We start from the raw sequence: 72,089 nt of genomic DNA, 5'->3' as shown, positions 1-72,089 counted from the left end.
ATGTACTTTTCTGCCTTTGGAGTTAAGGGAGACTAAAATCCATTAGTGATTGTGAGGTGCTCAGCTACTAAATTCTTAAGTGCTGAGAAACATCAGGAGAGGAATTTTCCAAAGAGATATTATTGAACAGATCTGTGCATGCTTTTTGGTACTATCTGTCATAATGTGTTGTTGCATGTCTTTATTCCTGATGTTTTATTTATCACAAAGTATTAAAGGCTGGGTTTCTTTACCATAGAGGATTGACTTGGAGGAGCTCCATGGGGAAAGGAAATGTTTTCCATGTTGTAAGACTAATAACATAAGGGGGAAAAGAAGAACCTTATGTTGCCATTTGATTGAGACAATAAATAAATGCTTTCACTTTGGCCCATACCATCTAACTACTATGTTCTTATGCCTGCTCAGTATCATTAACTGGCTTGCTTTTCACCTACTGGGTTTCCTTCTCCTACTAGAACAGTTTTACTAGACACTGAAAAAAAACCAAAATCCAACTAACACAAAAAAATACCTCCAAAATTATTCAGGTCATCACAAAAATAATTTTGTGCTTCCCAAATTGAATGCCTCTATGGGATGTTCCCATATCATCAACAGAAATGCACTATTACTGTTTGATTGTCAAGTTCTGACTCAATTTGTCTGTGAGTGACAGTAATAAGGAAAAAAAAAATGGAGCCAGCTTGCAGACACCAGGATCAGCTTAAAGCTGAGGTAAGATGGGCATGGGACAGGAAAAAGAACTTACAAGAGTGACTTAAAGGAAGATGAATGTTCTTCATCTAAGTCTGTATCTAAATGTTACACTTAAGATCTCCCAGAAATATGATTTTTCTCTATTTTCTGTTTTCTCACGCTTTTGTGCTCTTTCAGCCATGTAACTTTTGATTATACTCTGGCAATCAACACAAACCTAATGATCCTCTTAAGCCTTAGCTCAGAGTAGGTGACAGAAGCTGCACTGCTTTCAGGTCTTTATTAATTTGTGTCCTGGTTCCCAGTATGACACCTTCCTTGGACTGCTGGCTCTGCAGGTATTGGTGCCAATGAGCAAAGCATTCCCACTGAGGACAAACATGACTTTGCAACCCAGCATCTTGCGCTACAGTTGTCTACTGCATCGTACTGTATGTCCCATTACACAGCCTGGCTTCTCTTATGTTCATCAGTGGTTGTTCCCTGTGGTCTTCTTTTGGGGTGCTTTTTGTCTACAATAGAATATCTTAATTTTCTCAATCAGTACCCTGAAAATGTATGGCGAACTTCCAGATCAAAAGACACCAAACATTTGGCTCTACTACCACCCTAAGCATACCTCAAACTAAAATTTCACCTTTCTGTGGGTTTCATACAGTTCCTTTATCTCCCACTTGATACTCATACCTTTTATCCAATACTTTGATACAGAATTAGCACTGAACTCTGATTTATTAGACCAAGTAATTCTTTTTTGTCTGCTCTTGGCTGGCATTATAAGCCACATGGGCTAGGTCCTATGTTGTACTGGTATTGAGAAGATACTTTAACTCTCTTTTGCACCATTTGGATTGAGATCTTATCCCAAAGATTGCTAACTTCATGATTTGTATCAGCCTAAAGAGAACTCTCTATGGATAACTTTGCAGTTCAGAGGCATAGAGAATTATTTTTGAATGTTTTGCAATACAACCACATCCCCTGCCCTCTCTAGCAAGCCCCAGGCATTTCTGGAGGTTGGCAAAGCTCCAGAGCAGGCAGTAGAATCAAAAAGTATTTAAACCCATTTTTCTAATAAAACCAAATTCCAGGTATCATCGAAAAATAACAATTCATTATATCTCCCTATCAATCATCAGAAGACTTAGAAAAATAGGATTATGGCCCCTATGTTAGTTAAAGCAAGAGATGCTCAATTTAAAAATTGAAACTCAGGCAAAGATACAGTTTACTACTTATTATGAAAATAGTTGAGGATAAGAGTTTTGAAGTAGTTTTACAGCAACTAAAAAGGACAAAAGGTGAGGTCTAAAGATTTTTAAATGTCTGGGTTTTTTTCTTGCTCCTGGTGTTTATAGCCCTTGTGTTTTATTTTTCAGAAACAAAAGCCTGTAAATTTTGCCTTCTCCTCCCCTGCCCTTTTCTAGAAAGAAATGACAGGAAGCTAAATGGTTGTCCCTGGACTTGTCCACATTGCTCTAAAAAAAAAAAAAAAAAAAAAAAAAAAAATAAAGGAAGGGGAAGGAATTTGATTTGAGGCATTTTGACCAACATTTAGAATGGAACACACAGCACTGTTCTGTTTCTGCCCTTTTCTCAGTTATCCACAAGACCTAAGCCACATTCATGCAATTTGCTCAGCCCACAGCCTGAAATCAATGAGGTCTATGCAAGAAGAGAGCACCTGCCACAGGCTGTTACTGTTTTTATTTATTTTCTGTACTATTGGACCACAAGGAACCCCAATAACAAATATTGTCTGGAGCACTGTGTAAACATCGACCAAAATGATGGCTCTGTCCCAAAGTGGTTAGAAACTAAACAGAGGACAAGAGACCACAGATGGATACAAACAGACAGAGGGAGAATAAAGGAAATGAATGCTCAGTGACAGCAGTATTACCTCACTAGCAGCCCAAGAGCTGTCAAAGCTTTCGTAGACCTCATGGCCCAGGAGACTTTTAAGAAGATTCTAAAGAGCTACCAACAGAAATCTGAGAGTGTGTATGTAGGGTACTCTCCAAATATGACAGATATCACAGAGGAGAAAACAAGAATGGGCTTGCTTGGAAATGAACACGGGAGGATGGTAACTCCGAACAAATGGTGACCAACCATTTTAAGGTTTTAACAGCATTTAAACATGGGACTTGTCTTCATTCCTGACTGCCTCTAATAGTCACCCCCCCTTTTTTATTGCCCCATACCAATCATATCCACCCACATCCTCCACCAGAAAGGAATATAAGGACCAAGTAAGGCAGGGCTGGAAGTCTGCTCACACAGGGCAGTTCCTGCCTCCTGACAATGAGAGATGATAGGAAGAGTCCCAGGGGACCCTGGAAATGAAGACAGGCAGCTTATGTTGATGTGAGATAAGGGAGGGGAGAGGTAGCACAGTGCTGCCAAGAGAAAAGTGACATGTTCAAAGAGACAGGCCAGGGAAATGATCTTTGAAGCAAGAGCAGCCACATGCAGAATGATTAGGGCAAAGGCAAGCCTGCATGTGTCAAGGCCAGAGAAAAGGAAGCTGCACCAACTCAGCTGCTAAAAAATGTGCATGAAGAGGGAAAAAGATGCACCCTGAAAGATTTAGGAATTGGAGGTGGGGCGGTATAAGCAGCTGAAAGGCTTTACCTGTATTTAAGAGAAGTCAGAGCTGATGCTCGCACACAGCTGTGAGTGCCAGACACCATGGCACGCTGTGCACAAGCACAAGTCCACGCAATGGCAGCAAGCAAGAAGTCGAGGTATTTCCCCCCTCTCACCTCCTGTTCCACTCTTTTCTCTGCAAATATTAAATACAGGCAACTATAGAGTAGATGCCTAGGATAAGCCAACAGCTCAGCAAACAATTTCAGTCACATCAATAATTCTTTTCTCTCGTGGCCCAGATCCTGTTCAATATACCCATGAGTGTCTCATCTAACTCAGAAAAATATGATGCCTTTCCTCCATGCTCAGTAATAAACTGCACAGCCCTTGCACAGTTTTCTGCTGTACTCCTGGAATAAGATTACCAGCAAGATTAAGGCCTCTGGTTGTGAGAAGGGAGATTTCACAGGATTAAATGTTATCCAGTCTACTTCTGAAACAGAGGATAAAATAGAAGAAAGGACTACGAATTATATTACTGAAAATATCATAGACCATGGTGGTGGTAAAAGGGATAATGAAAGATCGAAATTTTAAATTATATTCATAAATAAAAAGCAACAGGGGAAAGTACCGCAGGGACTACAGTTGTCATCTGTTGCCAGAAGAGGGCACTCCCAGCTTTTTTTTTTTTTTTATGACTTGAGAGATTTAAATCAAGATTTCCCTTGGTAGCATTTCCCAGACATAAATCAAGCACAAATGAATAACCTTTGATTTATCATTCCTAATGGAGATGTACATCATATTGGCGTGTCATCACATTTCAACATTGGCCATTATGATGCCAATCATACAGTAATTTTCTTCCGTGTCATAATCAGTGATGAAGATGTACGTTTCCATTCAGTACAATTAGATTTTCATGTTTCTTAATGGTAGCTGAGGGCATTAGGCAGAATACCTGCTTTTGCTCTAACTCTTTTGTACTCATATTTTTCTGAAATTGTATCCAAACCATTACCCAATCACCACTCTTCACTAGTTAAATGCCACTCCTGCTCATATGGGAAAAGGTGAAAAAGATTTAAACTACTATTCCAAGCTGCAGAGGAAGAGCCATTAAAATCCTGGGCAAATACATGGTGTTGAAAAATAACTGGCCTTAATTATTTGAGAGTTTCTTAGAATACTCCATGATATCAGCTTGGGCTTGCCACTACTGACCTAACGCAGGCCCCAAACCTCAGTGAAGGTGTTTGGCTGGGCCTGATGTCCATCCGGCCGGCCAAGTCCAGTGGTATTGTTGGTATAACCTCTCTGGGAAAACCCAAGCTACAGCTGTTGGCACTGAAACTCTTCTGTGAGCAGAGGCATCCTCCTGGCTGGCTGCATGAATGGATAGATGGGCAGATACGATGTGTTACTGCCATTTAGAACAATTCCTCGCTCTCCTGTAAGGGGCCAGTGTATGATGGGTTGGTACCACCTAAAAAAGAGAAACAGAAGTCACAGGGTTTTCAAAAGCACCTGAGCCTGTCTAAAAAATCCCATTATACACCTGTACTGGATATTTTGTCCGTCGAACATTTTACTAAACGATGCTCTAGTTTTTGTCACCTTCGCTCTCTGCTCAAATGCAGAGGGGTTACGCTTAATCGCGGTGCGCTGGGGCTGAGCGCGGGGACACCGAGCGGCATCGCTCGGGCTGTGTCACTACACCCTGGCGACACTGCCGAGCTCGCGAAGTGAGCGAGCACAGCCCAGCCCAGCCCACGAGAAGGACGCCCGTGCCTTGAGCCAGGCGCTGCGGGCGCCCCAGCGCGGAGCCCGGGCGGGACGTGGCACCGAGGCCCGCCGGTGCCCTCGGACCCGCAGCATCCCCAGGGAGGGCTCCAATGTCGCCTGCCGCCGCCTCCTGCTGCCGGCTGTGAGCGTAGGGGGGCTCGCTGCCCCGCACGCCCCGGGAAGGCGGAACGGAGCGCCCGGGGAAGATGGCTCCGGCGGGCTGCAGGGGGACTGCGGCAGGGGACGAGCGCTCCCCGCGGCGCCGCCGGCACGGGCAGGCATGAGGCGCCTCGGGTGACGACCCCGCCCGCGGGAGCCGGAGCCGCGCCGCCCCCGCCTGTCGTGCCGCCTTGCCCCTCCCATCGCCAGCGCACTCGGCCCCCTCCGGGCCCTCCCGCGGGGGCGTTCGCTCGGGGCGGAGCGATGAGCGCCGGGAGGCAGGGATGAGCGCCGGGCCGGTGCGCCCTCTTGCGGCCATGTCCGGGAGAGCCGCGGGGCCCGCGCGGTGCCCTCAGCAGGGAGAGCGAGGCTGAGGCGCCGCCGGGACCGGGCACACCAACACAGCCGCAGCGCCGAACCGCAGCTGATCATTTCTCCTCCACATGAAAACCCTGCTCTGGCCCTCTGGCGCTGAACTGTCACCACGCCGACAAGAATTCTGTGGCAAACCTGACCTTGCACCTGGCTGAACATGAATCCGTGTGTGCCCAGGTGGCCAAGAAGGCCAATGGCATCCTGGCCTGTATCTGCAATAATGTGGCCAGCAGGAGCAGGGCAGGGATTGTCCCCCTGTACTGGGCACGGGTGAGGGCACACTTTGAGTGCTGTGTCCAATTCTGGCCCTCGCTGCAAGAAGGGCATTGCAGTCCAAAGAAGGGCAACAGAGCTGGAGAATGCTCTGGGGCACAAATCTGATGAGAAGCAGCTGAGGGGAGCTGTTTATCCTGTAGAAAAGGAAGCTCAGGGGAGATCTTGTCACTTCCTACAACTTCCTGAAAGGAGTCTGTAGCCAGGTGGAGCTCAGCCTCTTCTCTCAAGTAACAACAGGACAGAATGAGAGGACATTGCACCAGAGGAGTTTATGATGGATATTAGGAAAGTTTCTTCCCCAAAAGGGTAGTCTACCATTGAAAAAGGATGCCCAGAGTAGGATTACCATCCCTGGAAGCATTCAAAAAATGTGCAAATGTGATGCTTAGGGAGATATTTTCTTGGTGGACCTGGCAGTGTTAGTTTTATAGTTGTAACCAAGGGCCTTGGAGGTCTTCTCCAGACTTAATGATTCTATACTGGGTCGTCCCATCTCTTTTGTCTGTAAGACAACTTCTTTCTCAAAAAGGTCAAGAGCAAATAATTTCCTGGGATCAGAAAATCAGTCAAAAAAAAGTACCTCACCTTTAAATGGGAGCTGTGGAAAAACCAAGCAGCCCCTTCTGGTGCACAACAAAGACAGTCCTTTCTCACAAGGGTAACTCACTGTTTCCAGGAGGCATCTAGAACACACTGGCACTGTGAGGGCACCAAGCCTTTGTGCTAATAACAGCAATGTTCTAAACATAGAAAGCCTGAATTCCTGTCAAGGAAATCAGTTTTCATCTTAGCAAAAGAAAAGGCGAGTTTCCTGCTTGGTATGGGAAAAGTTCCCAATTATGCTGCTGTCAGGCAAGCCTGGAGGTTTTACCTAGGTACCAAGTCAGAGAACTGCTTTCTTCCCAGGTATAGCAGAACTAAACTGTTGAACTGAATGTTGAACTGAAAAGTTACTGGTTTGTGCCTGGGTTTAAATGACTGCTTTGAAATGCATCTGTTGATGTGATGCAATATGGTTTTAAAATGCATGTGTTGATGTTGATATGGCAAACATCTGGACCTTCTCTATCTCTCTGTCCATGAGCTGTGCAGGTTTGCCCTCACAGCAGACCGACCCAGGCCCCCCAGCTGTAAATCCACCTACCTGAGTCAGATGGCCTTGGATCTGATGTGGCACTTCTAATTGCCCCTGTGCTGTGGCTGGCTGCAGACCCACATTGGACCTGTTTGTAGATGAAAAAAGCTTTATTTAGTGAATTTGAAAAGGTGCTCAATTTCAAACTGAATCACGGCAATGTCTAAAAGTTCTGATGGTAATCCCACTTCATCTCCTAGTAAAAAATGTTCTACAAAACCAAGATGCCTTATCATGGTAAATATAAACCAGAAACCATACTCAGTAACCAAAAACCCAGTTCTCATTGCGGATGACCTGGGCAAATAATTATTTTAGGATAAAGTTTGGGAAGAAATAAAAAGTATCTTTTTTTCAAAGAACAGACAGCAAATGAAAATTAATGTTGCCTACATAAGGCCATGTTGGTTCCCCCTTCTGAAGACAGAACCTTTTTCCACTTATATGGCAGTGAGTTAGGGATAACTCCACTGAAATTAGTAGTCATAATAGTGCAGAAGCAGACTGAGGGAAAAATAAGGTTCTTTTAAAGTCTCCTTGAGTGTTACTAATGGTGGCAGTAGCTGCAAATGTCACTCTTAGCTCCTATTTTCACTTTCAAATTTGTCAGTAGTGTCTTGCTTAAAATCGTACAGTTCTGTAGCTGAGGTATGGATTAAGTTAAAATTATTAGGATTAGAAGTGGTGCAAAACCAGAACCTCAGATCTGATCCTCTTTGAATTTCTATGGAAAGGAGTTTGGATTTAAATCCCCAGATGTGAACCCGCTTGCATGTTTAATTCTGGGTCAGTAGAAGTCTAAATTCCTCATCTGGTTTTGTGTGGGTGTAATCCTGCAGGAGCATTTGATTGTGGGATTTTGTGGAGTTTATGAATGAAAGTGAAAGAAAGGAGACATTTCATGACTGGTGATGAGACTAGTTTCCTATTCAAAGATGAGAGGAAATAAAAGACAATTTTTTTGTCTTTTATTTCCTCTCATCTTTGAATACTACACTGGTTTTTATAATTTATTGGGAATACAAGACACAGGAGGAAAAGTGGAATAAGGTTTCTGTAAAGTCAGCACAATGGAACTTCATTTTTTGTTAGTTTCAGTCATTATTATAACAAACATGAATAATATTGAAATAGGAAGTCAGAGTTTTGAGGGCTCACGGCTTTAGCTGTCACCATTCAAATCTAAACAAAATATCAGCATAAATTAATTTCAATTCTATTACTTTACCCAAGCCCAGAATTTGGCCTACTATGGAATGGTGCATTTAATTCAGCTGGAGAAGATAAAGAGTCCAGGGTCTTTAATTAGTTTACACTGGAAAAAGCATCTGGTCTGCTGACCAAGGAGGAGTATTCTGGGCACAAAAGTATTATCTTGTGTAAGATACGGTTACTATGCTTTGCATGTCAGCTGGCCCTAAATTACTAAACCCTTATTCAGCTTTTCCTTTGTACATGTAGAATTGCATTTTCAAGAAGTGAAGTTGGAGATTGCTTAGTCAATACTGTAATTAATTTGTGTGATTCTGCAAGAACATCTCTGTTGTGTGGTGGGTAAAATTATTGTGCATTCTCTTTTTCTTTTTCACAATTTTGGAAATGTGTATTTTCTCCTTGGTGGGCTAAAGCGCATCTAGAAGCGTTCCTTTCCTTCACTCCATCTCCCATCACTGACTAAAAACATTGCCATTATCCTGGAGCAGGAAGAATATTGGGTTGGATCAGCCATTTCACTGCCTGTGTGTGTCTGTGAGATAACGACACAGTATTCAGCCTTTGAAAAGATCTTCTTCCAAGTAGCTTCTGTCAGTGTCTCTGTGCCTTTCATTTATTAGCTCGCACATGTGACACGTATGACTGAAAGCCAATGTGCTGTATTAGGGCTCAATCCCACACCACTGACGTCAGGGAGAGTTTTATCAATTACTTTAATGAGCATAGGATTAGGCCTTTGTGATTACATAAAGAACCAATTATTGGATTTTTCTATGAACCCACATTAAAACCTTCTTACAAATGTGACTTGCAGGGTAGGAATCAGAGAAAACAATCTCTACTTCAGTACTAAGCATACAGTATTTAGGTTTGCAATGCAGTGCATTGGCAGAAACAGACACGTTCTGCCCTCTACTCCATCTCCCAGTAATAAGCCACTGCATGGTTTAATCTCTTCCTAGGCATGTCTTGCCTAAGGATCCAGTATTTTTGGTCTGTATTAAAAAAGGCTTCTAGCATCTTGTAGAGTGAGACACTCCCCCCAACATATTTTGTTTGACAGATGATCTTCCCATAATTCCACTGTCAAACAAGACAGCAAACAATTTTAAAACAATAACAAAAACAAACAAACAAACAAAACCAAACAAAAAACCCCAAACCAAACAAAAAAAATTAACCAAATCTAAGCTAGAAAAAGGCCTGAGCCTGTGATTTATTTGTCTTGGTTTCATTCACAGTCTTGCAAGTATGCCAGCTGTGTTGTAATGACCTGGCCTACATTTTGCTGCAGATCTTTTTCTTTTCCTTTTGCTCCTAATCATTATTTATTATCTGATATTATTATCAATCCCTTCTTGTACAGCACCAAAGAGAGCAAGTACATCCTCCAAGCCTCATGATCCTTAATATCTGAAGCTCAAAGAGTGCCTGATTCCATTTCAACTTTCTGAAATCCATTAATCCACAGTGCAGGTGAATGTAATTTTCATGTAACTATGGTCTCTGCATCAGTAACTAATGCTTAAAATCAGAAACACTGAAAGGGAACGGCTGCCTCTCAGGCACAACTTGTGATGGAGTTGATGCATAGGTAATGTTTTTTCCTTTACCATAAATTCACCCTGCATTTCACTATATTCTTGCACATCCACATAAAAAGATGGTTATAATAATTACTGCTTTTGTCTTGTGTTTGGAAGTGCTCTGCACAAGGCAGATAGAAGCTGCATCATGTTTTCTTAGAATAAAAGTTTATAGTATTATTACGCTGGAGTGATTGGAACTGAACCTTCCTGGGACAAGTTATTTTTATTTATTGGCAGGATTAGAAAATACTATTTACAAGTTTTAAAATTCACTAAAAGATGCGGTAACAATCTCACTGTATGACACATACAAACTAGAAATAGTGTTGTGTTCAACCTGGCAAAATACGGATTCCTAGAACATCCATTCTCTTGTGCGGGAACATATAGATCTTATTTTAAGCTGAGGAAATATTAAATAAAAAGGGTTTTATATTTGGAGTCATTAGGATTCAGTGCAAAGCTCCAGAGTAATCTCATGAAAGCAGTGGTATGATCTAGGGGAGACACAGTGGCTTAGGAATCAGCAAGCTTGTGTTTCATTCCTAGCTATCTGTCTCACTTGATAGTTCTGGCCTCTTCATCTCAGCGCTTAGTAATGCCATTTTTCACTTGTTGGCTGTCTTCACTATTTAAACTGTAAAATTGCTGTGACTGGCATTATTCTTTGGTGCGCATTTTTAAGGCTCTTACTGCAGTGGAGCTCTGTGGAGTAGATCAGGCATTTTTAGATCTGTTCTACCACAAAAATAAAAGAGTCTCCTCTTTACTGGACAAAAGGAACAACATGACGATGTCAGAAAAATACAGGAAGGAAACTCATACCTGAATTTCTGATACAAATCTTAAATAGAACAAAGTTTTCTTTATTAAACTAATAGGTGATTCTAATGGAGGAATTAGACAGAAATTATTCATTAAGTGAATATAACCAATTTATCACAGCTCAGAATATCTATAAGTCTATTTGTGCTTTTCTCTAGCTGCTGAAATATATTAGTTAGGTTTACACCTTTTGTTCATCTATGGGTTAATGACAAATTAGCCCAAATGAAAAATAAACCCAAATAATTTGTTTGGCTGCAAGAGATCAGATAGGATTCCTGACACCACCTCAGTTCTTTTCTCCAGCAAGCCCACCAGTCCCTCTGGTGTCAGTATGCTGTCCTTCACAAACAAAATCTGATGCCCTGAAACACTTCAAGTTGCAATTGAAGAATTACTGTTGTATTTCTTTTCCAAAAGTAGTTTCATGTAGCAAATTTGGATCAAATACAAAAATGAGGCAGAAATGCAGCTGGAGGTGATTGACTTGGAACTGTAACTATTCAAACAAAAACAGTCTTCATTGTTTTGATACCTCTAGATTTAAGTTAGCAATTTCATAAAATGTTGGCTGAAGAACTTGTTCTATTGACAAATTAATAGAGTTACTTGTGTTCTCCTGTGCTTTAATGATTTCTTCTTCTCTTTAATTTTTAACTTTCTGTTTATTTGTTTGTTTTCTTTTTTCCTTTGATTATATCAGTTTATTTTTCATTTTGGTGTTCTTGCAATTTCCTTCATAACATCTATTTGTGAATTTATAAATTTTAGCATTCATCTCTGGTCTTAAGACATCATTGTTTTTTAGAAGGAGGGCTAGATCTACTTGTGCTTTTAGCTGCTTTGTGCTGTTCAGCTGATGCAAAGCATCTATAAAGCCATTTTAATCAGTTAAGCCTGATTTATGATAATGAGAACTTGGCTTCTATGCTTCTTTTCTTGTTTCCCTTCTTTTTAGTATTCTTTTTTCTGTTTTTCTTGAGAAGATTCCCTTATTCTTCCATAAAATGTAGCCAAGTAGTTAAAGAGTATTCATGAGCTGGAAATAATTTCACAGTTAATCAATAATGTATTCAATTAATATTTCTCCTCATTACTCAAACATACCAATTGCTACTGTATTCTTTTCTCTAAGGTTCTTTTGTCATATTCCACAAATTATTTTCTTAGCTCCTTTCACAAAAATCATTTTCTCTTTAAAACCACTAATGTAAAAGCAAAAACTATCCCAATAATCTCAATCCTAGTAAGTCAATATAGATACTCTATTTGCCAAATTAACAACTGATTTCTTACTCCTTGCAGTATAAAAATACTTATGGCAGAAATCTTTCCTTCCTATTTAAAAGCCAGTGCTAGCTAAATCCAGATCCCAAAGTCCCAGTGGAAGCCAGGCAGTGCACCTCTGGTGGAAATACCACCACCAGCACTTGATGCCACCTCAGTGATGCCTTCATTCCCAGCCCACAGAGCATTTGCCAACACCTGGGATACCTCCATGCAGTGCTCCTCAGGGGATCTCAGCCACTGCAAGGACTATGTCAGAGTACTAATGTGTAAAGCATGTTGGGATAAAAGAGAAGGGATGATCTTCTTCAAAAGGCTCTCAGGCTTCAGAATAATTATACAGAAACACTGATGACAGTAAAAGCCTAATGGATTGAGTACATAACTGAGAGACATTAACATGAGCTTCTAGCTCTGCTCCACTGTGTATTTTTATATTAGATTTTCAGAGCAAGGAAAACGAAATCTTCCCTCTTCAGCCAAGCATTCCAACCTTTCATGATATCATAGCTCTTGTTCTATATTTATACTCACCCCATGAGAGGTGGAATACCTTCAAAAGGCATGTTAAAAATGGTTCTTTTCTAAACCTGGAAAAACACACAATCTTATAGAAGAAGTATTCCTGTGCAACCCATAAGATTCAGCATACATCCAGTGAATCTACCCTTAATTATCTTAATTTTCAGTGGTACTTGGTTTTAAGAAGCACCAGGTTTAAAGAAGAAAGGAACCTAGCTCTAGACTTTTTGTGGGTACGGGAACATCAAGAAGGAATCACCTTCAGACAGATCATGAAGACTACTGGTGTCCTTATCTAGGGACCAGTACAACAAACATTAGTGGTTCTGAATTACTGCTTCAAGGATGTTTTCCTTAGTGGGCAAAGTTGGATTCAGTAAAAATTTATTTCTTGGTGACTTTTTGAAAATTGGAATCTTTTCCAAAGCGCACTGATAAACATTTTTCTTTGTATGGATAACAGATGCCATTATAGGCATTATAGGGACAATGATTCCATTATAATTTATTTTTCTGCAACACCATCAGCTCTGATAGCTTTTTTCAGACACAGTTTATCAGCCTCTTTATTCCAAGCCAGTGATCTATATCTGGAGCTATCTGAATGTTTCTTTTTATATTGTTTCTTTCTCATCATGACTCATAAAAATCACTATTACCATTTCTTTCATTATCTACCTATGCTGTGCAGCTTGCACACAAGATTCTGATGTACAGTGCAACCTTTTCTCATTTTTTTCTCTTTGTCCTTTCTGTACAGATTGCATCCATCAATATTAAAATTTCAGGTTTCTGATTTATCTCATTACAGTCCTATATTACCAGCTAAGTCATAATTTCCTTCCTGTAATGTCACTTCCAGCTCATTTCCTATACACTTTGCATGTGTGTATAGACAATTATAGGGTTTATTGCTTCCTTCCTACTGGTCTTGGCTTTTCTCCTTTCTCTTCATCTACCAGCATTCAATATTTATAGAAAGAGCTCTGCACTGGGTTGTAACACTCCAGTCTAAGTTCACGGCTGCCTGAAATAGCATGGCAGCACTAGTGTCCTGTGTTCTCCTCAGGTGAATGTCTTTAAAATATGAACTGAACTGCCCAGTCTTTCCACAAATCTCAGGATGTGGCCATGCTTCCAGTCCCACTAGAGTCCTAAATGTGAGTGAAAACTATGGCCCACCAGTTTAAGGCTCACTCATTTTTCAAAGCAGGAACAAGGGGGTTTGCACTAACTTTGCACTGATAGTTTGTGAGCAGAAATTCCTCATAAAAAGTGACTTCCCAGTGGTTTGAAAGGAAAAAGGTTTCAAGGAGGACTCCTTTTACCCAGGACAGCAAACCTTTGTCTTTCACAAACCACATGTCCCACTGAGGCTTCCTGTGAGAAAACCACTCTCAGCACCTTTTGACTAGAAGAGAAAATGTGGCGCAGCACCAGCTGGAGGCAGTGCCTAAAGGAACGAACAGCTCTCTCATTCCTGGAGGCCTGGCATGGATGGACACACACAAGAGAGACCAGGTTATACTGGAGGACTCCCTTTCTCTCCTACCTGGAGGGAATTTCAACCATGCAGCTGGAGTAACACACGTGTCCAGGCTGCCCTGACAAGGATGACCTTTCAAACTTTGGCTTTTTGCTTATTTTTGTCAAACATGAGGCCTTCACATAGTCCCCACCTTCAGCCCCCTGCAAACTGCACTGCTGTAGCTCCACTCAATGATAATAGAGGCTGAAAAATCTTGCACACCCTCTTTCCAAAAGTGGAGGTGCTTGTATATATTTCTTTGTCCGCTGGAGGGCAACATTGGCTCAAAAAAAGAAAACAATTTCTCTCGGTTACACGGTGAGTGAGGTGACACAGACACACACAGAGAAAACACGGAAGAAATTCCCAGGATGCTGCTTCACGGGCAGAAAAAAATAAAACATCTACTGTAATGCTAAGGAAGTATCTCAGACTGCACCAGAAATCAGTAAGTATGGAATGGAGATGACAGGTGAAAAAAGTTTGTAGAAATTTTCATTCTAGAAACTCATTCACAGTGGGATTTAAATGTGCTTTATTAATCTGAGGTAGGGCATTAACTCTGTTGTCCTCAACCAGACTAGACTTTATATAAACAGAATTTTGGATATATAGTATTAAAACTTTGCTGAAGGCTAAGGATTCAGAAATGGTTCCATCCCTGGGACAAAGCCATTCAAATCAAAGGGAAACTGTAGATGGACTGCTACTGCTCTTGGGAGGACCAAGACGGAAAGGAGGGATTCGTGGCGGGCCCTGAAGAAGTCGACTCTCGGGATAAGAACCTTAAAAATGGAAAAGAGACTGTAGCAAATCTGGTGGCAAGAAGAGCTAAGCAAGAGTTTCTTGCTAAGAAGAAATTTGCAGGTGTGATTAGAACCAGAAGTGGTCAAGAGTCCTCCTTGGACTGATGCAACAACTAGCACAGAAGGGAAATTTTTCTGCTTTTGTCTGTCAGTTTTTTCTTATCTTTAATCCCTGCTGAGGGAGACGGCTTCTCTCGTTTATTACCTCTGCTGCCACAGTAGGATTGTTATCCCTCTCCCTCCTGACGGCAGTGTAATTATGTCCCCAGAGAGCCGTGCCTGCAGGCAGCAGTGCGAGCCTGCTGAGCCTCTCCCGGCAGGGCTGTGAGCTCTGGTGGCTGCAAACTGTGCTGCTGCCCACTCGGTACCTATTTCAGATATTCCTGCTGGGGCCCACAGGGGAAACAACAGGCTGCATGCCCACTTAGCAGCTGCATGCTGGTAAATGTATTGGTGTTAGAAGTACCTGAGGACCTTTGCTAACAATAGCATCGCTTGTCAGAGGTTTATAATACGGTTTTATAATTGGATTTGACAAAGGAGGCTAGATTCACACTGTGCTCTGTGGGGAGCATCCCTTTGTGCTAGTCTGGGCTGCTGAAGAGGAGTGGGATGTGTGTGCACACTGGCTCAGGTGGCACTGGTTAGATAAGCAGCAGTTGTGCCTCATCTGCAGCCTCATTGATCCTGCTGCCGGGCTGTGCTGGCTGTGATGAGCGCTGCTCAGTAGCCCAGACACAAGGTGAGTATGTCAAATCTCACATATCCTGTGTGAAAATCCATACTTGGCCTCTGCCTCCCTGCGCCTCATCTCACATCGGTTCTCTCGCCTGCTACAAGCTGCAAGGCTCAGAGCTGCTCAGAGCCTTCCCAGAGGTGGTGATGCTGTGCCTGCTCTGCGAGGGCTGTGCATGCAGGAACCTGCTGCTGCTCCCCGACTGCTGCCTCCCTGCTGCACAGCCCCATGCATGCCCATTCTGCAGCACTGCATTGCCAAACGCCTCAAACACCTCCCTGCATATGCTGAATAGCTCTTGGCACTCAGAAATGGCAATATTTGGGGTAGGGTGAAACTATAAACATTTCTGAGTGTGATGCTGGCTTAGCTGCTAAGCTAACATTCCCATTCACTTTGTCTAAAGAGCCCCTAATATCAGAAGTGCCCAAACCTTTCGAATCTGGAAAAGCCACTCTCTTTCCTTAAGAATATCTAGTCATGTATCCTTCCACAAACAGCTCAGAAATTCTGTATTGGCAAGTGTTTTGCACAGTCAAAGCATCCCTTGTCCCATGTAGAAATGAGAAAAAACCCCCAGGATAATACAACTAGATTTATCAAAATCTGACTATGCCCTGTATTGACTCCCGACTCCATCTGTACTCCCTTGCATTCTTTATCTTTCATTTCGCAGACTGGAAAATGTAGAAATACACATCTTAAAGCTAAAAGCTCATGGTTTTCCCACTGAAAAGAGGAAAAGAGGAAAGATCAATACACAAATTCAGGAAAGTTCAATACACAAATCTAACAACTACCCTGCTGTTTTTGTTGTTCTGGAAATGCAAAATGAGCAAATTGCTCCATTCTGCCAAGAGAGCTGTCAGGACTCAAGTCTGTGGGAACTCTAACATCCAGGAGTAGCATATTTGATAGGAAAATGTAGCAAAGAAACTGCTTTTGGGACAAACAGATTTGGTATTTGAAAGGCTGAGTTCCCATTTGCTTGCCTGTTAGCAATTTACAACCTGTATAGGATTCTGAATGCTAAGTACCTGCTTATCATCTCAGGACTGCCAGCAAGATATTCAGTCAATAAACACATCTGAATGCAGACTGTCAGGACAGATCTTCCCCAGGCAGAAAGCTCGTGGGAGGTTGCTGCTTGCTACAGGTGCCCACAGCCTTGTCCTCTGCAGAAATGTCATCGAAAGGGGCATCCTCAGAGGCAGGTTTGGCTTCTCCTCCTGCCACCAGGGACTGAAGGTGTAAATGGTGCTGTCACGAAAGTGTGACTGCTGTTGCACTTCATTAAAAGCCCAAAGTTTGAGCAGCCAGTAACACTGTTTTCAAAGGACCCTGAGAAAAATAACATTTGCTCTGAGGCTTTTTTTAAAAGAAGGGAGTAGTGAAGCAACCCAAGGAGTTCACCATGCCCTGCTTGTAAGCAGTGTGGGAATGGCACAACATATGCAGCTGATTTATGCTATCTGCTGCCAAACTGTTGTGGCTAATACTGAGCACCTCTAGAGTACAATTCATGGGTCATTTATGGTCAGGCTGTTTAATAGCCTATCCATAATGTTTGATCATGTCATCACTGCTTAGAGAGACTAAGGCATAGAGATTTTGCTTCTGGAGCCAATACATTGGGCTCTTCAGACTTGCATGCATAATAATTCTCTGGGCTAATAGCTGCCAACGTACATTTATTCCAATAATACTGCCTGCTTACTGTTCTGAAGTTCCATAGCAATACAAAGATTGATTGACCTGTTCAACTACTGTGGTGATTTCTTCAAAAATCAGAAGCCTAAAAACATAAATGTTATCATAAACAGGGCCAGGATCTTTAGTTAATAGCAGACTACTGTGAAATAGCACCTTAATTTATTATACTTCTCAATTTCTTCTTCTCATACTCTTTTGCTTATGGCTGAAGTAAAACTGTACCATCAGGAGCCTGAAATCTGCTCTTTTGGTCCCCTCAAAGGCCAGTGCCGATCACGTAGTGCAAGTGCCCATGAAGAGTTCTTAGAAGCCAACTGAAAATAAAATCCAGGGGTGTCAGGGCCAGGATTCATCTGGGAAGGAGGAAGCAGCTGGTGAGAAGCTCCCTCCCCATCCCTCTTTCTCCTCACCTCCATCATCACTCCTCTCTCCAGCATAAGCTTCTTGTTATCTGCCTCGGATGTGGCAAAGCTTTGTAGCTTCAGTCAACTCTTTCAAGGGGGCTCAGGGGGACAGAAGCCAGTGAAGCCAGAAGGGGGGCATCACCTCTGGCAACCAAAGTGACAACAGCTGCCGCAGCCTTTCATGTCACAGTTTTACAGACTCCAGAGGGGAAACATCTCATAAAAGATAACCACGTATGTGTATGTCCAGAAGGTTTGGGGGTGTTTGTGTTCCAGGCAAGATATTCTCATCTTCTTTAGTAACAGATGAAAACAGAATGAATTTACAGAAGCTGTACCAAACAGAAAGTCACATCATGCTTTGCTCTGGTGCCAAAATGCATGACAAGGCCAGTAAGGGAAAGAGGCATACACCCCTGCTCCTGAGCAAAGTCAGTTTCAATTAACATTGGTTCTTATTTCAGGTCTGCACAGATGCCTCATGAAATTATATGCAATACCTTTGAAATGTAGAACTTATGCTGCATGTGATCAAAAAAGTAATTTTAAAATGCTATGTGTACTCTGGGAGGAATTCCTTACTTTCCATTTGAAACTTCTGTCCAGTTCAGATATGGTGGATGCATGTCACTTACAGGACAAAAGCTTTTTCATTTTCAGTTTTCACTGGAAAAATGACAAGGTATTTTAAGAGGACACAGAGCTGCTTTTTGTATTAATTTTACACAGAACAAATCTGTTTGCCATAATGCCTCCTTCTTTTCCATTTCATTCATTACACAGTGGGACAACAATGACTGAAGTGTCCTCTGCCTCAGGTAGAGACTGGCAAGGCATATATCTGCTGAAGCCAAGCAAAGAGTGATCCTCAAAAGTCCTCACTTGTACAAACACTAGTGCTATTTGCAATATAATCAATTACTGTACTTAAAACTAGACTCATACATTTTGTAAAACACCACACTGGAGATTTCTTTAGCAGTTTTGTCTGTACACCTCAGTTTCTAAGTGTACCTTAGTCTGGGTGGTGCATTTAAACATTTTTTTTCCTTTTAACCAGTTGTTAGATATTCAAGGCAAGAGTTATTAAGAGGATAAACTGATTGTATCTTTCCTAACATCCTGTGGCTGTCACCAGTGACCAAATGCTGAACCAGAGGGCTTTGAGTCAATTCTGCACAACAGACCACTGTGTGCCCAACACCTATAGCAGCAGTACCTAAGTGGGGATATGGTATCAATTGAAATATTTTTACATTTCCAAGTGCAGTGTCTTTTACAGATAATTTAACATTGGCATTTCATCCCCAAGGCTATGTGCAGGCAGAGGGAAAGCTTTGTGGACAGCAAGGTACTGGCAAGAACACACTGTGTGCCCTCCAAGGCTTTCCATTTGCTTGCCTTGGAGTTCCTTTTGTGAGATCTTTTCCTTTATGACTGAAATGAAACTAATTCATTGTGAGAGTCAAAAAGCAATGGGGAAGGAACCAAGTTTTTGAAGAAGCATACATTTCAAACATACATTTCTCCAACAGCATCAGAGGAAAAGTGAAACAGAAAAGCCGATTCCTTCTTCTGAAACTTCATTTTGCTGTGAAACCTATTTAAAAAGTCAATGCTAGGCTACATTCATAGGGAGGAAAGATTGAACATGCTGTTTTCTGCTCCCTCTAACAGCCTCTTTCTCTGTGACATAGTGAGTAGGGTGATGGGTTTAAAGAAGGTTTCTACCTGCTCCTGCACTCCCCTCTGTCTGAACCTAATCTGTTCTTTGGAGGCACCACAACTGTGCCCCAAGTGGCCTTTCAGGCTCCATGCTCTCACTGCCACCCTGGCTTTGGCACAGCCTGAAGAACACAGCCCTTCCCAGCCACCATGGGGATGTCCCTGAACCTCCACCCCGCTCAGTGTGCCATCTCTTCCATGGCCTGAGAGGCAGGATAACAAACCTGATGTATTTTGAAGCATGGTTATTAAGACCTCTGATCTTTACAACATACCTTTTAAAATGCACCAGAGGATCTAAAATCTATAGGACAAAATCGAGAATTTCCTTGATTCACGCTTTCCCAGGCAAACATAGGCTGCTGAACCTCTTTCTCAACAGTGGCTTTAGTGGAGCAATGACTGTGATGGATTATTACAGAGTAATGGGGCTGTACTGCCCCTGCAGAGAGCTCCATCTCACCTTTGCTGCTGATTTGGAACAAGTGAAACAAGATTTTCCTGGGCTCTAGCTCACTCAGCACGAAATCACCCACCAAGTTCAACAAGCAACAGCCAGCAAGACTTTCTGCACCCTCATCAAAGTTCTTTCTGCTTCTTCATTGCCCAACAGCTTCTCCATGTAGAATACAGTTAATATTTTTTGGAACTAATTTTATGAATTTAAAAACACTTACAAAATGCATTTACATACAAAACAAAACACACCACACTGACCTATGCCAAATTATGATGCCTACTTTGTACAAAGAAAACCCCAAAAAGTGGATGCTTTCCTCTTTTTCTCATTATTTATCTAAGCAGACGTCTAATTGGAATAAAAATAAACATAACAAAAATGAGTTAAATATAGTTTGGGGAAATACACTTGTGTTTATCACTACTGAGAGTTTTCTGGATACTGTGTGGGGAGTTTGTATGAAATTACTATTATCCTCCCTCCCAAGACTAAAATTTTGCGTAACTCTGGATCCCAGAGGAATGAAGGACACTCAGGCAGAAGTGGTCATGAAGCAGATTAATTATATTCCCTCCATGAGTAATACATTCAGCTTTGAAATGATTGCTAATATTTTGTATTTCAGAGATTTGTGTTTCCCTCCCAAATGAGATCATTACTAGATTTAGCAACAACATAAATATCTTCTCTTCAGCTATCATTGTAGCAACTGTAAAAAAAAGTGGCACTTAGTCATCAGCTGAATTCAGTTAACAATATTAATTGGAAGTGTCATTGATTTTTCTCACTTACATAGGCAAAAATGACTGGAGTGAAAAAACACCTAGGAGGCATTGCAAGACTGAAGGTGCCATTTCAGATCAGAAATGATGGAAACACAACATTGGGATTTAAATTCACTTGGCAAATGTTTGATGTACACTAAAATCTTGCTCAAAGCGAGACATCTAAGAGAAATAGTGGTAAAAACTAAAGCAAAATATCTCCTGCAAATGCTTGTGCCAAAGTTCTGCACTGACTCTCAGAGCTGGTTTACCAAGGGTGCAGGGTGAGCCAGTCTTGGTTTGATGGTTCCAGTTCTCTGTGGGAGTCAACCACAGGATGCAGAGCAGAACATGAAATGAGTTCCCTGAAGTGGGGAGGGCTGTGTGGTGCCAAACACACCCTCCTGCTCTGTCAGTGTGAGAGATTCTCTTCCCCACACCAGGCTGGCTCCCCAGCGCTCCCGCCAGTCCCTGCTCGGGAATCAAGGCAGCAAGGCCTCGGCTAATGACAGCCACAAGTCTCCACTGCGGGCAGAGGTGCTGGAAAAAAGGCAGGAATGAATGAATGAATGAATGCCTGAAGTCCAAGGGAACACAAACACTGCGCTTTCCTTACAACAACTGCCCTGGCTGCTCCTGATGGGCACCAGGCTGCCAGCCCTGCAGAGCTGCTGAGCAGCCTGGCCAGAGCCCTGCCTCGGGGCAGTGGCCACACAGCCCTGACACAGCCCATTTCCTAAACCCTCCGTGTTTTCCCTGCTGCTCTGGTGCCATTGAGTGGGCTCAGGGTAGGCACAGACAGCAATCTGTCTTCTCCTGCCCAAAGCAGTGAGGAGGAGGCCCTGCTTGATGGGGATAGCCAGTGCCAGTGTTCCCCTGCCTACAAGGCTGGGATTTTAAAATCAGCAACAGTAAAGGCAAAGCAGAGATCTAAACCAAAGTGTTTGCTCTCTGTCTGCAGATTCCAGAAATATTGTAGGGCAATAAACCAGAAGCTACAGAAGCTGCAATTTCTGAATATAATTAAAAAAAATATTCATAGCTCTATTCACAATGTATTCATGCATCCACAGATCTTGAGTGGTACCAAAACAGGATTTTACTCTTCTTGTCATGTTGATGCAGACATGCAAGCAGATAAAAAGCAAAAGGAGACTAAGCTGTCAGTAGATGACCAGCTCTGTTTATCTTTGTCTCTTACTGAGAAGTATAGGGAAATATCTTGCATTTAGAATATTTTCACTACTTTTAGTTAGCAGAAAACAAAGGTAGGAGACTTTAACTGCTTTGAAAGGCAAAAAGCAAGCCTTTAAGCACTGTGCTATATTTGCCAAGAAACTGTGTTGCCTGCTTTGAAAGTATATACTTCTGCACTGTCTTAGTTTTAGTCATAACATTAAGAAACATTTTTCCCAGATCTTATTAAATACATATCAGTAAGTCCCTGCACATATTTGACAAGCATATTAGAAGATTAAATTTACAGGACTTCACTCTCACTGTACTTATATCTCTCTTACTCCACTCCTAACACTAAATTCCTCAGGCATTTATTTGCTTAGGGCTCAGGCAGTATACACAGGACAATAATTCTTTCAGCAAGTGCTGGGGTAAGGGTAGATGTCCTGTGCAAAGCCCAGTTGCACTGGGCTGCAAAGTCCTTGTACTAGAGGAATTGCCGTCACTTAGTTTAGCTTGAGGCATTTAAGCGAGGGTATGCTGAATCTCTGCATTGCTCTGACCCAGCAGCTTTGTCTCTGCTGAGCTGCAGAAACAGATCCCACCCCATAGAATCAATGGCTAAAGTCCCAGCAGAGGATTTTCAGGAAGAGCCTTCCCTACCCTGTTTGTTTATACCACAACTACTTCCACTGACCACCTGTAGCCAGGTGAGTGCAAACAGAACCCAACCCTTTAATAGCAAGTCAACAAGAAGTGTTTTCTTGTAAACAAGAGTTGCCAAGTCACTCTTCCTATCTTAATGTCACCTGAGATTAATTAAATTAGAACTATCCCTCTTCTTCTGAAGCTCCCAAAGACAAAAAGTACTTAATTTTTTCCTGCTCTGTTGACTGTGAAGGAAGGAAAAACTTTTAGAGAGTTAAATACAAGGTATGGAGCAGTGACCCATTGTTACAATAGATGAGATCTGTGACATGTTTATAAACAGGTTAAAATAACACATGCATTATAGAAATGGAATGTACAAAATAAGCCAAGCTGTATGTTTGACTGTCTTTAGTCTTTGAAAATAGTGCTAGGTTGTTGAGGTTTTTTGAGTGTTTTTCTTCATTTATCTTCATTTGGTTCTGTTTTATAAATTCGGCTCTTGAAAGTTTGAAAACTGTGGGAAACCTGTTAAAGGCCATACTGAACTACTCACACGGCTGAAGGACAAAAATGAAAGGAAAAGCTTCAAAGGTATATAATCAAAATACATTGTTTTAAGCATTTTGTTAATACCAACAAATAACAGACAAGAGAAATAGAATCAAACTTCAGTACATCAGTTAGGAGATCATAATGCACATGCTCTGTGGCATCCAAATGGTCTTCCAGAAAGAAACTGGAAATTACCAGCAGTGATATTTTAGTGTCCAACTGGACAATCAGGGGCAACAAATCCCTTTTTAAAGATACTTTTTACACACTGTGAAGCAACTAATTCAGTGACAGGTTCAATTAATCAGAAATCTTTGCAAATCAACTCACATTATACTTCTGTGTTCATGCTATTTGTTCAATCATGTCACAAAACAATTAGGACAAGTAGAATGGAAGAACTCCAGGCTTAGCCTCCTTTACTACATCTTATGCATTCCTAATTTTCCTTGGCAAGGAAAAAAATAAAATTGAATTGGTGGGCTTAAAAATATCAGAAAGAAGCATATGGATATAAAGTGATAGAAATATATTTAAACAGGGAGATCATATAATTTCTAACTACAAGAACTGTGAAGTTATGGAGCAGTGTTCCAAGACAAGTAGAGAGGGTAAAGAATCGAACTGTCTTTTAGGTGGTGTTTAGCTGGTTTCTGAAGAGGATGATGTGTAAAGGCTTGCCTATTAGGGACAGGAACAGGACTTGATAATTCAGGAGATTCCTGCAGTGAGTGATTATTGTCTTTCTGTCTGCCAGCCCGCTCTTCAGTCAGCTATCACCACATGCCAACTACTGCCAGAAACAGCCAGCTTCCTTTGGTGAGCAGAGGGGTGGGAAACATGGCCAAGAGAGAGCACTTCAGATGCTGGCCAGGTCCAGTAGAGCCCTGCTGAGCTTCGCCACAAGAAACAACATAAGGCTTGTCACAGAGTCAAGTGCCCAATGCCAGGGAAGAAATGGAAAACATTCCCTGCTTAATTTGGCCACATAATACTCCAAGACACCCAGTAAGGTTTGGAAAGCACTGAGTGTCACAGCTCTTGTTCCAATAAACAGACTTTTCTTTCTGAAGGCCTGATATCTTCATTTTCTTCATGCTGAATAACTCCTTATGGTCAGCTCTTCACCTTTTGACTGTATCTGAATATTACTTCCCTGAAGAAGCAGCTTTACCATGTCACCGAGCTGCTTCTGCCCTGTGCAGAGAGACTGAGGGAACACACACACACCAACATCCAACTCAAAGGCAAGTGTCAGAGCAACCCTCTCCTATTTAATCTGTTTGACCAAGGACCAAAATCTGCCAAAGTAAATGCAGCTGTACCAGTTTGCCCCAGAGGGAACAGAGTCGAGCAAGCCCCTGAACCACAACAAAATCAATCTCAGAGTGCTGTGCTAAGAGCAGCAGCAGGAGGTAACACTGAAATACATTCCATGTACTGTGAAATACTTCAGGATCAAGTACTGAACAGTCTACTAAACTAGAATACACTATGATTTTGCTTGAGACTGATTAATCTGCTAGTTGCATTAGATTGCTAAAGTCTTGTTTACCTCACAACCAGTCCTGGGCAAGTAATCAGCCATAAAAGCAGTGATTTAAAATGAGTCAGATAATATAAACATGAATTTTTCAGGCCAGAAACAACAATATACACAACTTCCTTATTATCACTTACTTAGGGCCTTCCTGATTCCCAAAGAGGTCCATGTAATTACTTCAATCCAAGATTATGTCCTGGGATCCTCAGTTACCAAAAATGATGCAAAGGGACCATCAATCCTGATGGTTTGGGCCTGGCTAATTTACAAGCTTGGCTTCTGTTCAGGAGACTTTGTTTATAACACCTGCATTCTAAAATGTCATTTTTCTTCTCCTGCCTCCTTAATTCATGGTGAAATTTGAACACTTGAGAACCCAAGTTAGGGAAAGCTAATTACAAAGTTTAAGTGCTCAACTTTATTTAGAGCTTGGTGTGGATTATAGTCCACATGTACATTTCTCCAAAGGCACATTTTAGATTCTAGTTCTGTAACTCAGTGTTTAGAGCTAGAAAGTTTCTTTAGTATTACCCAGTTAGGCTTTTAGTCTAATGATGTCTCAGCTATGGATATTTACCATAACATCCCACACTTCTATTCCAGCTCTTTTTACTTAGAAACAAATTGTTTCTTCCAGTGGAGCTACTGAGAGAAATCTGTTTTCACTTAGCACTTAGAAATATTATTGCCACTTCTGTTGTAATTGCCTGCTAGCTTTATTAGTTTGTATCGATCTGAGAATCTACATTTTTGGATGTTTTCTAAATCTTTCTGTTTGAATTCAGCCCAATGTGAAGCAAATGAAATAGATTTTACCCCATCTATTTTTCCTCCAGTACACTTCTGAACCATATAAAAATAGCTTCAGCTTTTTTACAGTTCAGATTTCTCACTTTGACAGACTTAATATCAGTGCACTGCCACACACCTCCAGAGCCAAGCCCCTGCAGCACAGCTCAAAAGAATAATAAATACTGGGAGAATGAAAAATAATCATAGTACAGTTACAACTGCTCATCACAAATTTATCTCTGGTGCTGTTTATCTACTGGTTCCAGCCTTCTACCCCATCCCAGCCAAACCTTCTGCGTGCATAGCAACAGAAATCACCCCAAACCCTTGGCTGCTGTGATGAGCTCTGAACCACAAACTCCTACACCACACCTCAGAAGTCAGTGGCTGCCTTGCTTTACAGACTGCTTGCTTTCCTCCCAGTAGTCACGGGGATAAACAGGCAGCTGCCAAACTACAGGGCAGATTGAGGCTGTGCTCAGTTATCAAACTCCCTTAGGCTTTTGACTGTTGCTGCTTTGCTATCCCTTTCAGAGGTGTCAGTGGCATACATCTGCAGGCACAGCTGAAGGCTGGAAATCAGGAAACATCAGCTTTGCCAGCAGTCTGCTGCATGACCTTGGGGAGCCACTTCAGCTTATCTGACTTTTATTTCTACTTCTGCCCTTTGTTGGTTCTGGTTTTGATGAAAATATAAATCTGGGACAGACACAGTCTCCTACTATACTGATAAATTGCATCAAGTACGACACGACCAGCTCTTCCTTGTGTTTCTAGATGTTAATGTAATATAAAAAAGGAGCAACTAAATTTGCTGATTGGTTCTCTCAAGAAGCATTACTAGACAAGAAGAAAATGACTTAGGGCCTGCTAGAGAGAGGTATAGTTGAGTTTTCTGGAGCCATTTCATAGCACAATATCTCAGAGCCATCTGGGCTTTGACAGTGATGGATCAAACATGACTGTGCTGCCTTGCACAGCATTTTCTTTCTCAATTCCTTGCAGAGACCATGGATTGCCAAGCCCATCTCTGAGGCAAGCCAGTTTCTTTGGCTGACCCAGAAAACAAGGGCAGAGCATAAATGCTTGTCTACATAGGTTTTTATGGAAAACATCTCATAATTTGTCTCTCTTAACCCTCTAAGCCCCAAATGCTGAGGCCATCCACTCTGTAGGACTCAGTGGGTAACCCTGGGAAAATTGAGGGCTGTTAAATAATTTCCAGCTGAAAGACTTTTCCAGCCAGTCAGGAAAGAAGCAGTACATGCTAATTTCTACCAGCAGGCTCCTGGTATAGTTAATTCAACCACCTGTGTGTTTGCCCAGGGCACACACATGCTGTGCTGACTATATGATTTCATATGGGCTTGGTTTTGTGCACATATGAGGTTGACAATTATGTTACGTCTTGTTTTTTGGGGTTTGGGTTTGTTTGTTTGTTTCTCTGCCTGAAAGCCTATTTGTTTTATTTTGCATTTGCTTCTGTTCTATCTATACCACCTTTGCTAATTGCAAGTGCACAATATGCATTATATTTGGGCTCATTTAGTTATAGGCTTAACTTGTATTCTTCCATTCAGCAGCTTGTCCCTGATTCTATCGATTTATGAAGGAGGCCAAAGACCACCGGCACACCACTGTCAATGCCCAAATTGCCTAAAAAATACATTTTTCTTTTTAGAAGGAAAAATATTTCTAAGTGCTAACATTTAAGGATGTCTATTATTAAGAGTAAAAGCTCATTCTTTCTACAGAAAGGCCACTCAGCCCACAAGCACATCAATGACAAAAATCCTTTATGAAGCCGTTTCCCAGAAAAGCTGGCTCATAAAGCTTCCATGCCAGTCTCCTGTCATCAGCAGGCTCCCCCAGCCTGTGTAGGGCTGATTTGCTCATTTATGTGAGTTCTCCCCCTGGCCTCTAACATCCTGTTTCAATGCTGGTGCATGAAGGCAAAGCAGAAGGCAGCACTCCCTGCCTGTTTCTCTCAGCCTAATAGCAGTGAGCTGCTGGACACAGCTGTGGGAGTGGAGCTGGGAGTTCACTCTGTACCTGGGAGCTGGCAGATGCTCCAGCCAAGCTTTAATCCAAAAGCAGCTGGGTACATATTTCACTGAAAGAAAGTTATTCTAAGAAAAGCATTAGAGGTAATACTGAAGTGAGGTTCCTCACTCAGATTTAAATTTTGCATTTGCCTGGGGGCCTTTTGTGTCAGAGAAGCACAATTCTTCCAAAAAGCAACAACATATACAGAAGGTGTTTTCAGCTATTATGGCTTTACCATTGCAAAGGTGTCTTAGTAATATGCAACAAGTTCTGAGCAAAAATGTTGCACTGATCTCTCTCTGCCTTTTTTCTGCTGTATTTGCAGCTTGGTGGCTGAACTGCAGTGTCCAGGCTCAGAAACAAGGCTGCTTTAGTTTTTCTGCCTGTTGAATGAGGGTAAAGACTTGAGCCTTTTCCATGCACGTTTTCTCCACATAGTGTTATGTAAAAATATTGGCATAATTTGTGTCATGTATGTAATACACTAGAAAGGTTGATAGAACACCGTGAGAGAGCACATAGTCACTTGTTCTTGACAGTGTCAGGAACTGACTCCAGGGGCCATTAGCCCTTATTGACCTGACACAAAAAACATTACTAATGCACACTTCCACCCATGAACTATGCTGGGCTCAGTAGCAGAGCATGAAACATGAGCACTTCATGTTCAAGTCAACCAAAGCTGAGACAGAGGTTTTGCCAAATGAACTTACAGGGCACAGCAGAAAATGCACACTGGCTGTGAGCTAGGAGCACACACAGTCTCCAATGAGAGGAGAAAATTAAGAATGGATTCCTGACAACACAGCTGGACGCAGTGCTCTGGGAGCTTTGCAAGTATAATTGCCTGTGTGCCACTTGGACCACCCCAGCCCTGTTTCAAGAGGTCATGTGTACACATTATCCTAGATGTGTGCTGGGTCATCTCCCAGGCCAATGGCAAAAAGAGCCATCTGCCAAACGTCTTTCTGCTTGACAAAGAGGAGATTTGTTTCTGCTACAGGTGGTAATGCATTACCCCCAGTATTATTATACAGTAATTAGGAATCCAGAAACAGCAGCTGAGATGGAGCCCTATTGAGCTAGCTGTTTTCAAAGCACAAACCAAGAGAAAGTCACCCTTTTGATGACTTTAAGTGCACCCTTGTGTTTGCACAAAAACCCCACAAAATGAACAAAACACCCTAAGCAACAAAACAAAAAAAAAAAAAAACCAAGCAAGCAATAAAAAATCAAAATAAAAAAACAACCCACACCAAACCTCAAAGTAAGAGAGGTTCAAGCTGTATTTGAAAGAAAACCACCTCAGATAAAAAAGCATCTAATCAACTTGCTCAGAGGTACCCAGGCAAAGCAGTTAGAAACTGGAGACAGTTGTATTGCAGTTCTTAACCCAAGGTCGTATTTCCACACATTTTTGAAAAACATTTGACTTCATTTGTACAAATGAAATCTTTTTCTGCCTCAGCTCTATGGACAAGGCCATTTTCAATCACATGCTATCTGCTGCTGTGCCTTCTGTTTGCTGTCAGGAGCAGAGCTGGCACCTTGCTCTAAATTTTCTACCCTCTGTGGGTATCACAGCAATTAAATGCTGCCTGTAGAACAAGTACACTGACTGCAAACTCTGTTTCAAGCTACTTTTCTTTGATTTAACTTGAATCATATATCTGGAACTACAGAAAAGGTTTCCAATAAGGCAAGCTAGCAAAATCCACTCTCCAGGAATCAGCTGTTTCTTCTGTATTTTTTAGCTTACACAAATGCTGAACTGTGTACAGTTTACTTCTAAACCCATATTTTCATGAGTCATCTGTTAGGAGTAACAGTCTCACATAACCATTTCTACTTATATTCTTAAAGTAGATGTCAAAATTATTGATAATTTTATGATTATTTGATTTAAAGTTTGTGTGTTTCAAAACTTCTGAATTTTTATACGTAAGAGTGACCTACATTTAAAAGCTGAAGTAGAATAACATAGGGTGCAAGTGTAAAATACAACAGCTACTCCTAAAGTAATCCATTTGGATTTTCCAGTTTGGAAACTTTACTGCAGGATATCTTATTCTGGTATAATTAGGAAGCAAGTTGGACTACATCAAACTGGCAAGAAGAGCAAAAATTATGAAGTAGAAGTGTGTGAGTTATTCAGGAACTTCTGAACAGCAATTCCAAACTACTTCCAATGCCCTTAGCTCACATGTAAATGAGGGGCCAAAGACTGACTGGGGCCAAAGAACACCGCTAATTAACCCATCTGAGCAGCAGAGCACTGCATTACCACAGCAGGGTTGCTTTTAGAACCAAAGCAAGCTCCGGTATTTCTGTTTCCAGACATTACTCCATGAAGGGAAACACTTCACAGACTAAGACCAAAGATAAACCCGAGCATCAAAGCAGTGAAAAGCCTTCAGAGTGCCCCAGCTGGGAGCGCACTGTATCCCTGAGTCAGGCCAGGGAACTGGCCTCACCTGCACCTCTCATCTCTACAGGGCTAAGTCAGACAGGTGAGTACAGCCACCATCACTCCAAAGAAAAGTTGTTTTGCTGCTGTTTGTGTGGTACACCCTATATAAAGCGCCAGATATCAAGGATCCTGCAGCCTGACATGGCTTTTGCAAATCATCTTCTGCCACAGCCAGTGGTCAGTGGTGTGAATCCATTGTATTTTGCATTGCAACAAATTAAGGCTGCACACACACAGAGTGAGCTAAATTCCACAGAGGGATCGACAGCAGGATAATGAATTGCTAAATTACCATAAAGAACTCCCTAGCGCTTAATAACCGTGGCATATCTATGCTGTGGATCCAAATACTTGGCAGAGGTTTTATATCAGGAATGAGCAACTTACGTGGCTTCTAAAGAAAGGCATTTCTAGGTAATATTTCAAGGGGAATTTTAAACACCTGCCAGTTTCTGGTGTTAATTGTCCTGCTCAAATCTTCCTAATTAGCAGTTAGTTGCAAAATATCAGATTGGTGATTGCTGTAATCTTCTCAGCAGTGTTGTTGTTGCTCCTCTCCGGCCCCCTCTGAATGCCACACCCACACCCCCTTTTTCCCAGCTACCTCCACAGGCTACAGCTGCTGCCCAATCAAGGACATCACTGCTGCAGCCCATTTACAATAACTAGGATCAGGGCAACACAATACAGAGATCACTGCCATACGTATATTTACAATACATATATTTAGTCAGACCCCCACAAGTGATAGAATTATTTAGTGCTTAGATTCTGAGCACTGACTAAGCAGTAGTAGAATAAAAACTACTGATTTCTTTTGAATTATAAATCCATTAAAAAGACTTGCTTGTCATACAAAGGAACAAGAGGAGGAATTTGGGAATGGGCAGGGGGTGTGGCATATTAACCAGAACCCAGAAGAACCAAACATTTTGTGACTGGTCACTGAACAACATCCCTCTCAGATTTGACTCTGAACTTTGCCCTATGAAGCCCAGAAGTTGTAACCCACAAACAACAGCAGAAGAAAAATAGGAAACTAAATATATCCCATCTAAAACTTAATATCAGTAACAGCCCACTGGATAAAAGGATGAGCTGTGAGAGTCACAACATGTCATCTCCAATCAGTGCTAACTCTGCTGGTTTCTGCAACATCAGCTGTTAACAGACCAATCTAATTTTGACCCATAGCTGACCAAAATTTGGAACATCAACTAGTGTTCTAACTATGAAAAACACTTTAGTACTCAATAGTTAGTGCTACAAGTAATTTGTTCCTGTACAAAAGTTTAAAATTATTTGAGCCCAGTTTCTCTCCAGTTACTGGGATATTCAAGCACAGCTTGAATTCCTGCTTAAAAAAATTATTAACAGCTGCCCTCTAATTATATTTATTTCCTTTTGGAACTAACAGACTGTGGGCATTGATATTGGTATTAGTTAATCACACCTCATGAAAATTCCATGCAACACAGAATTTCCTCCTGATGTTTGGTTGGTAATAAATTAGACCAAGGTTGCCATCAATAAATTAATTTTGTGTCATCATCCAAATTTCACAACAACAAAGTACTCTATGAGTTACAATTCAGTAACTTTAGCGAAAAACTTTTAAGTAGAAGTGCTAATTTAGAAATTAGCTTTTTATAAATTAACCTTCTTTATTAGCACAGAAATGTGTTTTCTGGTGGAAAAAGTGCCTAGGCTATAACACTATATATGAGAAGTAAATGACCTTACAGACACAACTAATTTTTTTTAAGATTCACAATTAATTCAATAGATTATTGGTGAACAGACTGCTGGTTACTCATACATTCAAAAGGCTTTAACAGGACCCAGAAATAAAGATTAACCTTATTAAACAAAGCAAACCAAAAGTTTGGTTTCAAAAATGTCAAGTAGTATAAAGTAGCTCATACAACTTTGAAAACTCTTGTCCTCATATCATAAAAAAACCCCAGAAAATATCCAATGCTATTAGACAGACAAACAAGCAATTTATCACCCCAAAACACAAACATTGGGTTGGGCTCACAAAGCCCACTGATGATCTGTTGTCTGATACAACATACCCTGCTCTGCCTCCTCTGCTGCCACAGCACTTTGCAAAGGCTCAGGAAAACAGCCCAGGCAAGGCAGAAAAATGCTGCTCACTGTAGTGAAAAACTGTGGTTGCAGACTATCCACTTGTACAAAGGATGAACAACAGGTACATGTATTTCCATACTTCCATGTGCTGGCTAAAGAATGAAAGGTTGTCATTCTCACAAAACAAAACCATTCAGCTGATTAGAAATTAATGTTACAATGGGAGCTTTAGTGTATGCACATCTTTCCTCAGTGACTTTCCTAGGCTCTTGCATCATGGTATTTGCCTCTTTGAGTCCCATTTGGTCTTGCAGAAGGGGAGGCCAATTCTATAAACCTTGTAATTGAGATGACAAAAAAAAGCACTTGGGTATTTTGTCCCTGATTGTAGATGACTGATGCACAGTACCAAGGACTGCTTGTCCTCTGTCTCCTGAAGCTATAAATCAGCTGAAGAGATAACCCAGAAAACCTACCTGAAACGTTTAAGTAGAACAATAAATTTTCTCAGCTGCACTACTGCAGAACATTCACCAAAACCCAAGTGTCTGCTTTAGGACAGTGTTCTGCCTTTAAGAGCAGAATTACACTAGACACACACATAATTGCATTGACAGTTGATGATTACAGTGTAATTACTCTTTTGGCTTTTCAAATTACATTCAATTCTAATCAAGTGAGAAAATATTAGCAACCTAGTCCAATCTGATCTGGTTTCTACTGACATAAAATTCACCTCAGCATTGTGTCTGTCATGGTTTAACCTCAGCCCTCAACTAAGCACCACTTAGCCACTTTCTCACTCCTTATTGCCAGTGGCTGGGCAGAAAAAGCAGATAAAACGTGAAACCCACTGGTTGAGATAAGAACAATTTAATAATTGAAATAAAGTAATAAATAAGTAATATTAGTAAGGGGAACAAAAGAGAAACAAAATCCAATACAATTGCTCACCACACACTGACCAATGGCCAGCTTTTTCCTGGGCCACAATAAACATCTCCTGGCCAACTCCCTCCAGTTTATACGCCAACCAGGATGTTCCATGGCATGGAATATCCATCCCTCTGGCCAGCTCAGGCCAGCTGTCCTGATCATACTTCCTCCCAGCTTCTTGGGCAGCTGCTCACTGCCAGAGCACTGGGATCTGCTAAGTCCTTGACTGACAGTAAACACTACTGAGTAACAGCCAAAACACCCGTGTGGTACCTACATTACTCTCATACTAAACTCAAAACACAGCTCTGTGCCAGCTATAGGAAGGAAATTAATTCTATCCCAGGTGAAACTTGAGAGTGACCGACCAAAAGAAATGCCCATCTCATCACAAAATACAGCATCATTCAGACCTAATTTTCCATTTAGTAAAGTCTCTTCCACCTATTGACATAGAATATAAAACAAACAGTGCTCTGACATATTCAGAATAACTGGGTACATAACATAATGCAAAAGAAATCAAATTGTTAAGTGTTTAACAAAAAAAAACCCCATATCTGGTCTTGCACAGGATATCTTCAGATGAGTTTATACACCTGTAACTTCCTAGGCATTCCTACCTCCATGATTGCATGTGCTTCAGGATTTGGCAAGTTTCAGGACTGGCAGATCTTATAAGCTCTCAACTTTGTTAGCAAGGAAAACAGTTTTCCATGTGATGAATTTAGGACGTAGGCAATATAATTTATACCTGAAGATGCCCCACTGTTGGCTCTCCTGCTCGCCTGTCCCACCCAACTCATGCTCCTTTATCATGTACATTTGAAATTGGTTCTTTGGGGTCTCTGACACGTTTGGTGTACCTCAAGGCAGATAAGCCCTTTGCTCACTGCTCCTTGAGCTCATAGTTTCAGGTGGACAGTCAGCTTTTGGCACTACTGGGGTTGCATGAACTGTCAGGCAGCCACTGGCAGCATGCAGGAGTACTTTGGATATTGTGGCCTGTGACACATAGCATAGGAAAAACAAAAAATGCAAGCCAAGGAAAAATACCTTTGAAGATATCATGCATGTAAAGAGTGAAAGGGAAGCTGGCAAAGGGCAGCCAACTCTTTGCTACTGCTGTCAATCACACCAGGAAATCCAGTTCTGCCTCTGTCCTAAACCTATGGCAAATGGTTGCTGTATTCACCTCAGGCATCAAATCAAACACTTTAATGAGAGAAGGCAGCTTCTGACTGAGTGTAGCCAATTTATGCACACTTGTTGGGGTGACAGTATTATCTTTAATACAGAGTGTTGCTCTTGCACTCCAGCAGTCATACAGGTCTCTAGTCAGCCACAGGGACAGACTTGTACATCATTTCCAACAGATGGCACTTTTTAGCCTCTTCATGTGCGCAGGTGAGTGTGTGTGTACAAACATGTTTCCATAGTAACTGGAAACTGCTTTTACAGAGCACTGTCTACCATAAAGCAGAGAAATTATAGTTGGGCTGAAATTACATCATCTTGTATTTTAAAGACACTTTTTTTTAAAGCCATAGTGAAAATAACGTGATCATTTCCTTTTCTTTATTACCTTGTGGTAAGAAATGCATCCTCGTGCAGAAAGAAAAACACTTAAGGGTAAATATAAAGTCCACCAGGTATAGGTGGTTTGGGGGAGAAAAAAAATCAATACAACCCTTCTGATAGAATTCTATAGGAAACCTTTATCATAGATGAATATAGCCTTCCTAGAAGAACAAATTGAAGTTATCAAAAGTTAATTCCTGGTTTCTTGGAAGGTACTGTAAAGGGCATATAGCCACAATTCTCAGGGGACAGGCAGGGCAGTGCAGCAAGGCTGTGCAGTCCTTCCTCACAGCCTCCAAGATGAAAAGACTGAGACCTTTGCTTCTCTAATAAAGCTTCTGGAATGGAAAGGCTGTAAATTCAAGGCACTGGGTAATCAAGGTCTAAAATTCTCCTCCTGCACCAGGGTTCCAAAACATTTACTTCAGTTTCTTTTTCTGTCATGAAATTGCTGTCTCATCTTTGTGGATAATTTTGATGTGTTGTTTTCCAGTCCTCTTGTATCCACATTAAGCTTGTTTTTCTTCTAAGGAAACAATCTGCCACATAATTAGGAGATTTGGGTTGCTGTTTGTTATTCAGTAGTCCCCTTTGGTTCATTGGGCCATTCTGGAGTTCTCCAGGTCTTCTCCATGCTCTGGGCATCAATTTTATGGCAGTTCCAATTATGTAGGCATAAAAAGGGACAGAACATAATTTCTCTGTTATTTTTGTCCACATTTTCTGCTGATAATATTCCTCAACTGCCCTTACCTCCATTTTCTCATTATCCTTGGTTTCTCCCTCTCACTCAGCTCCAAGCCAATGTATCTTGTCTTCTAGCCTTTCCTGCTCTTGCTTTATTCCCTCTCTCACCCTGCCATTGCCAAGATCTTAGGGGAAATCAGAGAGTGCTAAGAACATAAAGAAAATATGAATTTGTATTCATTTCTAATGTCATGGCAACAGCAATGGCTATTCCTATTTTCTCCCTGATTTCAAGGAGGAAATACTGAAAGTGGAGAGGTTGCCCTTTACTTCTGTGAGCAATATGCAGTGTGTGCTGTGCTTTGGGAATTAATATTCAGTCATCAGAACCCCAGTATTTTAGATTTCCAAAGTCAGCAACTTTAGAGTTGCTTCACCTGAAGTAATGCATTGTACTTGGGGTTGATAGAATGAAGTGCACCTGCTGCCTACCACAAAACATCTCTGCTCCTAATGAAGAAAACAAAAATTGGAGAGAGGCAGTCACTGTTCACTCAGCAGAGCTCAGTCTGACCTGGTGCAGGAGGCCAGCCTGGCTCTGTGCAAGAATGGGGAAGCTACTTAGGTGCAGAGAAGGGGAGGAGCACACAGTGTTCTGCTACAGACTGCCCACAGCTCAATCCTGAAAAGCTGGAATGCAGCAACACGGAAATGTGATTTATGAAAATCAACACATTATCACTGCTTCTTTATTCCCCGCTGAAAATTCTGGTTGGCAGGTTTTGTCAGAGGACAACCTCCACATCTCTTATCTCTGTTATTTCAGCACACATGCCAAGATAATGCAGACCTTGGTGTCTTCTGGCAAAAATACATCACTAAATAATGCTTGCCAATGTGTTTTAAATGGTATGCTGTACAATGAGCAAAGAAAGGAGCAGTCAGATTTGTTAAATTACTGTTACACTGTTAATCAACTACTTATTTATTTAGGGTCTTCATGACTCAACTCTCCACTATATGGGCAACTTCTAGAATATTTTACAATCAGTGTTTTCTTAAATGTGAGATTACAGGATCAAAAAGGAAATGGTCAAACTGAAGAACAGACTGCAAGCTTCAAGTTCTGAACCAGAAATGAAACAGTCTTGAAGATGAGAAATAAGATAGACTCACAGAATGGTTTGTGTTGGAAGGGACCTTAAAGGTCATCTACTTTCAACCCTCCACCTTGGCCAGGGACACCTTCCACTAGACCAGGTTGCTCAAAGCCCCATCCAACCTGGCCTTGAACACTTCCAGAGATGGGGTAGCCAGAGCTTCTCTGGGCAACCGATTCCAGGGCCTCACCACCCTCATGGCAAAGAATTTCTTCCTAATATCTGAGCTAAACTTGCCCTCTTTCAGTTTAAAGCCATTCCTCCTGGTCCTGTTACTACATGCCCTAGTGAAGAAATCCCTCTCCAGCTTTCTTGCTGGCCCCCTTTGGGTACTGGAAGCCTGCCAGTGTGACCCTAATAGGACTCTATTTAAGTGGGAAAGACAGCTGTTAACAGGAGGAGGTCAAAAGAGGGGATGTCAGACTAAGTGCTGTACTTCCTACTAGTCAAAAGAGTTAGCCTCATCTTTTCAGTGGTTCTTGCAGTTGTTAGGGAGGTATGTGTTTTTCCTTCTTAAATGTCCTGAATTTCACATCCTTAGGACTCCTCTAATAATTTGAAAGCTTTTATCTAACCATTGTACTAGGGCTCATCCTTACACTTTCCAACTCTTTTCAAACAAACCCTAAGATATTTCACCTCTTCACATTTATTATTTTCTTTTTCAAACAAGTCTCATAAATACAGCAGTTTGGCTCAGGGTGGTATTAGCAAGAGTCTTATGGAAGTTATTGCCAAGGAATCAGGGTGCGCCACCACACCTCTCCAAAATAACTTTTCATGGAAAATTAATTCATAAATACAGACATTTATGTAAATATATATAAACATTACATGCTGTTCAGAACTTATTTTCATACATTTATAACTTCTCTTTAGACTGATATGTTAAAAAATCCTCAGTGGTCAGGCAGTATTTTCCTACTGTGCTGTAGAACAGCACAGTATTTTTGCTGTCTCCCAGCCCAAATCACCCCATGCAGCTGCAACTAAGGACTCTTTTCAGAGAATCTCCATTGCATCCAATTTGCTTAAGTATCTCCAACGCTTTTTACAACAAACTAGAAGAATGCCTAGGTGCACCACACTGTCATCTCTCTTAAGGTAAATGAAGGTCCTTCTTCTCTCCTGCTTATTACAACCTCCTTAGAGTCAGAAATTCCATGTGGTCCTAAAGAAAACTGCCTCGAGACTCGACCTCTGAACAGTAGCACAGGTGCTTGCAATAGCATCTCAAAATCTCTCAACACAACTGCATTTTAAATGAAGAAACACTCAGAAACAAAGTATATTTCAAGAATATTTGGTGAGTGAAACCAGGTGCTATCCAAACTAATGGTGTTCCTCAAGTCCTGAAACCTTTCTGGAATAAGTGTCCAAGCTCTGGCTGGCTCCCAAAAGGCAAGTGCCCTTGTGCCTGGGCAATACTCACAGTTTTGCTATGGCTGTTGCCTTCAGAGAAGTTGTGCTGTCAGCAAAGAAGAATCAAATGTTTTAACACTTCCTGCAGTCATAAGATCTGCCATCTTCACACGAGACTTATATACATCATATTCCCAAAATACATGATTCAAGTTTAAATTCACTGATTTTGGCTTTGCCAATTCCACAGCCTAAAAAACTCTGAAAACATAATTACAGCTTTTTTATCCATCATTAAAAATCTCATGTTCTAAGCATGACCTGTCCATATTACTGTATTTGGAAGGAAATATACCAGGTCTATTTATTCTACATGCTTACTTAAATGTAGAAACCCTGTAATATTATTCCTGAAACAGTACTTCTTTTCAATGAAAGCATCATATCCTAAATATTAAAGAAAGTATATATATTTTTCTTCTGTCTAAATGTACCATACATCCGTTCACTATTCCTAATGAATTTGAGAGAGAAAAAGAATATGCAAGGCAAAACCATGAAGTGATCACTGCCAGTTCACCATTCAAAAAGGAGTTGCCAAGAGCATTAATAACCATCTCTATTAAGTGCTGTCCAGAATGCGATCTGTGGAAGTGGAGAAATTGAAGGCCCTGAATAAAACACACTGATGAACCTGAACAACAGAAGTTCTGCATTACAGAACTCTAAATTAAGTGCTGTCAAGGTGTGGCGTAAATCATTATCACAGATGTTAAATCTGTCTGGACACAACATTTTTTTTAATTTGCCATATTAAAAATTTCTATGATAGATTTCCACAAAATACAGGATCAAGCTCTACGAAGTTACCATACATGTCACTTCAGTGGTAAGATATTACACATCAGCTCTGTTATACTAGTTTGTAAGCAAGTTCATAAATGCACCTACAGTTCTTTTAAATGTTCTGGGGATTTTTTTCATTAATTTTAATGACAGCACCACTTCATTCCTTGCTATAGGGAGGTGGCTGCTGGTAGATTGAGTGTGAAGAGGACAAAGCACTATGAGTTCCAGCATATCTCTAGCTGGAAAATGCTGCCTTACAATATATTATTTCATAGGAGTATCTATCGGCTATAAATATCAGGGACAAAAAAAAGAAGCAACAAAGGTGATCCCTCACACTCAGCAATCTTTCAGACCATATAAGGATGTCCTTGTCAGTGGTGCCAACATAGGAATCTCAATGGACCCCAGGTTTAAAAGACTGCTCTAAAAAAAGCACAGATGGGCAGATAAAAACCAGGTATCTTTCTATGACAATCCAGGTGCATAGACATAAAATTGGAAGGGTCAAAACGCTTAGTCAACAGCTTTTGAATGACAACAGAGGGGTTGTTTCCCCAGTAAAAGGGCTGTGGAAAGTCCACAGGGTGAGCTGCCAAGTTCCAGCTGTCCTGAGAGAGGGGAAGGCAACAGCAGTGCTGGAACTGAATTCTCCTGGCAGGAACCTGAGCCACTTTCTGCCTCTGCAGGCTATGAGATTTTGCTCCAGTAGCACTGCAACTATACCTGTGCAGCTTTGTGTTTTCCTGCAATTCCAATGGTGTGATGCAAAGGGCAAACAGCTCCAGCTACCAATTATTTCCTTTTATTTGCCAAGCACAAGGTTGCATCAAATTGTACTTGGGGCACCAAGGGGGCATAAATCCTAAGAAGGTCTACTCAATCCCCTTATCCAAACTAGCAATGGTGTGGAACAGGCTCTAAAGGAGATACAGCTTGAGCTGTAGCTGGGCCAAGAACTCCTCCAGAAAACCCACAAAGGGCAGAGTAACCCATGAGCATCAATGCACATGAGCTTGGAACACCAATCATTGATAAATACATGAACAGTGTTTTTTCCAGGACTGTTTTTCATGGACATGAATGTGGTCAGGATGAAAATTTATGGATGAATAAACGCAATCATCCCATGATGTTATGAACAGTGGTCCTAAGTGAGGTCCTTTGAGCTCTCCTGGACTGCAAAGGGCTGTGCCAGCACCTCCCTCTGAGCAGGATGTCTCTCACCATTCATGCTCTACATCCAAAACCTCACAAATTCTCACATTTACAAAGTTAAAAGGAACATTGCCAAAATCTGACAATGGAGCTTGGCCTGTGATCTTAGTCATTACACTCTAGATACTTCAAGTTTAAAAGAGTGAGTTTTGGGACAATTCCCCTTCAGTCACTCATCTCAAATTAGATGTGCTGCTTTGACCTTTGATGTAGGGTCTCATAAGGAATTAAGAGTAACAGCATCTTCTGAGAGCCCTGGTAATACAACTGGCAAGGAGCACTGACTACCGGGTGAATGTCTTCTGTTGATAATACAGAAATATTAATTGTTTGTCTAGTTCTTCCTACATGGACACTTCATCTTTTTTGGAAGCCTTCCTTTGGATCAAGTCATCCCAGTGAGTATATTCCCTGTGGAAATGCTGCAAATTTTTGCTCAAATATAGACTGCTTATCACTACTTCTCTTTCAATGCTTTCTCTCTGAGTTGGACTAGAGAAGTAATTTTACATCAAAAAAGATCTGCAGGAAAAGCAGATAGTGGAAGGAAAATACCACTTAGCCCTTTTAAGAAGGAATCCACGTACATACAGTACAATGGAAAATTATCATTTTTTAGATCACTCTGCTTGAGAAGCAACTGAAGAGATCATTAAAATCACCTCTGTAGTTCTTTGAACACCGGTGTTATTTGCATTTCAAAGGAGCAAGTTTGACAGAGTTTATGAAAATTCTCTACTCCAACCTTTTAGCAGTCTGGTTCCCTGTTATCACACTGCCTCCTTCCTGATCTTTCCCTAAGCCACGCATTTCTCCTTTCAGACAATAAAAATTAACCTCCAAATGTGAAGCACATCTATAATCCAGGATTGCTTAAGAGCAACCTGGCATGAGTTGGCTCAGTAAAAAGACAGCTCAGTATCAGGCCGCTGTTGTTGCCCATGCTCTGTTTCACTGCTGCCATTGTGCTCTCCTAGATCGAGCTGACCACCACTGAATACAGAGTTCAAAACAAGATCACAATGTGTAAATTGATATTCAATGTGCATCCTCCCTTCACCCATACACACCAGAATTCATTCCTAGGGCAGGAAGCAATAGTTTAAATTGATCTGCTCACACTTGTACCTCTCTGGGCCTCCTGTTCTATTATGAAAAAAAAAAAAATCCCAACAATCTATTCAAACAATTCTTGCATTTATTCCACTGAAATTCATCAACAGGTGGGGGAAGCTAGTTGACAGCATTGTTTCTCCTCTAGTGTCTTAACAAAGCACTGCTGCAGGCACATTGTGAAAGAGTCAGCACAGAAATGAGACAGAAGGAATGTGCTCACACAAAGATTCATGTCTGCTCTGGTCCTCAGTCTCTGCTTCAGGATGCGAAAATTCCTAGTAAAGGAAAGGATCAAGAGGGCTGACCTAGGCTGGAGAGACAGACTGACAACCACTGTTAGCTGGACTCTTACAAGGAGATAAGCTAATGGGACCAAAGAGAACAGTATTTTTGACCCTTGAATAACAGCTCCACCATCAGCCATACTTAAAGGAGGTGGTGACTTATGGGGAACAAGAGTGGGAGGGGAAGGAGTTTTGAACTATGAGTTAAACTGGGACCCAGAGCAGACAAATCTGGAATATCTGAGAGCTGCTACCAACATGGTCCTTTCCCAAAACTAGGCAGAACTTGGCTCTGCTTGTAGAGGCCACAAAGGCTGCACCTTCAGTCAGTCTGCTACAGGAGTAGCTGACATGCCCTGCTCTGTTTTCTTTCCTTACTATGGACACTGATTCCTGCCAAGGACACCCTCCCCACTCTATCCAGAGGTACATGGCATTCCCTAGAGGTACCAAGACTGTTCACTCCAGAAAAACCCATGCTTTGCTCTAAGGTAGATGAACTCCAGCCAGCAAACCACTGGGTTATAATACTGGCTAAGCTTTACCTCCCCAAAATGTTTAATCTGATTGATTGCTTTCTGAAGAGAATAGCAAGGAGTGTGACAGCATTAGGGAGGACTTTCATGCCAATACATGAGATAGCAACTAATGTTGTTAAGAACAATTTTTTGAATTTACCAGGACTTTATTAATCAGATAATACATTGACAGATATATATCATTGAGAGAACTCAGAGAGTCACGGGTGTTACGTGAAAGGTTCATCTCCAATAGCTTTCCTAGTTATAAGAGCAGCTGGATCATTCATCTTATTACATATAAGACCCTTGGTTTTTTAGGGCTGCTCTAGCTAAGTGTAAGAGGGAGAAAAAAAAAAGCTGTAGTGCAAGGTGGTTAAGATTAAATCCAAGTAAAATGGTGGATTTAAAATTAATGTGCACTGTGTAGCTAAATTCCTTTGTTAACAAAACAGCATATTTTCTTTAAATCTGCCACTCAATGCCCTTAACTTTCAGCACTGTATAGCTTGACATTTAAAAGGACCTCAGTAGTAAGTGGTTTTGTTGCTAATTTCTAACTGGGTATTTACATCAAACTGTCAGTGCTGTAAGTAAACCTTACTCCAGGGGATCCTGTAGACTGTAGATTCATTCCTAGTGATTCTGCAGAGAACTGAGGTGCCCAGATCAAGTTCTTCAATCCGACCATAGCAGAATTTTCAAGACACACAGCTACTTCAGCCTACTTCACAGCAGCATTTTAAGACATGTAACACATTTTACTAGAAGGATGTGAACGGAGAAGCGTCAGAAGGCTGAGAGATTTGCCCAAGGTCAGAGGACAACCTGGGCACAGAGCTGATCTGCAGACTGCCCACACAAGTTAATCCCTGGCAAGGCTTCATTCACATGGAAAGGAGTGCTGCCCAAAGTGGCACTGCTCACACATATGAGGCCTCTCCTGCATGTAGACTGGAAAGGCAGGAATGCTGGTAGCAGGATGCTAAACTGGTCCTGGCCTGCCACAATGCTAAGCTGTGATTACCCCCAGCAGCATAAGCAGAGCCAGGCCTCTTTTCTGAGCAAAACCCACAGAATAAAAAGGAGCAGCCCTCCTAGTGCCAGCCTGGCCAAGAAGACAAATGGCCCTGTGCCTGGGGGAAGGAGCTTGCCAGGCTGTTGCAAAGGACTCCTCTTCAGAAAAAACCCTGAAGCCTGAGAAGATGTTTCCTCTTCCTCTCATAGAACAGCAAAACCAGCTTTTTAAAAAATGCCAACTCCCCCTCTATAATAAATTCCCATCCAGAAGCCAAGTTCCTTTTCCTGAGTGCCTCATTCATAGTGAGCTACAGCATGGCAGCAGACAGAGGCCATTAGAGAGCTATTATATTTTACTGCTAGGCAATCACTGATTGCATACAGGAAAAACTAACATCAAAAAAGTTCCTACCAACAGCTGTTGGAAGGAAACATCACAGTCATGGTGTCTAGACATTGTCAGGATGCCCTAAATCAGATTGCAAATGCTGGTCAGCACTTCACTAACAAAAGTCTTACCAAATTGGCTAGAATGTTGGCTTGTCATTAAAGGGGCTTCAGCAACAGCCAGTCTGCCAATACTCTAAGCACAGCAGCTCAGGTCACATGGCTTTGGGGATTGCCACCAGAAAGGCAGATTGAAAACTCAAGAGCAGAACAGGAGCTCCACAGCTTCAGTGGTAGGTGTCTCACTCTGGCCTTGGCATGGGCACAAAGAGGGTCATCTGAAAGGCTGAGAGTTTGCCTCCTTCTTGTCCCTGCGAAACAAGGGCCTCCTCTGCAGGGGATCCTTGTGGAGAGGAACTACTGCCATCACTGCACTTCCAAGCAGGTTTCCACACCTCCTCCCCATGGGCCCCAAAGCCAATCCAGGTACACTGTTAAAAGGAGGGCACAGGCCTGGCAACAGGTGCTGCTGAGAGTGGGTAAGGTCTACCAAGCTGCCTCCATGCCTGCTTGCTGCAGGAGTCATCCTGACTCACAACTCCCCTTCCCTCAATCTGACAAAGGAATTGGAAAGAGACAAGGTGGCACTAGGACAACACAAGTGAGAACAAGCTGCTGTAGCAGTCATGGATAAAGACAGAGGCTTCAAAGGTTTCCTGAGCTGATTAACGGTGCACACAGCTCCCTTTCTCTCCTGCTGTGCCACCTGTGGGGCTGCCAGCCACGCAGTGGTTCCCCAGGGGCTGGGAGCAAAGCTCAGTGTGGTGTGAGGATGGCTGCTGGCATCACATGGCTCAGCAGAGACCAGACATCTGCACACAGTGAGGCAGCAAATGGAAGTCTGCAACAGCTACCTGCAGGGAGGGATTTTCCTCCAAGGAATTTATCTTGCAGTCTGCTCTACAAGCCTTACCTGCAGTAGGAAGCAAACATACTGAAAGAGCTCAGACAGCTGTAGAGAATTAATAGGAGTCAGAGTTTGCCAAGTCTTTGTGTATTACAGGGTCAGCAGTGAGTTCCTCCCTCTGCCAGCTGAAAGCACAGTGATGCTGAGCACTAGTGATGCTCAGAAACAACACCTACACATCAGCCCAGAACCACACAAAGCCCTTTCACAGGCTTTGGAGGTTCAACAGGACCTACGGACTCACTTGCTGCTTAATTCATTTTTCAACCACCATAACCATGTAAAACTGCACCTCAGTGCACAGCAAAAGTCATCCTGTGCACATTATGTCTCTTTCTGAAATGCATCACTTGAGCACCATCCTGTTGTGCTCAGTGGGCTACCTAAACACGGACTAGAAGAAGCCAAAGAACAGTAGCCTTTGACAGAGAAGCTTTATGAATTATAAGCTCCTTTTCACACATTACATGAATTTTATAAAGAAAAGGACAGCACTTCTAATATCAGTGATCTTTAATCTGAGCCAAGAACCTACTTGCAGGCATATAATACCTCATCTCCTAGTGCTACGTACAAGAACTGCAGATGAATGAAATCACTGTATGATGCTTCATATTAACAAATCTAAAGGAACTTCTGGTGTGCAACTATATTATCGTTCCTATTCCACAACCCCAATCTTAACACCTGTTTAGTTTTCCTTCTGCTATTTAAATAAATAAATAACCCTCCTAAATTGCACTGCGTCAATTCAAAACAGGGTTAACTAACTTAACTAACAAGTTAAATTGGTGAAGTTAGTTATCCAAACGTAACTAACAAGTTACATTGGTAACCTGAAGTTCAACTGCAACAGCAATACATAAAAAACTCTTCCTGCCAGCTAAAACTTCTACAGTAGCTATGAAAATCATCAGCTGCTGCAGCTGCATTTTGAGAACACTCAAGTCCACAACTTCCTCATAAATGAAATGTCACAAAATAATGAATATCATTATAATCAACTCTGCTGGGCCTGTTGCTTATTCATTGTGCATTAGTTTATTTAGTACACAACACATAATAAGCTGGTTTTCTCTGCTGTGGATCCACATAATTTCCGCCTATGAGTCAAAGTTCCAGCACCAGCATGGACTCCTGTTTTCTACACCTACGGAATCAGCCATTAAGAATTTCATTTATTTAGTCTCCTGGCACATCAACATGACTTCCTCCAATAATTTCTCCATGGAAGTACCACCCACAGCAATGGTTAAAATCTACTGAACACAAAACTTTTGGAAAAACCTGGGTGCAGGAAGAAGTTACCAAGGACCGTTGTGTTTTATTACCATTCAGAGAGGGGAAGCAAAAAAAAATTTAATAGAAATAAATAGAGCTTGAAGAGGATGTTACAGGCCATGACAATTGAAAAACAGTTTGCCTCCCATGCCCATCAAGTCACCTGAATATCTGGCTTCTTTTTGCAATACAAACTTCTGTTAGTGGAACATTGCTGTTCTGTTAAGTCAACCTCACACTCAGCTATGCCAGAAAGGCTGACAATTTGTCACAGAGTTGATGATCACTTGAACAGAAAGTAGTGTTTGGGGTTTTTTCCTATTTCTGAAAGGTAGCAAAAGAGTACAGTTCAAGAACGTTTCTGAAGTTTTTTTATCTTCTGCTGGTGAGGAAATTATCTAATATCCTGGAATAACATTTTAATAAGAAGAAATGCAGTCAAGTGTCAGAGGGAGTAGTGAACTGTGCTCTCTCTAAAGAGATGCTGGCATCTGAAACTATCTAGAAATACTTTGAAAATAGAGGTACTTTAGTTTTACCTTTAGACTGCCAGGTGAGTTGAGGAAATTTAAACCCTTATTAATAAAATATAATAAAAAAGGGGTTTAATGCTGTTTGATTAAATAAAATTCAATTATCTAGAGACTATCTGGTTACTTTTGAATAATCAGTCATATGTAATCGTAATTAATGACTGCACACAAGTGCGGTTGATTAACATCAAGGATCATTATGATTTCGTAACTTCTGAAAATGTGATTTTTTACACTTAGTCATCTTTTATTTTGGGACATCTATATTTATATATGCACACACATATATCATTATTTCCTCACAGCTTTCTTGTAGTTTACCTATGAGAACAACAATAACAAAAAACCCCATAGAAAGCCAGAGTCAGCAGTAGGTAAATAATAGTTTCCCTTATTTTCTAAGCATTTTGTCCATCCTCTATGCTCTTTTCATATATTCATGGTTATTTTTTCTGTACACATTTTTATCCTCTTCTCCCCTCTTACTTTCTGATAATAGTTTCTTATTTCTCTTTCTATATATCCTATTTTCCTTTCCTCATTCAGTCAAGATTTCACACCCCCATTCTGAAACATGGAGACTTCTTCACCTTTTCCACCAGGCCAGATACCCACATTTATGCAACAATTTAGGATTGTTCAAAACATGGTTTCTGTCTGATGGTATCACTGGACATGAGAATGTATTGTATGCCTACTGTATGCACACTAAACTCTAAAAATTCAGACTCCATTTAATTTGTGGCGTATATTGCTAAGGTCACTTGTACAGCCATGACATTGGCAGTATCAAGTTACTAGGATTGAGATGTTTACACAAAGAATCCCAGTAAAGGAAAAAAAAATAGAAGTGTTTCTGCAGTAATACATGATTATAACTGATACAAAACACCTACCCCATTAATTAGAGCATTAGTTACGCTGCACAATGAAAGACCAATTATTTCTTTGCTAGCTATACCTCCTTCTAACATGATTCCAAAATCCTCTACAAAGGTCATTTCAGCAGAAGTGGGAATTACACTTGAACATGAAGGCTCCAAAGCAGCAACCTTTGATCACTCACGTACATAGACTGTTAAATTAGCCACAGAATTTTGAAACATTTTTACTCCATGAATATAATTATTCATTGTATTAATGCCAAAGGAGCTAGGTTGTGCAAGAGGTGATTACACAGTGGAAGACGCGACGTTCAACAATACTGAAAATATTATTACAAAATTATTACAGTACCAATAGGTTGAATCTACAGAAAGAAATACATGACATCTTGACACAGTTTAACTGGAAAGTCACTTTGTATACCAGAGGAAAATGACAAGCAATGATGATTACAAAAGTAGTTAGAGATGGGCATTAGGCTACTTGAAATTTAAAAAAAAAAGCCAAAAAAACAAAAAAAAACCCACCCCAAGCAACCACTTTTACTTCCAAAACCTAGTCCATTACAAGATTCAGAAAGAGCTTATGAAATAGAGAGGCAACATGAAACTTGCATTTAGTAAAATCATAAATCATTTGACACGTGTTTGAGTTCAGATTTTAAAAATAGCTATTGAGGAAAAAGACTTGGGGGAGATCAACAGCAAAGGACTATTCTCAATTTGCCTTTTTTTTCCCCCTCTCCATTATTTGCAGGGACTTGAAATGAGAATAAAGTTGGGGAATTAAGCAAGCATTCTCACTTAGGAAAGTTGCTTCTGAAAATAGATGGTGCTTTTTATTTACTTATTTTTAAAATAATTGCTCAGTGTCTTGGTATTCATAGCTGCATTTTCACTGGATCATCCCTGTATATCAGGACAGCTGAGCACAGTCCTGGGAACAAAGTCCTGATCAATAATCTCAGTTCTCTGCTGATTTCCCCTGTAGGAAGACATTTCTTCTGCAATGATTTTCTCATCCACAGAAAGCACACACATAGATCCATGGGTAGGCAAATCCCTTTCCAGTGGTTCTTTAATTAGTATTTGTGAAGTGCTCCAAAGGCAAGCTCTCAGAGAGAAAACCATTAGCAGCAGCATCTTTCATGTGGCACGCTCATTTAGCTCACTAGAAATTACACAACAGCACTGCTGCAGCTGACCCCAAAGGCAGGGCTGAAGGTGGATGCTCCTCAGCCCACCTATGTTTCTCTCAGTTTAATTAATTGCCATCTGGTCTGATCTCAGTCAAGAGCCAGCAAGGAGCTACTTGCACTAATCACAGTTAATATCATCATACCTGCATGATTAGAAAGTTAAAACCAATACAAAGAAAAACAATATTTAACTTGTAAAGAGGCTTTATCGTGCATTTTAAGTGTCAAGCAGCCTGATCAGGAACAATGCAATACCCACAGTGAGTCAACAGCATACATACCAGCCAGGCACAGGACTGGCCAATGTTCATTGCTTCATAGCTCTCTGTAGTCTGTATTTATGTTTGTTTGCAGTACCAAGAGACAGCAGCAGTTAACAGCTTGGCAGGAGCAATGCTTCACACTTTTCACATTTGTATTTTGGGCTGTTGAGGAGGCACTAAGAGCTGAACACCACAAGGAACTGTGATACCCCAACACTGTGGAACACTGAATAAAACCTGGAAGTGCAGCATGAGGTAATGACTGATTCTTCTACAAAGAATCCCAGAAAATTGCATCAGTTGGTACTAATGAGCCAAACATGTGAGTAACACAAATTGAGATATGTACTATTCTCCTTCCCCATCTCTCTTTGCTTTTGCATTGGAACAGAGACCTTATGCAGTTTGTACCTTTCCAACTTTTCTTTTTCCATGCTCAGACAACAGATACTTTGTTAAAACACATCCTGCAGTTTGTTCTCAGTAAGTTACCAGCAGAATCACTGACCAAAATGTTCTACTACAAGGTAACACCTCTAAGAACACTCCACAGGTTATGAAAGAAGCAAAACAAGTATGCAGCAAAGTTTAAAAAACACTTTAACACCTTTTCCCCACACTTTTTGCAGCATCCTTTGCATGATCAAATATGCTTAGAGCCTGAAGAAGGTTATCACACAGCTCTGAGACTTCCCATATATGATTTCCTGTGAGCAGAATTTCATCTAGGTATACAAATGCAACTTGTCATTGATAAATTACGTGTAAGAATTTCTGTTAATTACTATACAACCCCTGGATAAATAAAAAGAACAAAACCAAAAACAAAACAAATGAAGCTTGTGAACTTAATCATCACATAAGCCCATAGCTACAGTAATAATTAGTACAACTGAAGAGTAAATCAATTAATAGCTATTATTGCCATCTTTAGAATTGAAGTTAGCCAGAAAAAGGAAAAAAAAAAGTCTTAAACCCTGCTATTTTCTAGGCATACAGTGACTGCTTCAGAGCCAAATCACCCTCATCATTAGAAAACAATTTCTGTTGGCTGGTGAGAAGTTATGGCAGGTGGATACACGGTGTTTGTATGGGACACAAAACTCCAGAGCACCAGTAGGAAAACTTAAAATTTTAACATGTAGAAGACAGCATAGCTGGGCACCAAACCTCTGCACTCAAGATTCCACAGCATAATTTGTAAGTGATCAGTCCACTGGGACACCACAGCAGCACTGGCATTATTCAGGGGAGCAGAAAAATTCAGCTGCCGGTGGTTTAAACTGTGCATTTCTAGATGCAACCACAGCCAAATTCTGAGCTACAAAGACCTTTCAGCAAAGAACTTTCTTAAACTCTCTAATTACCACCAACAATTCATTAGTATCAAAGCAAAGTGGTTTAGCCATGAAAAGGTAAGCTTTAAAAAAAAAAAAAAGTGGCTTTAGTAGAGCATAATACTGGAACAGTTAAATTTCCTGTACTTAAACAGTTTTCCCCATTTTTTTCTCTTTGGATTACATTTACTTGTAATGTAAATAGAAATGCCTAGGACCAAGTTTACTGCAAGTTCTCATTGTTTTTAACAAGCTTATTTCCTAACTAGTAAGAGTATTTTAAATGCAGTTATGCAGAGGGTAAAGTTAGTTTTACTTGTACATGTAAAACGTAGCCAGAATTTTCCAGCAATATTTGTAGTACAACTTAAACAGGTATGAATTACACAGGATGTGCAAAGAATCTGCTCTAAATGTCAGAAGTGTGTTAACTTCAAAGAACATATTTCTGATCCTTCCATCCTGAAGCTAGGCTTTCACTACAGAGTAACATGCTTTAAGAACCCTATTTTTTTCAAAGCTACTTTAAAAGCTCTTGTTAGCCAGAACATCAACAAGAGCAGGCTTCCCAACTTTTATTTTATACCCTCTAAAGGCTTTATAAGGTATTCTCCTTCAAAGGCCACACTTACCACTGACAGGAAGAAAACTGTTCAGAGTTGCCATGGTCCTTCACAATGGTCAGAGGAAATCATGAAAATAAAAAGGTCATTATTGACTCAGAACCTTTAATCCCAGATAGGAACATGACTCTTTTCTCCATATGCTACTTACATAGAAAGCATTTTAAAGCATTTCCTCTGCACAGTATTCCTGCCTCTTCAAGCTTTTTATTACTGGGTTACCACTCTGCTGGCACCCCAAGGCAGGTTACTTGAACTATAGACCCTGCACCAATCAATGCCTGTTCCCCCTTGCCCCTCTCAGGGCCATCCCACCTGATCCCAGCAGCAGTCCCTCCAGGTGCACCCAGTAACCTCCACCCATGCACCCAGATTGCTATTAGTCCTGCTCTCCATCCCAGTACATTATACCGAAGTCCACAGTAAGCTAAATATAAAGTGGAAGAGAATTCTTTTTGGTTTTGTTAAAATAAAGCTCCTGCTTTTATCAGCTCAGAGCTGCCAATGCTCAGGTCAGATTCCCTGCTCCTTGCAAAATTTTCATTACCCTGAATGCTATTTCTTTTCTTTTAAGATTGCATTGAGGAATTACATTTTGTCATAAAGAAAGAAAAGGGAACTTCAATTGAATTGGCTTCATTTATTAATCTCCCTATTCAATTACCAACAAATGAATTTGCAGTGTTTCAATTAATAGAGTCTAAGGAGGGAAGGGAGACAAAGTCATACACAGCCAAATCTGTGTTACTCACATATTTGGCTTATAAGAACCAACTGATAAGCAAGTTTCCAGGTTTCTTGCCCAGCTGTAAAAACCCATCTCATAATCACTGAATGGATTGGAAGGGAATTGGCTTGAAAAGGACCACAATAGTCCAACAACCCTGCTCAGTCCAGGGTCATCTGAATTGTGTCCAGACAGTTCTGCAATATCGCCAGTGAGATGAGATCCCTAGGTATGACAGAGTTATCCTCTCCAGTTTGGTTACCCATATTCAGGTGACACTGCCTGTGTGTCAGTATCTGCCTGTTGCCTCTTGTCCTACAGCTTGGCACCACCAAGAAGAGACAGTGAGGGACACTCCACAGCATCTCTGGCTGATCTGTTCCAGTGCTCAGTCACCTGCATAGCCACTGAGAAACTTGCATAAAAATCAAAGAGATTAAGTTTGAAACTGATGATCTTAAAATGGTGATCTTAAAACTGATGATCCTTTTCATGCTCTTTCTCTTTCAGTATCCTCTCTTCTCCAGCACACTCCTATCCAGATGCATCTAAATTTTCTGTGCTTCTGTTTCACTTGTTATAAGAGGGCCTCAGTTAAAGAGACGCTTCCAGCAAAACAGCAGTTGGTATTTTGTGCTATGCCTCTCTGCCCTTCTCCACACTGCCACTGGATCAAAATCACCAAGTTTTGGGTCACTTCCAAAAGCAAGACAGATCTTTCTCCTTTACTGATGTCCTTCTCAAGTACTGTTTGCTTGCTCCCCAGGTTTAACTGTGACTTCCACATCATCTCCTCCATGCTCTCACACCCCCAGTGTGCCATTATTATAGAGGGTCACCATGGAAATAGCTTGCAGGGAGTTCCTGTGCTAATTGATGAAGATATCCTGACTTTTATTAATCTCATACAACTATTTAGCACTTCAAAATTTATCAACACGCTACCCTACAGCAAGAACTCCAGTGCTCTGTCTCACTCCAGTTTGTACTCCCACAGCTCCAGCATCCTCAGGAAATACACTGATTTGAAATGTTTTGAAGGACTAGGGGACACACTGGCAGTTGAGGAGTCACCACCAGTGGGAGATGTGCTGAGGTAAATGAGCTGACAAGAGCTCTGTATGGCTGCCTGTCTCTCAGACAGCAAATTAACTCTGAGCTGGTACAAATCAGGTCTCAGCACTGAGGAAGAGGTACTTTGTGTTGGAGCTACTTCTTCAGAAGAGCAGCCTAACCTTCCTTTAGATACAGCAATTTGATATGCTCAATTTTTAGTCACATATTTCCCCTTAACAAAGAGAAAAAAATAGACGTTTACATGATGTTAGATATAGAGAACAAAATGAGAGCAAAATTCAATATTTTTCTGCCTGTAATTCCAGTTTACCCTTCCACATTCACTCATTTCATACCAGTAGCTGACAAAAACACAACAATGACACAGTGCCTGCTTTATATTTATTGCAGATTTCCACAGTGATGGACAGCCACACCAGGTACAAGGGGGTGAAAAATGACAGCCTAGGGATGCTCTAGTACTGAACTGAAAACAGTGTGTAAAAGTTATCTTCCACCTACTATTTACTCTGCATTTGCTTCCACATATTCCCAAGAATTTTTAATGGTTTCCAAGGATTTTTAATTTCACATAAAATATTAATTTATTAGTTAACATCATCATCTTTCAATGACAGCTCTGTGCTTCCAGATGCTCTGGCCACATGACAAGAAAAGCTCTAGATGTCGTAAGGCCACATTCAGATTGCAGACCAACACAACACACCTGAGTGTATTCCAATCATTCAAATCTTTGCCAACTTTTTTTCCTCAGACATAATGGAAATCCCAACTGATCACTTATCACTGCCAAACTATTCTATGTATTATAGAAAATACATATTCTATGTATTATTGCAAAACTATTCTATGTATTATGTATGATTCAGGTTTGAATAAATGTGAATTAAATGTCATAAGATCAATTATCACTCCTCATATAGAAACCAGTAAAAATTCATTTTGCCCTTTTCTGAAATTAAAAATACCTTTCCTTCAACTAATCACCATTCTGCAGTTTTAAAAGTCTGTTACTCTTCTTATTATTTTTGACTTGTTATTAAGTACTGATGGTGGCACTAAGAGATGTTGCAGGCAGAAAGTCCATTGTCATTTATCTTGTGCACTGCTTGGAGACAGCTACATTTCTTACTGAACTAATGAATATAAATGGCACTATAAATAGACAGCAAAACCTTTAACTATTTTACTGCTTTGGGACAGTCTAATAGAAAGCCAAATACTTTTGTTCTTTTTTGTCACTTTAGTGTTGACTTAGGGAGCTTTTCCATCAGACCATGCAGTAACTGTCACACAGGGGAAATATTGCTTTCAAAGATTTTAATCTGAACTATATTAAAAGAATGGTGATAATGACCTGCAACGCCTACATAAATCTTTATCCAAAGAAATGGAAATATTACATATTTATTTTCTGTAAAGAGGAAGTCAAATCTACACATACTTTGTCCCATTTTTCTCACAAATATTAGCACAGCAATATGTCTGACTATGTGGTGAAGCAGTTTGCATCTGATTTATGGTCACAGGAAGGTAAAGAAGGATTTATTCAACTTCTGAAACTGCTTGTTCTCAGGAGTAGCTTTCCATCTGGGAGGACAGACCTGCTCAGCATCTATAGCCTTCTTCTAGATCCACTCCCAGTGGCAGTTAGTTTGAACATGTTTTGACTGTGGAGGAATAAGTGTCTAGGCTCATGCATTAATCTGTCCCAGCATCCACCCTAGGAAACAGGAAATTCTGTTCCTGCCATCAGATCTGTTCCACAGCAGCTGCTCTCACCTCTGAGCTCAGCCCATAACAAACAAGGCTCTGGGTGAGCTGTAGCCTGCAGGGTCAGTCCCCTTTGCCTCCTGCAGCACCTCACTCCACTCTGTTCCTGTCCCTCTGGCCACCTCCTCCTCCTCCCACTGCCCAGAAGCTGGGGAGTGCCTTGTAACTCTCACTGGACAGGAGGGAAAAACTTTTCCTGAGAAAGACAGGCAGAGGTTGTCTCCAGGAAATAATAAGGTGCAACACCTCATTAGTCAATGGAATTGCAAATGGAAGGAATGGCAGAGGAGACCATTCAGGTGGCAGGCTTTGCCTAGCTGATAGGTACTTAATTTATTTGCATATACACTGACTTTATTATTATTGTACTATTACTGATATCTTCTTAATTAACAAATACTAGAATTTTACTAGAATTGGGAATTCAGCAATTGAGAGATTTCAAGAGTTTGTTTTGGGAGCTCTTCTATTAATATTGTAATAACCCTAACAATGTTACAAATTCTATACGTTCTATCCATGCTGATTATTATGATTATTTGATAAAATATATGAACTGAAATAATAAAATTGAAACATGGGGTTTAGCTTCTTTTTGGAATAAAGGCTTGAGTTGACTGCAAATAAAGCAAGAAGCAGAAATGTTCCACTACAGGTTACAGCAAAACAAGGGAAGAACTCAGACCCTTAGATAAGCTGCCTCCCCTCTTGTGCTCTTTATTTAGACTGGGAAATCTTCAATCAAGCTCTCTGTGTTTTAATTCACCAAGTTGAGTGGGAGTAGAATCCATTTCAGCTTCCCTGAACAGGTGACCCCTTTTACAGTGTTCTGTGTTTGGGACCTGCAGGTACTATTGGAAAACACACTGAAAAAATGGGTGAATATATTGTTATCCATAACGGGGGGCCAAGACATAAAAGAAACTTAAGCAGCTATCAAAGAACACAATACATTTTTAATTGGGACACCAGTCAGCAACAATGACAGCTTTTCAAAACTCCTGTGAGTCAGTGGTCCATTTTCCTTCATAGTTACATAAACCATAGTGATTTAATCCTATGCAATCAAGTAAAAACCATTTTATATTTTAATTTTTCTCTCTATGGAAGAGGTTAAAATTAAGCTGTTTTGGTGGAGGTCAAAGAGTAACTAAAAAATACACAATCTTATTTTTTCATCATCAAAATGTGACAATAGGTATTATTACTAATTGGCAATATTTGAGATAGAAAACTGTTTTATCACCACTATGTTCCCATTTACATTCAGCAACTTTATAGAAAAACATTAATATTCCCCAGCAATTTAAACTCTCATTCTTGTACCTGGGGGAACAACTGCTATAGGTTTCACTGGTGTTGTCAGTATTTCTGAGGTCAAAGATGCTAAGCAACAATCTATTTTTACACTTCTATGTCTTTATCTTTATGCAATTTTACTTTATGTAAAAAACCAAGTTGCCTCTCAAAGAGGAGCTACTTCTATACCTTGCAAGTATGGTAAAAGTATTTTTTTCTTTAAGAATGGTACATCTTGTTCTCACTAACGTACTTGTTGAATAAGTAATTTTCAGCTCAAGGAGAACAAGTGAAAGCAATTTAAACTAACACAGCCACACTGTGGTAAAATGCACTTATGTGGCTAGACTGTGACAAGGACTGAAAAGATTACAGCTGTTTCTGACTACTCAGGAGACTTGGATATCAGTTTGGACTTGTCTGTCTGAGACATTTAGGGTATATTTGGGATTTTTTAATTGAATAGGGGGTAGTGCAGAGAAAAGCTGCAGAGAAGCCTCATCTCTTGCTACTTGCAAATTAAATTCCTCTAGAAAATATTGCAGGGCAGGATTGGAATTCAGAGAAATTATACCAAAAAATAAACAGGAAAATCCTGAGCTGAATGTAACCTTACTTCTTTTCAGAACAGGTCAAACAGTTGTGTAGTTGGGGGTCTGCTTTCACACACACACAGAAAAACCCACAGGAATTTCTGTTTGCAATGGACAATTTAATATAAGCCCTAAATAAAAGCATGTGAGAGTGGGGAAAACTACCTTACAACAGTTTAATCATTATATGTCAGAAATATAATAGAGTACATATTTTAAAAGGATGCTTACTTTAGACATTAAAGGAAGAAAATATAGTGGGGAATGTATAACATATTGATTGAAAAAGCTGACTGGTAATGTTAACTCAATTTCAATTAAATAGGCATTTAAAATACAGCACTCCACATATAAATGAAAAATACTGGAGTCATTAGGTATTATCTTACCCACTGTTTTGTAAGCACTACTTCTCAAAGCTGTTTCACCATATGTGGTGAAAAATGAAGCAGGATTTGACAACTGCATTTATGTTCTGAGACAACATTATTGATAATAGATAAGATTGGCATATTACACATCTTCACAAGAAAAGGACAAGGAAAAATATTCAAAGGTTTAAGCAAGGGAAATCCACGCTCTGGTCTAGAGCCCAGAAAAACTGCATTTAAAACTCAACCAGACAAAGCCCTGGGCACTTCCCTTGTAATTTAAAGTTTGCCCTGGATTGCTCAGGGGGTTAGACTAGATGCTTAAAAAGTTCTGATCTACCAAAGTATGTCCTAGTGCTAAATATTAATTTTTACATTCTGAAAAATAACTGAGTGTTTCTTACATGTACACCCACACACACAATTTCTCAGTCCCATCTCAGAGACTGACAAGTTAAATAAAATTATAAATGCAAAGAAAAACTTTTATATTTGGAAACAAATCTATGCCATTTTAAAAGCAGAGCAAAGATAAGTGTGGCAAAAATCACACAGGATTAATTAGTTTTGTCCTTACATAACTATTTGGATTAAATCATGTGTTTTTCTCTGCAGACTAGCAAAAATACAGACCTGAGGAAACATGAAACAGCACATTTCAGTATTTTTCTCTCTGTCTTTTCTAATTCACAATTATTATTACTACAAAAGTCACAAGAAGTTATAAGAACTACAGGCAAGAAACCAGCTCTGAATATTTTAAAGTAAAACAAAAGAAACCAGGAGAAAACACAAATAAGGTATTTGCAAATAAGTCAGTTACAGTGTTTTTTGGATCTTCCCACAGAACATTTTTAGAATGGGCTCTCTCAGAGATATCAGCTGAAAAGCCCTCCTTTCTAGACATCCCTACACTGAAATTTATTATTTCCTAAACCATCTAAAACAGTGAAACTAAACTTCTCCCTTCATTGGACATTAATAAATCCTACACCTACACCTGCTGCCTAGGTGTACGCAAGCTTTCATGGGAATAACAGGTACTCTTGACTAAGGATGTGGCCACGCTTTAGTCCCTCATGTAAACCACAATAAAAATTTATTACTTTTGTAGCTACAGGTGTTAAAAAAATCAGCATAAGCAACAAAATCTAGTTTAGAAACTTTATAGCATGTAAAAAAAACATTCCTCCCAGGGTAAAGAAGAGTAGAAGGATTACATTATATGAGGCAGAATGGATCAATGCAGGGGAAGGTAGAAATAAAGAAGTAGCCGCAAATTAAAGCTATGTCACACATAAAATTAATCTTCCTTTTTCTTATAAGCAGCTTTCATAATAACAGCTACAGATGCAAAATGAAAGAAGACAATACTAAAGCAAACCCTTTCTAGCAAATTAACGAGCCAACATGAAAACAGCCCACACGTATTTATGAATGTTTACATAAATAATACATGAAAATGGCAAAGCAAGCAATAAAAATGATTAATAGCACAATCAACTTTTTTTAAAAATCACCTGGAGTTTTGGTCCTCTCAGTTACTTTCACCATTAAAACAATTCAAACTATATTGCTTTCAAAAACTAATGCAAGAATATAGTCTGAATGAGAATATAGTCTGAATTATCTCTGAATGACATATGTTTTTTATTATTTTCAAAATTAAATCATGTATACAAATCACTTGAGTTATTAGTAAAAAAATTGGGAAGGTATTATACTTTTACAATAAATAATTTTTCTCACATTTTAGACTTTCCTATATTGCCCAGAATGCATAATCTTGCTAATAGGTCTTGCTACCATACATCTCTCAATTCATTTAAAGTTCCACAATAAAAAACCCACCACTTGATATTATCTAAATAAGTATTGTACACATGGCTGAGTTACTGCAAGACTAGGACAATACCACAAACCTGAGCAATGAGGTAGAAGATTGCCTTCTGTCAGAGGAATACCAACAGCACCATGTATTTGAGTGTAGCTATTTCCAAAGATGCTCATTGAAACTCTATCAAATCAGACTGGAGCAACAGGATCCTCTTGAGGATGATTCAGCTTCACTGAAGCACCACAGCCTGGAAGTGCTAACTCTGATTTGGCAGCACAGCAAGCTTAGACAACCACCTCGGATGTAGAAATCCACCTTTCAGGTATCCAAAATCAAATGAGATTGTCTTTGCTGGCCACAGGTACACAAATGAGCAGGGTATCTGTTTACACCTGTCCTAGATTGCAAGGCAATATATATTCTATTTGCCATCTGCTAGAGGTGGGGCAGTTATCTTCTGTTAATTGGGCAGTTTTCTTTACCTCTTGCACAACTAATCCTCCCTCTGGGGAGACATTTGCTGTTAACAGGCTATTGAATGTCACTGCATGACTGATAAAAATTACAGCATCCCATTGTGGGATGCTCCGCCCAGAGGGAGGAGCTAAGCATTCCTAACTGAATATAATCTGAGGTTTTGGGACACCAGAACAGCCTTTCCACTAGATTCCCAAAGGAACAGCTGCCTTTTCCACTGGATCTTCAGAGGAAGACTACAGCCTTCTACAGGATCACTGCTCCAACAGAACCACATCTGTCATTCCAGGAGAACTGCAGCCACAATTCCAACTGGACTGCTACCAACACCCTGACCAACAGTGTCAGGTTGTATTCTGACTTTGTCAGTGGTTCTTTGCTTTTGTATTATTGCATGTATTTTGGTTTTTTCCCCTTTTCCTAATAAATTGTATTTCTGACTTGGAGTCTCTCACGGTTTTGCTTTCAAACCAGAACATCTTATTCTGTAACAGGTAATTATGGTTTTACCATGCATATAAGGTTGCACACGAGTAAGGTACATCCTCTCTCCTGTGCTACATGATCTGCATTAAGCAAGCATTCCTGAGAGACAGTTCTGCCACCAGCTAGCTCTGTGACAGTTTTATTTTTGGTTGAAAATTGGCTATTGGTATCGACACCTGGCACCACATGACTTATACCTAATAAGTCACAGAGGGTACATAAGGAAAGCACTGAAGTTTAGCACCTGAATCACTGATAGCACTCAAGATATCACTCTGTTAAAGTGTTAAGAACCAGCTAAGGGCAACTTAAGGCCCTGATCATATAAATTCTTTTACTCCCACCACGCAGAATCTTAGCAGTCATTCTGTACTGTGCTCCCATTTTCCAGCCAGACATAAAGGAAAAGCATTAAGAAACCACCAGATAAAAAAAAACAAGCCAGTATCAAATGTCTCCAATTTTGCTTTCCTGCTAAACTCCCTTAATGTCCCTCCCCAGGTTATCTATTTGCTGTTGCATGGGTAAATTGCACTGCAGAGCTGATGGTGACAAAAAGTCTTAATATGGCATTCTGTACAGTTTGTCCCTACAGTTTTCAAGGAGCTAGAAAGGACTGACCAGAGTGTTTATGCATGACTGGTAAAGTACTTTCATCTCAGTGTGTGTTACAATGTTTGCATAAACATTTTACCTCTCAAAAGTAGAAGAAGGTGAGTCCCTCTCCAGCCCGAGCACAGTTGTGTTTCCACGCTTATTTCAATTGTGTATTTCACAAGATGATTAGCAGGCAATGCACAGAAACAATTAATGACCTTATTATGAAATTCAGTTTTAGTAACTAAGTTCATGACAAAATTTTACTTTTGTTTAGGAGCTAGACATGTATTATTTCTGTTTGAATTGGATAAAGGCAATGTTGGAACTGGACAATCTTTGAGGTCCCTTCAAACCCAAACCATTCTGTGACTATGAAGTGTTTCAGCAGCAGAAATATTTCACGGTATTTTCATTTTTTCCTTTTAGGAAATCAAAATGTTATAAACATTTGAAATTAATTCACCTCACTGGATGCAGAATACAGGACATCATCCTGTAAGTTTTTAAAAAAAAAGTCACTTTTGAGTATATTGTAGCCCAACTGTGCTCATTTCATGCTTTATTGAACAATGGCTCATATAATAGTATATGCAAGTAAGAGATTACTTCTTTTTAGTATCCAGTTGATCTAGAGATAATGCAAGTGGATTAGGCTGGTTTAGATTTATACCAAAATAATAAAGTACCTTACATGAATTCAGTGTTATAAAAGCTCCAGCCAAATCTTCTGGTGTTAATTAGACACAATCAGTTTAATACATCTTTTTAATTACATCTAAAATTAGCTCAGACCTTGCAGGGAGTCTTGTAAACTTGTCACCGTGTCAAGTCGAAAACATTTATAGCATCCAGAATTTCACTCAAATCTTCTCTAATTATTTTAGGAATGTGAGATTTGAACACAAGAGCAGAATGGACTCAATCCGAACACCTGCCAACCTTCAGTTCTCAAGATCTTCATCAACATAAAAATTATTTCAGAAAAATAGTTCAGAATATCAAGCAGACAGGATGTTTGCTCCTTCCAATAATTCTGCAGTGGACCCAATTTTAAGCTGAGATACCTACTGGAGGCCAGTATAATGAAATAATATTACAATTCCATTTATCTATAATGTTTGGAAGGTACACAGGCATTGTTAGAAATCACTGCAAACTACTCCTGTAAGCTGGCAAGAAAAGAGAGCACAATTTTGATTAGACCATGTGAAACTTTTTTCAATTCACCCTTAAACTTTGTTTCCTGACGTGCAGATGCTAGATACTGCCAGCACAGTAGGGAAAAGCATTTAAAAGGAGTTCTCTTACTTTTAGCAATAATTGCACAGTTATTCATATATGAATTTACATGAGCAGGTAAATAGAGTATAGTTGCAACAGCAGCTTCAACCTTAAGAAACAAATAAAAGGTGTGTGCAGAAAAGAGAACGGCTAAGTGATTTTATTACTACTTATTCATATTACAGTATGTTCTTCTTCATGCCAAGGTTAACTGTATTATTGAAATGTGTGCAGCATTTTAATAACTGTTTACATCTGTAGGTCCAAGATAGCCAGAATATTCTCCTGGGACAAAATATAAACGTGACTTTAGTTAGACAACTTTCTCTCCCTGAGTACTCTTTCATTTTCTAACTGAGATGAATAGTGGTGAATAACTGAAATCTTCTTAACAACACTGTAGTATATTAAAGGAGGAAAAAGAAATAGAAATAATTTAATCTCGATTTTAACATTGATTTCTTGAGGAAATTGCAAAATTTGCATCTACAATATAAATGAAAAAAGAGGGGTTACATATATCTGAAACATGGTTTCATGAAGTGCTCTGTACGTGCAAAGCACAAATGGCCTCTGGCATTAGTGGAAATCAAACACAGAGATCTGTTTCTCTTCCCTTTTTCACTGTACCGTCTACTTTTGTAGATGGGTTTCATACTGCAGGCATGACTGCACATAACTGTCAGAAGTGGACTGTGAAGTACATTCTACAGCAGGTAACAGAAAAGGAGAGGGGTAAGATAAGCTATTTAGAGATCATAGGCATGACCAAAATTTGTGTGGCAAGTGTTGATCTGAGTTATCTAATTCACTCCACCATGTTGGTTCAAGAAATGTATCTTGACTTGATATAAACATATGCAAGGGAGTTTGAAATGAAACAATTTCATGTACCTTTGCACAGAAATGAAAACAGGAGGAAGAACTTCCTAATTCAAAGCTAGCAAGTGCTCTCAGCACTGCAACATCGCTGAGTTTAGAAGAAATGTAACACTGACAGTATCAACAGAACTGCTGAGGCACAGGTGGTAAACATTTTTTCTAATAGGAAGAAAAGTAGCAATCAGTACAGCAGAAATCAAAATCAGATTTCTCCAATAATTAGCTGGAAAGCTGGTAGGTGTCTGTATGTGGTTTATTACTTTGTGACCTGGGACACTGTATGTCTAATAAATATACTGAATTAAAAGTTCATCAAAATATTTGTCTATCTTAAAACAGAAGATGCCAGCCTTGGAGGCTTTAGACAGAAATTTTACTGGCAGCTTTCTAGAATCCTGACACAAGTGAATAAAGTTAAACCAGAGGAAAAAAGCAACAGCTGAGATTTCTGTTTAAGCAGCAGCAAGCTTACTGACCTTGCAAAATGTCAGTAAGTGCAGAGATTACTTCATGCACTAGTAGTCCCATAATTTTGTTTTCACTCCCTCCTCGCTAAAGTTCACATCTCCTCTTCATGCCCTCCCAAGATCCCACGTGCATAATCTAAGGGGCTGCAGTCACCGACATGCCAGGACAGAACTACAGCTACAGCTGTGTCAAAGATCACGGAAACTACAGTGAGTACTCTCATTGCATTTGTTACTGTTTAGAGATCTGAGTTCACCATAAGAAATCTGTATCAGAGAAGGGCTTAGCTTGCACAGTGACAGCCTCACCAACATCCAACTGCTCTGACAGCAGGCAACAGCAAATGCCTGAGAAAGACTGTAAGAAAACAAAGGTATTTGTCCTTCCCCATATAGTCATTTGGTCACACAAATCACTTGTGGTGCAAGTAATTCATACAGTCACAGAAAGACTTGGGTTGGAAGGGACTTGAAAGATCATCTAGTGAACTTCATTCATAAGTTCTGGGGTTTGAGGTATAATATCTTTATAATTTATCAGCTCTTGACAACAGGTCAACAGCTCTTTTTCATCTACAAAGCTTTCTAGTTGCTTTTCTGCATCCATGTAAACACTGGTCTTTACAACACATTGCAGCAGAGCTCCCCAGTTTCATTACATACGGCACAAAGAAATTTCTCTACCTTTTTTAATCTCTTTGTAGTTTCATTTTATAACCCTGATTTCTTAGAAGAAAACGAATACTTTAATGACAAACCTTAAAGGAATTATTCCCTCTTCCTCTTTTCCATGCATTCTTATCACCTTTCCCTTCTGTTTTCCCTTTTCCAGACAGAAAATTCCTGGTCTTTTCCTCTTCCTTTCATTCCCATGGTACTTAAATGGTCTTTGTATCCCAGACACATGGAGTAAGGAGGTCCTATCTGTATTTTAGCACAGTTAAAATGTGCTAAATTAAAATGTACATTCTTAGTTAAGATGGTAAGCTCAGAGGAAATCAGGCACAATTCCACTAGCACCCCATTTCCAAAAGGAAGTTGGAAGTATCCCTAGGGTGTAACCATTGAGGGTTTGCTCAAATAAAAGTTTTCTGATTAAGCAAACACTGGGCCTGCAGCACCTTCAGGGCTGGACAGTGTCTTTACCTGCTATGCAGGGTAAATTTTAACTTTTCAGCACTGTTCAGACAGAACAAACATGAATGGCAGGTGACCATCCAATAACAACGCTGCTTGTTAACTTTCCATGATTGTTCATTTCATGGAGCCATCATCCTGAGACCAGTGGTGAAGAAAATGCTTGGGATGATGTTTGTTCCTAAGCACAAAGGTACTAGGCAGTCTTCATTTTCCCTCTTACTTATTCAGCTCTTCCCTGTGCTCCATCCTTTGACAAATCAGAGCACAGTTCACTGCACACGGAGGAATGCACTCCCCTGTGCTCAGCAGGACCTACCTCCGGGGTCACCCACAGCAGGCATTCACAAGCAGTTACTTTGGCAAGGGACAGAGGAAACACTCTGACAACAAATGGAAATAATCATTTTCTCTAACAGCTCAGCTTCTGACAGTGTGTTTTCTTATCACTGGCAATTTTCTACTAAATATAAAACTCACGGTGCATATTCACTGCTGACTAAATTGAAAAGTTACAGACAGAACACACCCACCACATTCAGGTGGATCTCTCAGTTGTCTGACAGGAGTGGACTGTCCTTGAAAATCAATTGGGTCTTTAGGGATTTTATTTCAATCTCTCCATGGATCTTTAACGGACACTTGAGATACCTTTAGGGATTCGGACTCCATTAGAGAAGCATTTCTCCCCCCTTCCTCCTACACCCAATCTTTGTTAGAAACACATAAATGTAAAGACTTATTTTTGCAGTGTTTCAAAGGACTGGATTGTCACAAACCCTGCTCCAGCAATAAGGAGGTGGGAGTGTGGAATGCCAGATCAGAATATTGATCCCTCTAAACCTCTGCTCTTTCTCTGATTAACATCAGATTTTTGTTTGTCTGTGTGAAAACTTCCCTACCTGGATTTCTATGGGTTTTTCTATCCACTAACTCGAAAGTGAGGTATACCCCAATCAATTGCTGCCTAAAGCAAACAAAAATATTTTCACCCTCAACTCTTTCAACCCTCACACTACTGGACTGATTTTTACATATTCTTTTATATTTGACACTAGTATTCATTAATTTTTTGTACACATACTTCACTCTAGATTTCATTTAAATTTAATTGCAGGGTATCATATAAAAGGAGAATACTTTTTTTTTTCCTGATGATTCTGGAAGTAATCCTAGTACTAAGCTAGTAAAAATTAGTGAATCTCCTATTCAGATAAAAGTTAACCTCATAATAGAAAATGGTAAAATTTGTCTCTTAAACCAAAAGTATACTGAGGCAATCACTGTTTCAGCAACATATTTCTTTTCAGGAAATTCAATCTGATTATCAATGAAAATATAACAGATCACAGCCCTTTTTATCCACCCCAATAAAGCATTTTTTTTCTTTCCATTTTAGAAAGAAACAGAAGCTTTGCAAATACACAAGAGTTTAGGCTAAGAAATTTGAGAAAAACACACACACAAGAGGACATGAAATTTTAACACAGAATTTACAGTCTATCATTTGCACCACTGAGTGTGCCATTTCTATCAGATGAGTCACCACAAAGTGTTCAGTTCAGCTCACTTTAGTACAGTTAATTTTTGTAAATGAAGATCACATTATATTAAGAAGCCAGGAAGGCAGGTCACTGGTAAGATCATATACAATAATATTTGGCATCATTTCAGGACTACCAGAGTCAACCTGAAGTTTACAAGCTTTATTTTTTGTTTTGAAAATCCTGGGGACATAATGCCTCAATGTAGCAATACAGATGGAATTAGTGAAAAATAAGCTTATGAATTGCAACAAAGTAAGTACTGTCTATGCAATAATTCTGCCAGAGATCAAAGGATACTTGTGCTGTACCACAGGACTAAAAAGAAATTAGTTTCTTTTTAGGGGTATTGTCTACATCAGATGTTTTTAAATTCATCCAGAAAAGCAGAATGTTCTTTGCATGACAAGAATTTGTAGGCACTGACCGCAGCTATGCTATTTTATTCAAAACAAAGCATAATATTCCTCAAGGAATATTAAGGGCCTATAAACCTGGAGCATTTTTTCTAAGTTTAATAATTCATAGAATCACAGAATCTCTAGGTTGGAAGATAGCTTCAAGATCATAGAGTCCAACCCCTGCCCCAACATCTCAACTAAACCATGGCACTGAATGCCACATCCAGTCTCTTGTTAAACACATCCAGGGACGGTGACTCCACCACTTCCCCAAGCAGACCACTCCAGTACTTTACCACTCCTTCTGTGAAAACTTTCTCCTAATATCCAACCTATATTTCCCTTGGCACAGCTTAAGGCTGTGTCCTCTCGTTCTGTCAGCGCTGCCTGGAGAAAGAGACCAACCCCACCTGACACAGCCACCTCTCAGGGAGCTGCAGAGAGTGACAAGGTCACCTCTGAGTCTCCTTTTCTCCAGGCTAAACACCCCCAGCTCCCTCAGTCGTTCCTCACAGGGTCTGTGCTCCAAGCCCCTCTCCAGCCTCGTTGCCTCCTCTGGACGCTCTCCAGCATCTCAAAGTCCTTCCCAAACCGAGGGGCCAGAACCGGACACAGCACTCGAGGTGCGGCCTCACCAGTGCCCAGCACAGGGGCAGAGTGACCTCCCTGCTCCTGCTGGCCACACTGTCCCTGACTCAGCCCAGGATGCCCTTGGCCTCCCTGGCCACCAGGACACTCTGCTGGCTCATGTCCAGCTGGTGCCAACCAGCACCCCCAGGTCCCTTTCTGCCTGGCACTGTCCAGCCACACCGTCCCCAGCCTATAATGCTGCAGGGGGTTGTTGTGGCCAAAATGCAGGACTCAGCACTTGGACATGTTAAACTTCATCCCACTGGATTCCACCCATCCATCCAACTTTCCAGGTCTCTCTGCAGAGCCCTCCTACCTTCCAACAGATCAACACATGCTCCCACCTTAGTGTCAGCCCCAAATTTACTAATAAAAGACTCAATCCATGCCATCAATAAAAACATTGAACAGAACTGGCCCCAGCACAGACCCCTGAAGGACACCACTGGTGACAGGCCCCCCGCTGGATGCAGCACTGTTCACCACCACTCTCTGGCCTGGCCATCCAGCCAGTTCTGAACCAGCAAAGAGTGCTCCTGTCCAAGCCAGGGGCTGCAGCTTTTCCAGAGTGTGCTGTGGGAGACAGTGCCAGAGGCCCTGCTGAAGTCCAAACAGAGAACATCCACAGCCTTTCCTGCATCCACCAGGAGGGTCACCTGCTCATACGAGGAGACCAGGTTGGTCAAACACAACCTACCCCTCCTAAAGCCCTGCTGGCTGGGTCTGACACTCTGGCCAGCCTGTAAAAGCTGTGTGATGACACTCAGTACAAACTGTTCCAGAACCTTACCAGGTACTGAGGTCAGGCTGACAGGCCTGTGATTACCAGCATCCTCCTTCCCACCCTTTTTGTGAACTGGTCACATTGGCCAGCTTCCAGTCCTCTGGAACCTCCCCAGTGAGCCAGGACTACTGGTAAATGATTGGGAGCAGCTTCCTCATCTGCCAGCTCCCTCATCACCCTGGGATGGTTCCATCTGGTCCCATGGATTTATGAACATCCAAGTGCTCAGCAGTTCTGACTGCCTCGTCCTGGATAACAGGGGCGCCCTTCTGCTCCCTGACACCATCTGCCAGCACAGGAGGACAGTTGTACTGAGGACAAGCCATCTTCCCACTAAAGACTGAGGCAAAGAAGGTGTTAAGCCCTTCCACCTTCACCTCATCTGCAGTTCCCAGAGCTAGGTCCAGTACATCACTTTTATGCAATTTTTAAGAGATCAGGAGCATAGGAAAACTGAAACTTGCAAGAAAGGGATGTGTGACATATTAGAATAAAAATTTTTTTCCCAATTGTTGCCAAAAAATGCATATTAAATTAAGGCTATTTTTGATTATTTATAGTCTCATTCTTCCCAGAAAATGTCCTCCCCACTGTTTTATGGACCACATGAACTCAGTAACCATTTCTATGAGCCCTGGGAGGTAAAAAGGAAGATTTGCAATGGTGGAGATCACTTGCTGAGTTTAGACAAAATACAGCTTTAGGTTTAAGAAGATTTAGTGAGAAAATGGAACCAACCACAAAATGTCAGATGAACGGTCTGTCTAGGTCAGTATATTGTATTCAGTAACATCAGTAGAGGATTCCTAAGAAAAAGTAGAAAGAAAATGAGAAATATATTACCCAAGAATTGACACCCAGCTTTTAGGTTTTTTGTTCTAAAATTTCCTGACCACAGTTGACATCTTTCTTTTAATAACCTAGATCATTTTTTCCTCTATTAATGTAGGCAATCAGTTCTGAACACCAGAAAACTTTTAATATCTGCAATAGCCTGTGGCAAGGAATTACATAGCTTAGCTCTGTGTGTGTTTTTGGTTTTTTTCTTTGTTTATTTTCGACCTGCCATAAGCAATTTCAACACATGTACATCAGTTTTAGAGTAGCTATGGGGAACAGTCCTGACATCTTAATTTTTTTTTCTTTTTTTGCCAAAATTTACCCCTATTTTATGCACTCTTGAATTTACCAGCACAGGATGGTTTCCAGAGCCTTTGAAATGCCCATGTTTTGTTATTTCTCTGATAATATATTGTTCTGAGTTGTCACATCAGTGCCATACAAAGAGTCCCCTACCCTACATGCTGTTGGATGGCAAGTCAGCTTTGAATGAGTTGTCTTTGCAGCATCACCTTAAGCCATCGTTTTCTACCACACTGCTGTCACCCAAGATCTCCTTTGTTGAACTGCTTTTCATGTGAGTCTCTTCTGACTCGAGTATGTGAGTTTTTGTAAGGCATTGATGAGATCCTCCTCAGCTATGTAAATTACCTTCTCTTTTGTTTTTTTTTTTTGCCAACATTCACCTTTTTTATTTTCTTATATTATAAATGTGCATTTTCCTAAAATTAACATTTTATCTCCTTCAACTACTGTGAGCACCTCTTTCATCTTTTCAGTACTACCTTCAGATTTCATTAAACTATTATCAATGCCCTCTCTGAGTGCTTACATAAAGAGACATTTAATAAAACTGTTTCTAATACTAATTTCCAGACAGACTGATGTTACTTGTTGCCTGTTACATTAACTGTTCTGGCTAGGTTATTACTGTAGCCCTATTCAAGCTAGTTCATACTCAGATTCAGCTAGAATTTTATAGGAATTTCAATAAAATACAAAGCAGTGATTTTTTTTTTATCCCTACCTTCTCTCCATCTTTTATATTTTTATCAATAAGTAATAAAATTTATATTGGCAAAGTACAATCCTATTTATGAAATGATGCAAAACAATCGTTATTTCTAGTTTACAGAAGAACTATTAGACATATCCTCTGATATTTTTTCACATGCTGAAACAGACTGAAAATCAGTATCACAGAAAATTTATTGGAAGGTAAGATATCATTCCTGCCTAGATCTTGGAATATCTTGCTAGAGCCTAAATGTTAGATCAACTAAACCTAAATCAGCCTTAAAGCTAACTTAGTTGAATCAATATATACTATTGACAAACAGCCTTAAGCATCAATTGCAAATTAATTGCAATTTCACATTTATCTCCCAACAAATAAACTGATACAGAACAGAATTGAACCATAGTAGGTGACCTGTGTGGCTTTGAACCCATTTCATGGCTATACTTTAAAATTGTTGTAATTGTAATAATGTTACCAGTTACTCTTTCTCCTTTCTCATCTCTGTTGTACATAGATACCTGGTCCTTCCCCTTCCTCTCCTATGATCAACCATCTGATTCATGCACTCTTGGATCAGACACACACCAGCTGCCTGATTTCCCTTCATCTGAATTCTCTTCTTTCCTGGCAGATTGGTTCAGAAGGGAACCCACTACCACTCATAAATCAACTAATTTTCTTGTCAGTTTTGATCCTGTATACCAGATTCTACTGTCTTCCAATACCTGATTTCCTCATTTGTATGTAGTCATATAAAACCTCTTTCTACCTTCAGAATGGATGTTCACACAAAGAAGAATTAGGTACAGGGAATTTTGTGTAAAAGGTTCCACTCACTGTTGATAGCTCACAAGTTCTCAGGTCCCTTCAGAGCATCAAACTGATGATTCAGTATATGAAAAAAAATCATGTGGATTTGAGTCATCGGGGCAGTAGAGTGAGATGGTGATTGCAGACCACCTCAGTTAGGTTTCCACCCTTATCTCTAACCCTACACTGCACACTAGTCCCTCAACCCAATTATTTTCACTAATCCCTGAAGCAAGCCCCCTATATCTTAGAACTCCTAAACCACATTCCCATGCACTAAACTCCTAGCTCTGACCCAGTAGCTCTAACTGCAGCCTGTTTGGCCATTAAGAGGCAGATGTGCAGGGATTGTGAGGTCATGGGGAAATCCCTGCTGCCTAATTAATCTTTACACAAAATGGCCTTATTCTCTTTGAATGTGTGATGTAGGGTTCAGGTCACTTTATCTACATTGCAGAAAAAGTGGGATCCCAGCACGTAGTTTCTCAAACTGAAGTGAATGTTCCCAGATCCCTCAGCCTTCACTCTGTCACAAGGGACTAAACTATCTCTGCTTATTCACTGTTGATGGAAAAGAAGGCATGACTGAGTTCAGTGTTACAGAAAAAACAGTATGTTTGGGAAATAGCTGCTAATCTCTCTATAATACACTCAGGATGCAGTCAGTGATTAACACAGATGCGGATGATGTGATCTCTAATGTTATATATTAAATTCATACAACTTCTTTTTAAATTTTTTTACATCTATATATGGTCCAACCTGTGATGTGAAATTATTAGAAAGAAATAGTTGTTCTTTCCACACCTCTGCATCTGCTTCAATGCCAAAAAATATTCTTTTCCCCTTCTAAGGGATTTGAACTTCAAAGTATAATTTCAAAAACTAACGAAGTTAATGGACAATTGTCTTAACACAGTGAACTACCTAAGTCAAGAAATAGCCAACTCATGGGAGATCTGTCAAGAAAGTAGGTCAAGAGTCCTCACAGAAAGTTGACATTCTTGTTATTTAAAGTAATAAACAAATTTTTCTTCTTCTTTTTTTTTTTTTTAATCCACTGGATCATTAATACAAGTCAGAGAAGAATTAAAGATTTCAGTCTGAAAGAACTAAAGTCACTAAAATGTTTGAAAAATTGTGCATAGGCTTTGAGAATGGTAATAAAAGAGGGAACAGTTTGATCAGGCAGGTAACCTACCACAGACAAAATGAGGGACATTAAGAGGGATGTTGTGGATTTAACATTTGTTGGTAGAGGATACTACAAATTGCAATCCTGACTGGAAGACAGGAACAGACCTTTTTGAGAGGGTATACCTAGGTAATGAGACGACCAATCGGAGTGGTCAAGGAAACAAATATTTGTAGTAGATTATCTGAGAATGCAGATGGACTTGGAGTTATTGGAGTGAAACTGATTTTTCAAAAACACGTGGTCCTGTCTTGGAGGGAGGTCATCTACTTTCTTGAGTGAATTCATGTGTAGAACCCAGTCATTTGAGATATTCTGAAAAAGAATAGATCAGTTAATCACAACTCTTCCATCTGGCCTACTGATTATTAGGAAGAAAAAAACCTAAGTGAATAGTGCCAGCAAGAATTTAGGCTTTTTTTTTCAAAGCATTACAAGAACAGCAAAAGGCTGAAACATACTTAGAAAGCAAAAAAATCTTCTAAATGGCTTATGGGAACATCAGTTAACACCACCCTTTGAACATGCTTTTGGCTTTATTCATAAAAGCACCATCAATTAGATTTTAACAGCAATATGGAGTATTACTGAAATATTACCATCTAATAAATACTGATCACAGCAGGAATTTTCTATTGCCATAATTACTCAAGTAAAGACTATTAGCACTACTTCCTCTGAGCTAAAACATCAAACATCTTTTACTTAATTTCATTTGCTTCAGACAGTAGTAAGTGTCAGCATCTTAATTAATTTATCCTTTTCTTTGACCAATTTCAAACTGTCCTTTCTTCCCACAAATTAACACCATATCATCCTAACTCCACTTGTTGTTAAATCTCAGAACAGCAATGCATGCAGCTATGGATGAAAGTAAGGGAGAATACTCAAAAAATTACCAACAACACCAAAACACCAAAATTTCATTCTTTCAACCTGTCAACCATTGTCAATTTTCTCCCTTATATCAGGTCAGTTTTAGATCCAAAGACTGTTTTGGTTCTTGAAGTCTTAAAGGCACTAATGCTAAAATATGTAGTTAGCATTAGTGTCACGGACTGATGATAGAATTGAAATTGTAGTTTATTTGAACTCCAGGTGAGGCCAAAAAATATTTTTAAAAACCTTTTTTCACTCTCTTGAAGGCAAAGTTTACTCCAAGAACAAACATGTAAATATGTTTTGAGCTTTTCAGAAAGTGACATCTTTGGAGGAATTATTCTGTGTATGAAATGTTTCAGTCTTGACACTTGCAAGGGTTCAGTTGTATGCTTACTTAAAAGAAAGAAAAATCCCTAGTGCTGCTATAGACCAGGCCCGAAGCACGGGGAAAAAATGGATTACTGAGTAATGGCACTCATTTTTTCCTTCCTATTCTAACCAAAACTCATGTCTTTAAAAAAAATTTATTTGTTTGTTTGTTTAAAATCTGTTATCAAACCTAAATACTTGGAAATGCATGAAATGTCAGAAATTGCTGCTAGTCTTCCAGAGATTGTCAAGGGTGGTAAAGACTTACTCCTCTCAATGGTCACATACAAAATTACTGTCTGCAGTTGGGATTACACAGAATAAATCAAGACAACTAACTAAGCTAACTTTCTTGATTTGAAAAAAAAAATCAGTTCTAACAACAAGCTAGTTCTCACATGTAGGCAGCATGGTGAGCAGTGTCCTTTATGAATGGGAATTTACAAATTCTTCAAAACCCTTTTTGTCTTCAA

The 72,089-nt window shown here is 40.3% G+C and overlaps 1 long non-coding RNA gene across 2 annotated transcripts; it reads right to left on the bottom strand.

Annotated features, from left to right (window-relative positions):
- Positions 1 to 34,716: 34,716 nt before the first annotated feature.
- LOC135446711 (uncharacterized) lies at positions 34,717 to 50,417 on the bottom strand. 2 transcript variants are annotated; one of them, XR_010439874.1, is made up of 3 exons: positions 50,285 to 50,417; positions 50,143 to 50,180; positions 34,717 to 35,082 (listed from the first exon to the last, which is right to left on the bottom strand). It is a non-coding gene; the product is annotated as an uncharacterized LOC135446711 (long non-coding RNA). The 2 variants fall into 2 exon arrangements; XR_010439873.1 differs by lacking the exon at positions 34,717 to 35,082 and adding an exon at positions 48,279 to 48,410.
- Positions 50,418 to 72,089: the final 21,672 nt, after the last annotated feature.

Source organism: Zonotrichia leucophrys, chromosome 4, assembly GCF_028769735.1.
Source record: "Zonotrichia leucophrys gambelii isolate GWCS_2022_RI chromosome 4, RI_Zleu_2.0, whole genome shotgun sequence".
NCBI lineage: Eukaryota > Metazoa > Chordata > Aves > Passeriformes > Passerellidae > Zonotrichia > Zonotrichia leucophrys.
This window is presented reverse-complemented; position numbering and strand designations above follow the sequence as displayed.